General features: G+C 42.3%; 2 protein-coding genes across 2 annotated transcripts in view; one reads left to right on the plus strand and one right to left on the minus strand.

Moving 5' to 3' along the window:
- The first annotated feature begins 671 nt into the window (after positions 1–671).
- RAVER2 (ribonucleoprotein, PTB binding 2) lies at positions 672–40,808 on the plus strand. Its single transcript, XM_059822225.1, has 14 exons — positions 672–845; positions 11,893–11,959; positions 18,716–19,185; positions 23,765–23,956; positions 24,848–24,974; positions 25,956–26,041; positions 29,469–29,573; positions 29,759–29,870; positions 30,940–31,196; positions 33,214–33,325; positions 33,703–33,848; positions 35,679–35,768; positions 36,399–36,527; positions 39,853–40,808. The coding sequence occupies exons 1-14, from the start codon at positions 672–674 to the stop codon at positions 39,997–39,999; spliced, it is 2,214 nt and encodes a 737-aa protein (XP_059678208.1). The 3' UTR covers positions 40,000–40,808.
- A 1,874-nt stretch (positions 40,809–42,682) lies between these two features.
- The window catches only part of JAK1 (Janus kinase 1), a 29,115-nt gene continuing 748 nt past the window's right edge, over positions 42,683–71,049 (minus strand). The window contains exons 2-23 of the mRNA XM_009814040.2: positions 69,206–69,329; positions 63,352–63,505; positions 61,236–61,399; positions 60,312–60,654; positions 58,623–58,796; positions 57,689–57,846; positions 56,848–56,971; positions 55,105–55,291; positions 53,028–53,134; positions 51,620–51,766; positions 50,752–50,839; positions 50,074–50,201; positions 49,547–49,682; positions 48,962–49,113; positions 48,186–48,336; positions 47,344–47,438; positions 46,963–47,155; positions 46,215–46,339; positions 45,276–45,448; positions 44,701–44,818; positions 44,223–44,333; positions 42,683–43,823 (exon numbers count right to left, since the gene is read on the minus strand). Coding sequence (XP_009812342.2) covers positions 43,722–43,823; positions 44,223–44,333; positions 44,701–44,818; positions 45,276–45,448; positions 46,215–46,339; positions 46,963–47,155; positions 47,344–47,438; positions 48,186–48,336; positions 48,962–49,113; positions 49,547–49,682; positions 50,074–50,201; positions 50,752–50,839; positions 51,620–51,766; positions 53,028–53,134; positions 55,105–55,291; positions 56,848–56,971; positions 57,689–57,846; positions 58,623–58,796; positions 60,312–60,654; positions 61,236–61,399; positions 63,352–63,505; positions 69,206–69,329 — 3,254 coding nt within the window. The 3' untranslated portion in view covers positions 42,683–43,721. The remainder of the gene's footprint in view (positions 43,824–44,222; positions 44,334–44,700; positions 44,819–45,275; positions 45,449–46,214; positions 46,340–46,962; positions 47,156–47,343; positions 47,439–48,185; positions 48,337–48,961; positions 49,114–49,546; positions 49,683–50,073; positions 50,202–50,751; positions 50,840–51,619; positions 51,767–53,027; positions 53,135–55,104; positions 55,292–56,847; positions 56,972–57,688; positions 57,847–58,622; positions 58,797–60,311; positions 60,655–61,235; positions 61,400–63,351; positions 63,506–69,205; positions 69,330–71,049) is intronic.

Raw genomic sequence — 71,049 nt, forward strand, 5'->3', positions numbered from 1 at the left:
GACAGTGGGACTTTGGGGAAACGATACCTGCTGGGAGCGATGAGCCACATCGTGCCTCACTGAGGGAGAGGGCCGGTGTCCAGGCCTTGGCCTCCTTGAGGCACCTCTGTCACGATGGTTCTTGGTGTCATTTCCCTCGTAAACCAGCCCCAAACTTTCCTTGTGAGTGCTCAAGTCCCTCCCTAAAACCTGACTCGAGATGTGTTACTGTGGGGATGAAAATTCACCCTCTGATCCCCGTTTACCCCCACACAGCCCGAAGAGGTTCGCAGCCTGAGGCCGCTCCGTGCACTACCGAGCTCCGCTCCAGTGTGCTCCGCTCCCCCTCGTTCTCCTTCTCCCCTCACAGGGGATGTGTGCCCCTTTCACCGCCTTTGTGCGGCACCGGGGCGTCCCTCCGGGGCTGGCGGGGAGGCCGAGCCCGCCGCCCCCTCATGGGGCTCCCCGGCAGGGGCTCCGCGGGCCTCCGCCGACTTCAGCCTCCCCGGGGTAGGAGGGGGCGGCGGGCGCGGCCAGTTAGCGGGGCGGGCCGGGGGCGGGGAGCGCGGCGGGGCCTGGCGTGGTTCCCCGCGCCCCGCCGGCGGGCCGTGCCGTGCCGTGCCCCGCGGCTCCCCCGCCGCCGCCGCCGCCCGCCCGCCCACCGCCGCGGCTCCCCCGGCTCGCTCTGCAAGATGGCGGCAGCGGCCGAGCGCGGCGCGGAGCTGCCCGCGGAGCCGCCGCGCGGGGCTCGGCCGCCGCCGCTGGGCCCCGAGGAGGTGGCGAGGCGCCTGGCGAGCACCCGCCGGGAGCTGAGCAACAGGCGCAAGATCCTGCTGAGGAACCTGCCGGCCGAGAGCAGCAGCCAGGTACGGCCGCCGCCTCCCCTCAGCCGGCCGGCGGCGTGGCGCGCTCCCGCCGGCGCCTCAGGCGGGCCGTGCCTGGGGGCGGGGGGCCCGTCCCGGGCCGGGGGAGCGCCTGGAGTGCCGCGGGGGGAGCCGCTCCCCAGCGCCGGCGTGAGGGGGGCGCGGGGCTGCCCGGCGGCCCGCGTTTGCTCTCGTCGCCGGCGTGGGGGCGGATTCGGGGGCTGCAGCTTCCCTTCGTCCCCCCGCGGGTCCGCTCGGGCTTCTCCTCCCGACGCCTTCTTTGGCAGACGGCTTTGTTACCGCCGGTAGCCGCGGTGCCGGCGGAGCGCGGCTCCAGCTCGTCCTCCCCCCGGCGGGAACTGTCGCCCTCATCCGCGGGGGGCGACGGCGGGCGGGCGGGCGGGCAGGGCAGGGCACGGCTCCGCCGCGCGGGGGGCGGGTGCCCGCCGTTACCTGCCCGCCTGTGGGAGCCGCGGGGCCGGGCCTCAGGGCGTGAGGGAGCAGCCTCCGTCCCGGGGCAGAGCCGGGGGGTCTGTGAGGGGCAGGGCGGTTTTTCTGCACGCCGGCAGCGAGCTGTGCGAATCAGCAAGGCTAATGAGTGCGCTGATAGCCCTGCGTGACCGCCGGCCGGTGCGCGGCCCCTTAGCGGTACTCGAGAGGTGGCACCTGTGCACTTGCCGTGTCCAGACAGGTAGGGCGATTTTACGGTCCTGTAACGCATCCAATTTCCGTGTAAAAGCAAAGTTAAAAAGCTTCAAGCCTGTGTTTTTGGTGTTTGTTTTTTTTTTTTTTCCTGAGGTGAGCAGAGCGTAGTCAGTGAAAGTGGTTTTCCGCAATCTGTTGGTGGTTTAGGAAAATTCCGCTCACATTACTCCAGTTCAGAGGAGAAGATCGGTGAACTCTTAAACCTAATGCTTGTGAGTCAGATTTTGAGGTGATTTAGTTGCACAGTCACCGGATCTTTACCAGCTCCAAATATTCAACTTGATGCGCAAGTATAAAAAAAAATGTAATTACAGCTTTTGTTCTAAACCACTCCTTGTGTCTCATCCCCTCTCTTTCTAAAGCACAGGCAATTCTGCTACCTGCGGGTAAGTGCATCACGTGAAGATTGTTATTTTCTCCATACCTCCGGTAGAAAGGGACTATTCATTTTAGAGAGAATCTTTCAGCGATCGGTGTAATTTGATCCAGAGTACAGAGCTTGCTTGCCACTGCACTTCTTGATGTTTTGTTCTCACGTATATGGCGCCTTTCGGTCTGTTTGGCCGCGCTGTAGTGCGATTGGAGGTAGTTAAGAGTTTTAGAAACGGCAGTTTTGCTGTGATCCTGCACGATGATTTACACACTGAGCCTCACCACCTAACGACCTAATCAATAGCAAACTCACAACTTGGAAAATGCTGCTAATCTTCATCGTCTCTTCAAGAAGCCATCACGCGTGACTGTGTTGACAGAGAGGGCTTACTGGCGTATCACAAGATGCTTGCTGCGGATAGCTGGAACAGGATTGCTTTGTCCGACACTCGAACAGTTGTGTTACTTGCTCCTGTTGCACGCAGCCAGGTACTTCATGAACTCGCATGTGGACTGGTTAAAAGCACACCTCGCCTATATGGAAGCCATCAAGTTTGGCATTGCTCGGTCAGACAAAGAATGCTATAGGGAAATATTAGTGTGAAGGTCCAGTTTGGCAGCCACACAGTATTTTGGAAGTTTGCCATTTTGTTTTGATGACTTAAAAGTAGCACTTAGATGCTTTTTTCTCCGTATATAAGGTTCTGATGTTCACCTGTTGCTAGCCTAGAACTACCACCATGTACAGATCCTGAAATACAGTTTCAAAAGATGTCATTTTAGTTTTTAACATCGTTGAGCTATTGGTGTTGGCATGTAAAGGCAGAATAGTCGTGCAATAGAGAGGAAGTTTCTGTCCTGGAGCAGTTTTGGAAAGGAGAAGTATGTTTGTGGTCAGGCATGTTAAGCATACCTGTGTATTTGGCTGTCATGCATTTCCAAAAATTACCATGAAATGTAACATTTCTTATTTCAAATTAACACCCTTGGTAAACGGTGTGCAGAGGTGTTTTGTCTGCCCTTTTCTTCTTGAAATGATTGGTTAGCCAAGTAAAATCAGATAAACTGTTGCTAACCTGGCCAATTTATTCGCCATCAAGAAAGAGATGAACATCGTTAAAATGCAGCAAAGTCTTCCAGAATAGGTTTTAATAAATGTAATTATTTGTCTCTAATCATTGGGATGTTGGGTTTGGCTATCATTCATTGTTACTATGTTGAAGAGTGAGGCTAAGATTTACTGAAATGGTTTTCAAATGAGAAATGGTTCTTCTGCTGATATAGATTGTTGGAGATGCTCAGTTTTGTCAGAAGGTTCATAATTTTCAGAATGAGAACAAAACTCCTTTTTTTTTTTTTCAGGTGAAATTAGGTAACGAACATTTTCCTCTGCCAGTTGTAGCTACATATTAACTTTTTAAATTATTGTACTTGTAATCTTCTGTTGCCTTTGGAGTTCCACCTGTGTTAAGCTGAATTTTAAAAAAATATTACTCTTAAGGCCCCAGAAGAAATGTACCTTAGCCATGAAGTTTCTGAACCAGAAACAGGGTACCGCAGGTTTGTAGTCTTAGAAACCAAACAAACAGATCTGTAAGTGTCAGAAGCGTTCAGAACTTTAGGTGCTGCGTGACTGTTGTTAAGGGGCAAAGGTTGCCCATGTTTGAATCTTGGCAAGTGGGATTTCCCTCTAAATGCGTTTGGCAAGATCTGTGTTCCTAAGGAAATCCCGAGCCTGTTTTCAGGAAGAAGGACAGCCTGAAGAAAGCACTTTGCAGTCTGTCACACCAAGTAAGTCAGCATTCCCTCACGAGCCTTTTTCGTTGAGTGTCAGTATGAAACAAATCCAAAGGGGGGAAGAAATTAAGTCAAAATTAAGTCAAAAAGATCCTTTCTGCATTGGGCTTTATAGCTCAGTCTGCAAATATGTACGTGCAGGATTAGTAGTTCTTAAAGCAATTCTCTCACTACAGCTATGGAGAAAGGTATTTTTGTGACACATCTGTGGTAAACGTTTTTATTAGCACCTTCACTGTTCTTGAAGGCCAAGTCTCCATTTACTGTTTAGTTGTCGATTTTGTACTGACCTGTCACAGTGGAGTCTTCCAGACTTGCCAGGTAGTTCTACATACTCGTCCTCGTCTGATTCGTCCAGCACAGTACCTGGACTGTGCATATTATCAAACATGTGGTGTGATAATGACCTAAAAATGGACATACGCTGTTGCTATGACTCTCTAAATCTAGAGATGAAGCACCATTGATATCTGTACAGCAGTACTGTTGTTACTTTTTAGATTGCTGAACCTATAAAATTACATAGAAATGCACTTGTTACTGCTCTGACTGATTCCTCTTAGTTGGGTCAGTGTTGTGAGTAAAACAGCTTACCAGATCAACTCCTGTCTTAACTAATGTCGTGTTTTCCCTCCCTCAATCCGATGTTTTTCTATCATTACAGCTATATGCAAACTGTATGAAAAATAGGCTCAGTATTTGGTTCTACTTAGGGGGCAAGATTGCCCCATTGGTCTCGGTGGTCTTTTTGAAAAATGTCAGAGAGTGGGTCTGTTCTTGTTAGCATTAATATCCTCTGATGCAATGTTGTGATAAGACTGATGCTTATATCAGGAATCTTTGCAAAGAGACTTAAAGGTAAGCTTGGTTGTAGTCGTTCGTTTCATTCTGGTCAGCGCTTGGCAATGGATTAGCAATCTCTAGGTGGGATGTCTCTTGCGATTGCCTTGTTGTGCGTGCATCTCCCTCAACCGTCATCTCTGATGAACCAACTAATCCATTTCAATAGCAAGGAACACAATCGAGTACGATGTTGAAAGTGCAGTGTTCAAAGGCATGCATCGCAAATTGAAGGTCCTTGGAACGATCGTAAAACTGCTCTGAGTGCTCAGGGAGGCAGGAGGACTGCTCTGGGCAGAGGGAGGGAAGGAAACGGTAACTACTTCTCTCCTTTGCTGATAAAGAGATGCCAAGAACTTCATGATGACCAGAGCGTAAGTGAAGTTGTACCTTACCAAATGGGAAGTTTTATTTTGCTGGAGTATTGTATGGCAAGTCAGCTTATGTTTGTTTTGGTTTTTGTAATTACCCCAACAGATTAGAAGAATTGTTTTTGATTTCCCCCAAGTCATTTTTTTTTCACTGTTAGTGGTTCCTTATTTATGTCTGATTAACTTCCATGGGAGCAGTAGCTCGTAACTGTGACGTAATCAGCAGTCGGGTGCCCTGGCATACCAGTTCGGATCCCATGGAATTGCTGTTGGAAAGAATAGACCTTGGGCTATCTGTCTTGCTAATCATTACTGAGATTTGTAGCAACATCTCCAGTCTTCACTGCTAAGATTAGCTGACCAATGAGGGCTGTCCACTTTTTGATTCCCCTCTTGGCAGCTAAGGAGCCAGTGCTGTGGAAGATGCGCTTGCTTTCAACCATTTTCTTTCTGTGCTTGATTATCTTTAAATGCCACCATATTACATTCACATTTCTGCTTTTCTCCTTCAACATCTGAGGCTAGAAAATAAATCTTATAGAGGGGATGTTCTACTTCAATGTAGGACATGAAGTAAAGTAGGGCTGATTAATTATTTTAATACCCTGTAGTTCTTTTTTGGCATGACAGAATCTAAAGAAAGATGAAACATTTAGGTGTTGATAAGAAACTGGTGCAGTCCACCTGGGATGGGGATTTATTTTGTGTTTTGGGACCTGATGTACCCATCCAGTTTTTTTTTACCGGTGTCTGTTCCTGATCAAAAGACAAATCACTACTTAGGATGATGCTATTTCTGGTAGGGTTGTGGGGTTTTTCTTTTTTTCCTTCTTTCTCCCTGGATTAGCCACAATTTTTCCTTGTTCCTTTTTGATCGAAAGCCTTTAATGAACTGTGATGATTTGAGGAAGTACTCTCTCCCAATCTGTTGTATGCCAGACGTTTAAGTAGAAGGGGCCTTTGTGTTTTAGTTAGTCCTCTGTCACACTGACTGAACATGAAAGGCATACTTGCTGGATACTGAGTAGCTCTCATGCCTTAGGATGTATATGCTTTTTGATTGTTTTTATTGCTTTTCTTTTGCTTTGTGCTCTTGCTCTCTCATGTTACGTCTTCTGTTTTTTTTTTATCTTTCATTTAGCTTGCATAGCACCCAGTATACCCAGGATGATGAAATTAATTTCCAGTCCCATAGTGTTCCTCTTACTAACACACTAATATGTCTCTGGAAGAATGGAGAAATACGTTTTTCAATCCCTGTCCATCATAAGTCTATTGAGAAACTGTTGTTCTTTTAATGACAACATTTACTTATATTACTTTACTGAAGATCTTTGGACGGTATGGTCTTACAAAAGTGAGAGTCAATTCTCAGTTAAAAGGTTCACCCCAAAGGCAGTTTATGGCCTAGAATTACAGGCTTGATTTTATTTCAAGTTTCATAGTTTGTGACTGTTTGTGGAAGTGAAGAGGGAATGTGCTGAGCAAAAGCCTTAGGGTCCACATCAGTCCTCACTGTTCCAGGATGCCTGGGCAGGTGGACAGCTGCTATACATCTTAGACTTGATCCCACAGCCATTGCTCATCTAAGAACTTTCTTTAAGGCAACATTGAAAAAAACCTTGAAAATTTGTCAAGGAAGAGAACTTAACTATATGGTATGGTGAGCCCAATCTCTGTCTGAAATTTTGCTTGGTAGGAGCAAGGGAGGATTTATCTGGCACTTGATGCCCAGTTGGTGAAAATTTGAGGACCCCCTACCTCTGTGGTCATTAGTAGACAGGAGGTGTTTAAAATTGCACTTTGCACCAGTCCTTGTGCTTTGTTATCTAACCCTCTTGTTGGTGCTGTGGACTCCACTTCTTACTCTCCAACAGAGGCCCTGGGATTTTCCCTCAGTAACAGATTATTATTTTAAACTGTGTTGATGGTCTCTTGCTTACTACCTTTTTTTTTTTTTTCCACAGCAGACTTTTTTTTTATATATATTTGCAGTGAAATCCCTGTGTCATGTCATGGACTCAAAGATTTAGTGGTCTAAAATTTGAATTAAATGAACACCCCATTATATCATTTGTAAATGTAAAGCTTTTTCCTGAGAAGTCCTCCTCTTTCCTGCTCTGCCTGCACAAATGAAAACAAACTATTTTTTAGTTATGAGATGAGTTAAAACTTCTTGGTTAGCCAAACATGTTATTTAGTTCAACTACTTAAAACATAATTGATTCCCATTTCAAGAATATGCATGTGGAGTTTAGGCCTCCAGCTACTACTGCGAGCCAAGTTACAGACCAGGCTTGTACAGTGTTTATATTGGAAACGCCACTAAAGCTTACTGTAGAAATCTGGCCAGGCACCATTACAATTGTTAAACATTTTTGTTGTCAGAATAACATAATTCAGTATTACATCTAGAGAGAGAAAAATACTTGGCTTTAGGGTGCTGTAGACTTTATATACCTGGTGTATTGTTCCAGGTGATAACTGAATATTTCTTGCATATTTCTTTTCTTGTACTATGAGATCCTGGGTGTGAAAAGCTGATTTTATTAGAAATAATACGTTGACCTTTACTAATTTGATAAATAGGGCAAATGTGCCTGTTAATGACTCCCTTTCTTGTTTGCTTTTAAAAAAAATGCAGGTAATAAAGCATAAAGACAGATCCTCTCTAAGGAAGGCATTCTTTCCCTTTGAGAGATGCAAATTTGAAATCGATGGTATGTGGTAAAAACTCCTGTTGACAGTTTTTTCTACCCGAGACAAGACAGGACAGGCCAAGAACTGAAGTATTTCAAGACCACATTTCTTACAGTAGTAAATAATAAATTTTTAAAGTACATTCAGCCTGTGTTTACTAGTGGTTTCTCCTAAACTCCCTTTAATATATTTGGGGTTGCTTTTTCTGCTAATTTTAAAGTATGAACTGATTATTTTCTAGTTCGGATTTTAATTTTTACTGATGATAAGGTTAACTAGCTTTCAAAGTCTGTTTTTAAGAACTCTGAAGGTTTAAGGGGCTGTATTAAGCTAAGCATTATTGGTTACATTTCTGTTCCAAGATGTTTGGTTAGAGCTGCTGGCATGGCCCGTGTGTTTATGCAAGTGCTGTTACTGTGAGCAAGCTCGCTCTGTTTTCTCTCCTCCTCTCTGTTTCTGCGGTACGTACCATCCTTGCTTTGACCAGGGACGCAGCCCCCGGGAGCTGCCTGGCGGGGACTTTGCTCACATACAAACACACCTCGGTGCCCAAGAGTTGCTGCTGAGTTTTACATCTGGTTCAGGAGCCAACTACAAGTCAACCCTAGGAGTGCAGTAATTAAGGGCCAAGATAGGCACCGGTATAAACGGTGTTTGTGTTGGAAACTTCATGGGATCCATGACTGTTGTATGTCTGCCAGATAGCTTTATAACTGCTTACAATTTTTGTTGTCAAAATATTATAGTCTAGCCTGACCTTCAGTGCGTGACACTCACGGCAGCTAGACCTTCTCCATGTTAGTGGATGTTGCTATTTTGTTTAGACTTAATACGATGCAGTTAAATGATGATTGTGGTAATTGTCAGTCACCTTTTTTTTTTAGACTAGTAGATTAATTCATTTATAAAAGAGGAAAAAATACTTTAGGAGAAGCAATTTTGTAAATGTTATGTGGAAAAAATACTAATAGTGGCCAGGCTTGGTCAACAAGCCTGAGCGGCTGAGGGAGCTGGGGTTGTTCAGTCTGGAGAAGAGGAGGCTGAGGGGAGACCTCATCGTTCTCTACAACTCCCTGAAAGGGGGTTACAGAGAGCTGGGTGTTGGTCTCTTCTCCAAGAGAAGAGTGACAGGACAAGAGGAGATGGCCTCAAGTTGTGCCAGGGGAGGTTCAGGCTGGATATTAGGAGAAATTTCTTTCCCGAGAGAGTGGTGAAGCATTGGAAGAGGCTGCCCAGGGAGGTGGTGGAGTCCCCATCGCTGGAGGTGTTCAAGGAAGGTGTGGACGTGGCACTGCGGGACATGGTTTAGTGGGCATGGTGGGGTTGGGGTGGTGGTTGGACTTGGTGATCTGACAGGTCTTTTCCAACCTTAATGATTCTGTAACAGATGGTTTGTATGTGGCTATTGTGAGTGTGGGCAAAGTGGTGGCAGCTGGGCATGGAAGCTGCTGCTCACGTGTGGTACCACCACTGGGTTTATTACTACTGCTTTGCTAAACCTCGCGTGATAAATGGTGAGCGCTTGCATTGCCTTTCTAGTGTGGCTGCCCAGCAGAAGTCAATGACTCAGGGAGGGCGAAAGGTTTTCTTGCCACAGAGTGTGTGTAGGGGCTGACGGCTTCTCCATGGGTGTGTGTAGTGATGGTGGTAGATCCTGACATGGGGAGAAGGCTGATGTAGCTGGGCTGGGGGTGCGGAGGCCGGGCTCCCCGAGTGCATCAGCCAGCAGGCTGCCGGGAGGTTGGGAACGGGGAGCGAACTGTGGCTGTTTGTTTCTGCTGTGCTCAGGGAAACAGCCCTCTGCTTACATTCCTTGCAAGTTAATAGGGTCGCACCAGAGAATATACCTGACTTGGATGACCCCTTTCTCCTCTCAGAGTAAACATTCCTTCCTAGCCCAAATACCGGGTAACTGCTTACACCAAAGGGGCCAGCTATGTTCAGTGCTGTTGGTGCATGATGTTTGGTGGTGCACAGCTGAACCTGGTTAGGAACAGCGGGTAAAGTGGTGGTGTTGCTTTCCCTGACAGTTCTGCTCTGAGCTGTCGGGAATAGAAACTGTTAACAACATTAAAACGGTAGTAGTGTTTGTTCTTTCCTAACAGACTTAAGTGTTGAAAGATATCACAGATCACTAAGGTTGGAAAAGACCTGTAAGATCATCAAGTCCAACCAGCAGCTAATATCACCATGCCCACTAAACCATGTCCCACAATGCCTCGTCCACACATTACCTCGAAGGTAAAGTTTAGAGAAGTGCCGAGTTCAAAAGCCAGCTAAGTAATTCTGAAAATATTATGAAGAATCTTAGTCTAGTGTACACAGATATTTACAGATATAAACAGATACCTGTTTAATTTGAAGGAGTATACATTTGCTTAAGAGTTGGCTTGATGTGTTTTATTTTTGTAAATTGTCACAGTCTTTATGTGAATAGTGCTTTCACTGAAATACTACACAAACCCAGTTGCACAGGTAAAGGTCTCAGCCCTGCCATGGGGGCCGTGAGAGCACAAGAACAAGCACCTTCCTGCAAGAGCCCGTTGCACAAATGTGGCAGTGTTTGCAACAACCTGTGGAAATTGGTGTTAAAATCTTTACTAAAATTACTTTGCTTAAATTAGGTTTTCATTTAAAATCTTCCTTATGTTCTCATCATTTTTTACATGAGACCTCGTGATTATCCCACCAATATATGTTCACTACAGGCTATTTTCCCTCCCAATTAAAGTTTCAGTTACTGCGAAATCATGTGGAATCATCTGATTCACAGACGACTTTCAAAAGAGTGTTCAGAGCTGTTTGAAATAATATTTCCTGCTACTTAATCATCATATAAAACTTTAAGTGTTACTCTTGTAAAATAATACAGGAAATAAAAAAGCTAAGTATGTCCCCCTTTTTCTAAGTGGGATAGGAATAACTTCTTTAGAGTCTTCAGTGCCGCAGTACAGCTGAGCTGTACAAAACTGTGCAGAAAGTGTCTTCTCAGTCTCTCATGACTGAGAATGAACTACCGTCTAATTCTCATTAGAGAGATGTCCACAGTCAAATCGCCTACCTGACTTGAATCTTTGAATTGTGCCTGGCGTATTTTGCTTTTCAGAAACCACATCCTTATCACATCTGATTCGAAGATGGCTGGTAGCTTGAGAAACGCTGCCATATTTTATTAATGTAGTATTTGACAGCTGTTAACTAGTGAAACTAGAGATTGGTGCTCGCTTGACTAACAGATATACACCTGATACCAGTCATGGAGAACCTAATTAACCTCTAGGCTATATATATTCAATTAGAAAACTGGCCAGTAGAGTGGGCTACTGGAAATTGTCTGCAATTAAACTTTCAGTCAGAGTTGGTTGATCTTTTTGCTTACTCAGGTGGTCTTTCGCTATCATGTATGGGACTTATCCAAGTAAAAAAATACATATATCCAGGTTACTACTCATAGTTTCTTCTTGGGGATGATTAATGTTCATTTCTGCATTCTCACCACTGAACTGATAATTCTTCGTGGTTTTCATGGGGCACGTGCATACACCTTGCTCTTGTTGGGGAGTAGCTGTAGCAAACTGGTACACACCACTTAACACTTGCTTCTACCCTACCCCTCCCACACCCCTGTTCTCTCCCCATTAATTAGTGGGAGCAAATAATGCTCTTCAGATTGATTCTTCGTCGAGCATCTGTGCAGTAATTGATAGAGGATACTTTCCAGGGGGTATTCTGGGCACAATTATCTGCTGGTTGAAAGAATGTTCATTATTAAAAGAGTGAAAATCTGTTAAAGTGAACTTGAGCAGTTATAGGAAACTAAAGCAACTGTTACATTTTATGACAGCATTGCCTGCCCTCAGTAAACTGCATGATGTGGTGTTGCCAGTATTTCTTGTCTGTGTGGTATTTTAACTATGCTAGCTGTACTTCGGAGAAATTGTGGGGGTTTTGTTACTTAATTAACTGTGGCGTTATTCATCTTTATGAAAAGACAGTCAACAGGACACCCCGTTGTGCTTATGTGACTTTATATAATGAAAAATAAATTAATCAAATTCAGTAAGCCAGTTTTTTATATGAGATAAAAACATTGCTGCAGTAGTATAACCAGCTCTTTTAAAAACAAATATTTGATAGTGTTTCTATGGTGAGATTTTCTGTTTATTGGGAAGTTTAGTTTGGTATTTTTTAATGAAGATGAATTTATGCACTTATTTGGTCTGGTGAATTATTTATCTGATGTTACTTGTACTTCTCTCTTTCAGGAAATCCATGACTTATTTAAAGATTATGAAATCAAGTATTGTTATGTGGACAGAAATAAAAGAACAGGTAAGAACTTAAAATCTTCCAGTGTCATACGTTTCAATTCTGTGATGAAACTAGTGAGGAACATCTGCCATGTATGAAGTCATCAAGTTCTGTGTCGTCACATAGCTTGATTGTCCCTCAGTGCCTTTTTTGGCTGCATAGTTTGTCACCTTCTACTGAAGCCAATGGAGAGCTGGAAACTTCACTGATGTTGGCCAGAAGTAGGTTGGTCCCCTGTGGTACCTCTCAGGCCTATTCCCTTAGTGAGTGTCTCATTCGGACAAAGCTAATCTCAACTGTCTGATTTCCTTTGAAAAACTAGGCCTGAGGCCTCTCTTAGGGTAAACCACATGTGCTATGACATGATCAGAGGAAAATGTACCTAGCTCCAGATGCATTTGTGTCAGGTAATATAAGCCAGAAGCAATTTATTAAAGGAATACTTAAGTCTTTGAAGGAAATGTTGTCCTGAATTAAATCCTGAATTCTTTAAGCCTGATCCTCCATTTACAAATTAATTCTCTAAATAGGGGATTCACAGATTTTTAGCACTTGTGAGGTACAGAAATGGACAAATATTTCTCTGCACATTCCTGTCCTTCCAAATCACCATAGGTCCCACAGCCTGAGCTCTCTCCTGAGGCAGCCTTGGTTTCCAGGACAAAATCTTAGTGTGGTAGCTGTGATAGATTTCTGTCAGGATTTTGTGAGGATAATGGTGTTTCTTGACACCTGCCTCTAAGGAGCAAAAATTTGTGTTTTTGTGTCCCATTATCTTGCAAATTTGATTTCTGAATGTGAAATAAGGCCACTACGTTTGTGAGATGCTATAGTCTGCTATCTAACAACGGACTGAACGTCTCTGTTCAGTGTGATGAGAAATATTTGAAAACACTTGGAAAGAGTAAGAGAAGGATGAATTTTTTCATTTAATCTAGATGCTCTCATATATAACTATTTTTTTACTGTGTATGTATTTGTGTTGTTTTTAGAGCGTATACATGTGTGTCTGTGTATACGTAGATATACATAGTACTTTGCCTGTTCATGTGAATTTTTGTATGTTTTACTGCATGCCTCTGCAAATTTTCGTGACTGGAATACACTGTAGGTGGTTTATTTTTTCTTGGCTTCTCATTTGGATAGATTAAATTACCTCTGTGTTCATGAAGGCTTTAAAACTGTGTTTGGAGGCCCTAATGTCACAGAATCTTAACATGTTGCTATACAATCCACAAAGTTCTCGAGCCTCTCAGCTCTTCCTACTCATGTTCTTCATATTGCAGATTATTTTTGGTTTTAAAAGTTTTGCTGTGCAAAAAGCAAAAGTTCTGCTGGTGATTTTGACTGTGTCTGTGGGTGTTTACATGTATTTATTCTGTCTTGGCCAAGTAAGTACTGACACAACAGAACAGTCATCCACCCGAAAGATGGACGTGCGTATTGTAGTGCGAACTATTTGTGTAAGGAACTCCATTTGTATTGATTTTATTTTTGTGGGGTTTTTTTTATTAGATAGAGTTAATGACTTTTTATTTTTAATGGACATAATCGGAACTTTGTAGAGCTCTGTAGGTGTTTCCAATCAGATCTTCTTAAATTCTACTGAGTAAAAACAATGTTTTCACTTGATTACACAAAGTAATTCAAGATTAATGATAAACTCAGGGAAGTAGCCCTAAACAACCTCAAAACATTGGGGAAAAAAGTTTTTATCATAAAAAAAAAATAACAGTATTTTTAAACAGCATTGTCTTCTATCCATATCTTCTATGTAACTATTCTTAGAATACCAAATAGTATCCTGTTAGCAAAATATGTGATGCTGTGTCAGAATACTGGAGAGCAAAATAATGTAGATTACCCAGGCAAATTTTAATCAGTTTGAGAACGAGGTTGCTGATTTCCACGCCGTCTCATCTTTGTCTGATCACCGATACATCTCTTCGGTTACGACGGATTGTAAAACCCGCTGCAAAGGCATTGTTTGTATGTTAGTACAAACTAATTGCTTGCAGGATTCATAACAACAGTAATTTGACTAGAACAGCAAAACTGAGATCTCAAATATTATGTGCATGACACCAAGATTATACTTGCTTCGTTTGCTTTATAAACTGCTACAGACAATAACTTGCTTTAAAACATTCTGTAGATGTTTGTGTTTTCATTAAAAATCCTTGTTTAGACCATTGTAACTAATGATTATTAACTCACGTAAGAACGTGTTAGCACTTTCTGGTTGGCTCTAAGACCATGAGGTGGTAATGATACAGTGGGTGGTACAGCGCTCCATTTGTGCACGGGTGCATGAACCGTCAGTTACCTGTGGGATGATGATGCGATACAAATACGACGGGTGTTGCAGCGCTCCCTTTGTCCATAGCTGCGTGTTCCTTCCAGCTGCTTGTGGGGCCATGACATGGTACGGAGGTGGTGGGTGTTGCGGCGCTCCCTTCGTCCAAGGCTGTGGGCACCTTTGAGGTGGCTGTGGGACCTGGATGGGGTACAGATACGGTGGGTGGTGCGTCTGCCTTTTTACCACGTTTGGGTGTCTTCTGGCTGTCAGTAGGATGATGTCAGTGTACAGATACAGTGGATGTTGCAGAGGTCACTTTGTCCATGGCTGCGTGATCCTTCCACCCACTTGAGGGACTATGACATGGCCCAGAGGTGGCGGGTGTTGTGGCTCTCCCTTTGCCTGTGGCTGTGGGCACCTTTGAGCTGCCTGTGGGACCTGTATGGGGTGCAGGTACAGTGGGTGGCCTGGCTATCCCTTTGCCCACGGCTATGGGCAACTTCTGGCTATCTCTCGAATCATGAGGTGGTATAGATAGGGTGGATGGTACAGGGCTCCCCTTGTCTGTGGTTGCACGTACCTTCCAGTTACGTGTGGGATGATGACAGGGTACAGGTGCAGCGGGTGTTCTGGCAGTCCCGTTGTCCACGGCTCTGGGAACCATTGAGCTGCCTGTGGAACCTGGATGGGGTACAGATAAAGTGGATGATGTGGTTGCCTTATGTCCTCGAGTGTGGGTACCATCTGGCTGTCTGTAGCTTGAGGACAGGGTACAGATACAGTGGGTGTTGTGGAGGTTCCTTTGTCCACAGCTGCATGCTTCTTCCAGCTGCTTGTAGAACCATGACATGGTACAGTGGGATGGGTGTTCCGTTTGTTTACGGCTCTGGGCTCCTTTGAGCTGCCTGTGGGACCTGGGTGGGGTTACAGATATGGTGGGTGGTGCGGTTCTGCCCTTACTCACGAGTGTGGGCACATTCTGGGTCACTGTATGACACTGTACAGATACAGTGGGTGTAGCGGTGCTCCTGTTTGACTGTAGGGACAGGGTACAGATGTGATGGGTGTTGAAGACATCCCCTTGTCCATGGCTGACTGTTCATTCCAGCTGCTTGTGGGACCATGACATTTTACAGAGGTGATGGGTGTTGCCGCACTCCTGTTGTCGATGGCTTCAGGCACCGTCGAGCTGCCTGTGGGACCTGCATGGGGTACAGATAAAATCCGTGGTACAGCTCTCCCTCTACCCGTGGCTGTGAGCACCTTCTGGCTGGCTTTATGATCATGACAGGGTACAAATACGGTGGGTTTTACGGAGCTCCCTTTGTCCATGGCTGCGGGCATCTTCGACCTGCCTGTTGGACACGGATGGGGTTCAGATAAATTGGGTGGTGTGGCTGCCTTTTGACCACAGCTATGGGCACCTTCTGGCTGTCTGTAGGATGCTGACAGTGTACAGGTATGGTAGGTGTTGTGGAGGTCCCCTTGGCCACGGCTACATGTTCCTTCCAGCTTCTTGTGAGACCATGACATGGTAGAGATATGGTGGGTCTTGTGGTGCTCTTGTTGCTCAAGATTGTGGGCACCTTGGAGCTGCCTGTGTGACCAGGATGTGGTACAGATACATTGGGTGGTGCAGCTAGCTTTTGACCACGACTGTGGGCACCTTCTGTCTGTCTGTAGGGTGATATTGGGGTACAGATATTGTCGGTGTTACAGAGCTCCCTTTGTTCATGGCTACGTGTTTCTTCCAGCTGCTTGGGGGACCATGAGATGGTACAGAGGTGGTGGGTGTTGCAGCACTTCCCATGGATGTGGACACCTTTGAGCTGCCTCTGGGACCTGGAAAAGGTACAGATACGGTGGGTAGTGTGGCTGCCTTTTGCCCATGGCTTTAGCCACCTTTGGGCTTCTGTGGGATGAGGACAGGGTAGAGATATGGTCGGTGTTGCAGAGGTCTCCTTGTCCACGGCTGTGTGTACATTCCAGCTGGTTGTGGGACCATGACATGGTAGAGAGGTAGTGGTTGTTGTGGCGCTTGGCTTGTCCACGTCTGTGATCAGCTTCTGGCAGTCTGTAGGTTGACGATGGTATACAAGAAATGAGGGTGCTGTGGAGTTACCACTGTGCATGGCTGCGTGTACCTTCCAGCTGCTTATGGACTATGAAATGGTACGGAGGTGGCTGGTTTTGTGTGTCTCGTTGTCAATGTCTGCGGGCACCTCTGAGCTCCCTGTGGGACCTAGGTGGGGTACAGATACATTGGGTGGTGCAGATGCCTTTTGTCGATGAGTGTGGGCACCTTCTGTCTAGCTCTGGGGTCATAACAGGGTACGGATACAGAGTTAGTTGCAGAGGTTCCTTTGTGCACAGCTGCATGTTCCTTCCAGCTGGTTGTGGGACAGTGACATGTTACAGAGGTGGTGGGTGTTGCGGCGCTCCCTTTGTCCACAGCTGTGGGCACCTTCTGGCTGTCTGTAGGATGATGACTGGGTACAGGTAAGGTGGGTGTGTCGGTGCTCCCGTTGTCCATGGCTGCAGGCACCTTTGAGCTGCCTATGGGACCTGAGTGGGGTAAGGATACATTGGGTGGTGTGGCTCTTCCTTTGCCCTGTGCTGTGGGCACCTTCTGGTAGGCTGTAGGATGATGTCAGGGTACAGTTACAGTGGGTGTTGTGGAGGTCACCTTGTCCATGGCTGTGTGTTCCTTGCAGCTGCTTGTGGGACCATGATGTGGTAGAGAGGCAGTTGGTGTGTCGGTGCTCCCGTTGTCCATGGCTGCGGGCACATTTGAGCTCCCTGTGGGACCTGGGTGGGGTACAGATACAGTGCACCTGGATGGGGTGCAGGTGCATTTGGTTGTACAACTCCACCTTTCTCCACGGCTATGGGCACTGTCTCACTATTTCTCAAATCGTGAGGTGGTATAGATAGGGTGGATGGTGCAGCGCTCCCTTTGTCCGTGGTTGCACGTACCTTCCAGTTGCCTGTGGAATGCTGATAGGGTACAGGTACAGTGGGTGGTCCAGCGCTCCCGTTGTCCGTGGCTGTGGGCCCTGGATGGGGTACAGATACATTGAGTGGTCCAGCTGCCTTTTGTTGACAGGTGTGGGCACTTCTTGGGTAGCTGTGGGATCATAACAGGTTACGGATACAGAGTTTGTCGCAGAGGTTCCTTTGTCCACGCTGGCTGTGGGACCATGGCATGGTAGAGAGGTGGTGAGTGTTGCAGTGCTCCCGTTGTCCATGGCTGTGGGCACCTTTGAGCTCCCTGTGGGACCTGGATGGGGTACACATGTGTTGGGTGGTGTAGCTCTTCCTTTGCCCTGGGCTGTGGGCACCTTCTAGCTGTCTGTAGCATGATGTCGGGGTACAGATACGGTGGATGTTGCGAAGGTGCCTTTGTCCGTGGCTGTGTGTTCCTTCCAGCAGGTTATGGGGCTATGACATGGTCCAGAGGTGGCGGGTGTTGTGGCTCTCCCTTTGTCTGTGGCTGTGGGCACCTTTGAGGTGGCTGTGGGATCTGGATGGGGCACAGATACAGTGGGTGTTGTAGAGGTCCCTTTGTGCACAGCTGTGTTCCTCTCCCCAACCCTGCATGTCATGTGTGGCTTGTCATGCTGTGGGTATCTCTGCATGAAGTACAAGACTTGTGGCTGTCTTTCCCTGAAATGAACTGATGTTTTTGCCCGCAAGTGCCGTGTGTTGTTCACTTCAGTTGGTTGCTCAAAGAAAACACATTAATTAGCTTCCCTCAGCTTGGTTCACTGTAGACTATTACACCCTCTTTAATTCTCAGGTTAGGAGGCTACAGGTGCCAACTGAACCACAGGAGTTTCCCTCTGACCATCAGGAAACACTTTTTCACTGTGATGGTCACCAAGTGCTGCACATGTTACCCAGTTGTGGAGTCTCTATCCTTGGAGATATTAAGAACCCATCTGGACACAGTCCTGCGCAACCAGCTCTAGGTGATCCTGCTTGAGCCAGGGACTGGACAAGATGACCTCCAGAGGTCCCTGCCAACCTCAACAAGGCTGAGATTCTGTGATTGTGTGAAATACTTTATGCACTGAAAACCCCCCCAAAAAATCGATTAACCCCAAAGCGAGAATTTATGGATGAATGAAATTCAGTAGAATCAGTAATGTGTTGGCTTCAGTAGAAAATTTTTATTGCTTTTTGTTTCCCAAACGTAAAATTTTGTTGTGTTACAAGTAGTGAGGTTGTGTGTATCTGTGTTTCTGTAGTCACTCTTTGAGTTAATTACTGACGATGTCCAGTTGATAATGCCAGATTTTAAAATATATATTACAGCATATTTCTCTATCTGTTGCATCTTCAGGGTAAATCCCAAACTCCTGTTTTTCCTGAGACTAGTACTGGTGGGTTTTGTGGGGAGGGAAAGCTATGGTAATTACCTCTGTAGCTGAAGAGGAGCTGTGGTAGGTGATGTAACTTCTTTTGGTCTCTTACAGCGTTCGTTACTCTGTTAAATGGAGAGCAGGCTCAAAACGCGATTCGGAAATTTCACCAGTATTCTCTTCGGGGAAAAGAAATATCCGTGCAACTCCAACCAACAGATGCTTTGCTGTGCGTTACCAATTTGCCCATTTCTTTTACGTTAGAAGAGTTTGAAGAACTTGTGCGTGCATACGGCAATGTCGAGAGGTGTTTTTTGGTCTATAACGAAGTTACTGGCCATTCAAAGGGCTATGGCTTTGTGGAATATATGAAGAAGGACTCTGCTGCAAAGGCGAGACTGGAACTTCTGGGGAAACAGTTAGACGAGAGCACACTCTTTGCACAGTGGATGGATGTGAACCAGCTGACCACAAATCTTATTCACTCCAAGTGCCTTTGTGTAGATAAATTTCAGAGAGACTACGCTGATTCAAAAGAACTGATCCAAGCTTTCTCGCTAAAGTATAAACCTGTTTTCTGCCAGGTATGTTGAATTTGTGTCTTTTGGAAGATCAAGGTCATGATTTAAGTAGCTCTGTATTTGCATCTTCACTGTGTGCTGTCTTATCCTTTTATTTTTCATTTAAGTAGTGAATGGTTATGCATCTGCATTGCAATATATGATGTGGTACAGATGCTTCATTGGTATGGGTTTGCAGTGATTGGTCTGTGTCATCTGAGAATTCTGCAGGAGATCACTCCCGTGAAGCGCCAATAAAATGTTTATAAGACATCCCCTCCTCATGTATTTTATTGAAAATAATTTTAGAAGTATTTTAGAGAGCTTTTAAAGTAAACGTTGCTGATGGGTTTATTGCTCAGTAAAGAAAACCAGAGTGTATGAATACCACAAGCGCAACAGTTTAGATGGTGGACAATATATCTATGTATGTATATAATTCATATATTTAAGAAACCTCTGCAAGTATCTAATGTGTTTTTTCCCTAACTGGGGAAGAGATGGGCTTGGGATCTCATAGTTGCTGGGCTTGCCAGTGATAGAAGTGGTACATCTTTAAGAAAGCTTGCAGGTACAGAAGAGGCAGATCCTTACTAGCTTTTGCAAGTGTAAAGGTTTCTTTCTCATCTTCATGGCTTGTGAGACAGTAGACCACAAAGAAAATGTTGCTCGTAGAAGTGGTGCAGACCAGTGGTACCATAAACAGGCAGTCAAAAGAAGCTTGCTTTATAGTCGCGCAGTTGGGTATGATTTCAGTTGTTTGGGGTTTTTTCTGAAGTATCTTGGAAGACTGCTCAGGGATTAGCTTCAGGGATAAGTAACAGAGAATTTCTGCATCTAAGACTGGAAGGTCCATCAGGCTGTCTAGTCTGACCACCTGCAGGCCATCACATTTTCCTTAGTGCTCTTTTTGAGCCCCAGGAATTTGTAGTTGGCTAAAGCACATCTTTAACACTTGCTTGATCCAAATACACCAGGAGATGCCTAAATTGGAAGTAACTCTTTCCAGAAACTGCCCATCCCTTGTTATTTTGCACTTGTGTCTGTTTTCTTAGTTGAATGTATCTGGCTTCAGCGTCGCCTCACTGATGAGTAGATTGAGGAGCCTTTGCTCCCCACTATTTTCTTCTGTAAGAAGGTATTAAATGCTGTAATCAAGTCACTTGCTAATCTTTGTTTAATTAGCTAAGCAGATTGATCTTTTAAAGTCTTTTACTTCAGGGCTTTTGTTGCAGCTGTCAGATAATCTGGAGGCTGTTATCAGCTCCCCCAACCATTTCTCAACATTCTTTTAAAATTCTGAAGTTCAAAGAATAACAGCCTTCTTCAGATAAAGATGGTTTTCACTAGCAGTATTCTACTGTGCACTTAAAAATTGACTTTTCCCTTTATCATAATGATACACGGGTCATACCTGGTGTAGGTGAGGAGGGTCTGTTTGTGCATGCATTCTGTCAGTAAATGGCACTAAATACACGTCTCTATAAAATACAGGAATTAAGCAGTAAGCAGTATGCTTTTGAATTAGGAAAAAGGCATGCAGTCAAAAATATATCCAAGAAAACATTCTTGGCACGTTCTCATATTACCTATTACTTGTATAAACACACTGTGTAATAGACTAATAGGTAGATCATGGAAGTATGATAGTACAAGAAAAACAGGTTTACTTTTCACACACAGAATCACAGAATCATTAAGGTTGGCGAAGACCTGTCAGATCATCAATTCCAACCACCACCCCAACCCCACCATGCCCACTAAACCATGTCCCGCAGTGCCACGTCCACACCTTCCTTGAACACCTCCAGGGATGGGGACTCCACCACCTCCCTGGGCAGCCTCTTCCAATGCTTCACCGCTCCCTCAGGAAAGAAATTTCTCCTAATATCCAGCCTGAACCTCCCCTGGCGCAACTTGAGGCCATCTCTTCCTGTCCTATCACTTGTCACTTGGGAGAAGAGACCAAGACCCACCTCCCCACAACCCCCTTTCAGGGAGTTGCAGAGAGTGATGAGGTCTCCCCTCAGCCTCCTCTTCTCCAGATTGAACAACCCCAGCTCCCTCAGCCGCTCCTCATCAGACTTGTGCTCCAGACCCCTCACCAGCTCCGTTGCCCTTCTCTGGACACGCTCCAGCACCTCAATGTCCTTCTTGGAGTGAGGGGCCCAAAACCTAACACAGGATTTGAGGTGCAGCCTCACCAGCGCCGAGTACAGGGGCACGATCAATTCCCTACTCCTGCTGGCCACACTGTTTCTGGTCCACTATTTTTGATCACTTAAGATTTATTCTCAGTGATTCTCAGAGAATAAACATGTGATTTATTCTCAGTCATGCCTCACGTTTCCACGGGGCATCCAACAGGTCCTGGCTGGTAAGGGGGGGGCTCTGCCTTGAGGTGTGGTGGGGAGAGGCAGCAGAGGGGCTGGTTTGCAGGCATCATGGGTGAGTGAGGGAGGCGAACCCCATGGGCTAACGGGGGAAGCAGCCCTCTGGAGAGGGAAAATAGGAGGGTGGAGGTAGGTAAACAAGTAGTTCAAATTTGATAGATGAAAAAGGGAAAGCAGTGGATGAATTCTCATCACAATAGTGCTAATTAGTTACGGGTTTATGAGTAAGATGACGTAAAAATTAAGTACAAAGAAAGGAGAAGGAGGAAGGCCCAAGAAAGTGTGGAAAAAGCAAGGAGGGGTTGTGACATGATGGGTAGAGGCAGAAGATGAAAACTAGGAGAGGACAGGGGAGCAGAAACCTGGGTGGGGAGGAAATTTCAGTAGAGAACAACTAGGAGTAGTGCCTTTGTCTGGAAAGCTTCTCCTGGAAGAATAAATAAGTTTTAGAAAAACAATTTAAATGTTCATTCACACTCTTGTTATTTTATGTCTTCATGACTACGGTCTCTCTCTTCCCTCCGTTTCCTAGTCTTGGCCAATCCAGCCTTCACACCATGCCGGCAGTCAGATTGTCCCACCAGTAGGGTCACTTTGACCATTTTGCCCATCTCCTGGTATGACTTCTTTAACGTACCTGTCTTGTGCTGCTTTCATGGCTTAGTTCTGCTGGTAACTCTGATGCAGTATTTCATCATGTAAATATGATCTTTTACGTAAAATTCTTAGCTGAACTCATGAAATAAACTCTGGTTTATTTCATTTTATTCCAAAGTTACCATTTTTTGAAATCAATTTTATTTCCCCTCTATTAACAATAGACATGTTCTTTCAGGAAGAGCTGACCCCTACATGGGTCTTAGAAAAATGGCATTTCCTAGGACTTACAGGAACATGTTTTGTCCTTTACTTCAATAAAATGGACCAGAAAACCTCCTTCCTTTCCTAATGTCAACTTTAAATTGTCACTAGGAAGTTTCCACTGTTATCTAGATAGGGACAGGGGACTTTTCTTCAGTTTACTTAGGAAGTTTAAAAATTCCTGATCTGTTTGCAAGAATACTGATGGCTGCACTTTCACGTATTAAGGGAGTTTTTAACTCTGCATGAAACTACAGTAGGTTCCATAGCTGCAAACCGTTCTTCTCACAAGTACTTCAGGTCTTTACCAGTGCAGCTAAACTGATGTCAAACCAAAATATAATGCGTCTCCACATAGACACATACACACACGTATATATACACACGTATATATACATAGCATATACGTATCTATGTGTGTATTTATATATCAAAATATGTGTGCGCTCCAGAGCTCTTCCCAGAGGCCAGTCTTTAACAGTGGCTTTAAAGATCTGACCACCCTCTTTTTCTTCAAAATCTTTGAGATTTATATTTCAATTGTTAGTGTAAGTTTATGGGATCTGATAGTTGGGAATAGGTTGTTTTTATCCAGTGAAAACTAGAGGAGATTTCCTCTCTACCACATCAGAGCCAGTATCATTCATTTCGGGACTGGAGATTTTTGCCTAAGCTTTATTCCCTCCCTTCTCATCCCCTTTTTTTGTTTGATTTAAATGTGCTCATTCTGCTATAAAACTCTGCAAACAAAGGACAGAGCATTGTTTGACATGTAAGCCTCTTTCCAGTCTGCTTGATTGATCAGTTTGGCATCTTCTCTTGGCATTAAATACAACCACAGACTTCATATTCTCCTAAAAGGCAGTATATATCAGTGGAATTTGCATTGTTACATTTTTCAACAACTATCATGTAGGCTGATGAATGACATTTTTATTAACGTAGGCTTAAAAACCAAACAATAATGAATTTATAATTCTTATCCTGCAAACTAAAAATAAAAATTATTGTAGCATACAGCTGTATTTACAATTTCCTTCTCATTCCTTCTTTATTCTGAAAATAAGTGTTAAATACATTTCATAGCTCAGGTTCTCCATGAGATTGGATTGAAGTGAAGGTGGTGATTCAAATAGAAGTAGATAGAGCATGCATGCCAAATATCATATGAAGATACGATATTCAACTTATATCTAGCACGTTTGAGAAAGAAACATACTGATTTGGGTAGGCATTAACATAGGGTGTCAACTGTTTGCGAAGTATTTTGTGAGGGAGAGGTGAAACTATTGCAAGGCAGTTCCTGAAATTCTCCATTTTGTTCAGTGTATTGTGAAATGTTGCTTCAGTTTGCTCAGGATGAAGACAGTTATATTGGTGACTTTGCGGTGATTGAGTATGAAACTGCAGAGCAGGCTGAGAAAGTACAAGAAGTCACCGATGGCATGACTATCAAAGGAAAGAGAGTCCAGGTGTCATACTGTGCTCCGGGAGCGCCGGGCAGAAGCACATTAGCAGCACTTATAGCGGCACAAAGGATGGTAAGATATTGGCAAATCTGTTTTTGGAATGAGTTTGAAACACTTTGGGTTGGGTCAGAGGGATTCAGCTGCTTTGCATTAGGAAAACGAGCCAACCTCTTGGAAGCGTTAGCCTCTTTTTTTATCTAGTCAGCCCAATTCAGTCTCCTTCCTAGGAAAAGCATGGCCATGTTCTGCAAGGAGGAAGGTTAAAATACGGCCAGAAGGTATCACGAAGTTATACTTGCATAGCTCTGGGATTTTAGTAAATTTAATCTTCTGTATGAGAAATTGTTCCAGTTCAAAACAAAAGTAACTGTAAGTGGAGTCATTTGACAAGCTAAAACTTGGTTTAAAACAGAGAGGCAAGAATCTGTCAATTTTAAGATAAATTTCAAGGTAGGAGAAATAGTTTAATTTCATGCTTGATATAGAAGAAAGCTTTTTACACCCACATGTCTTATCAAATTATTTCCTAGAAAATTGGATGTGAAAAGTGTTACATGAAGCTGTCCTAAGAGTAGAAGCAGAACAGTCTCATTACTTCGGCTAGCTTTAGCCCACATCTTTATAGAAGAGATGAGTGGTGCTATTATAAGATAGTATGTGGTGTTCACGTTAACAGTGCCTTTCTTATTCTCCTTTGTTGATAACACTGTCTTGGTGCAAGGGGAAAAAAGAAATGTGTCTCGTGAAGAATAATACGCTTGAAGTTTTGCGGGAATAGTTTGTTGGGCATTTCATTTGAGGGCGAAGGAGCATGGAAAGGAGTGGGAAACAGGGAAGGACATGTTGGGATTATTTTTGGTGTAAAATGAAGTATGTACCTTGTCATCACACAAGTTTGAGGGATTTAAATGTATTCTTTGTTTTCTCCTGATTATAACATTTTTGTATCTCTCTTAATTGGAGATGAGGAACAATAGGAAAGGCTTGCTTCCAGAGCCAAACCCAGTGCAGATTATGAAAAGTTTTAACAATCCAGCAATGTTGCAAATGCTACTGCAGCCCCAGTTGCGTGGACACGCTGTTAAACCTGGTAAGTTGTTTTAAAACCGAGTTAAAAAAAAGAAACCCAGTTCTCCGTGATATAAGGCTTTCAGCAAAGGAGAGAAGCAGGAATACTCTTTTTAAAATCTGTGGAGACACTGTTTCAGTGTATCTGTGTAGACACTTTCACATTTTATGAAAGCGAAAGCAAGAGGTGGATTGCTACACTATTGTGGGTAAAATTTAGTGTTACCTAAAAAAATTTACTGGGTAAAATTTAGTGTTACCTAAAAATGTCCTCACATTAACTCTGTGGTCTCTGAACGTTTATATTAGAAATGGGTTTAAAATGAAAAGTCTTTTGCAGACAACATTAAAATGGCAAGTTTAAGTTTGATTCTAGATCTGAATTTTGCAGCCTGAGTCTTTCCCCTATTGATTCCAATGTAAATTGTTATTCATTTGGATGGTACCATAGTTGTACACAGCATTTCATAACGGCATTAGCCAAAAACATTTCTCTGTCTTCTCATTAGGATGGATGTGAATAAACATATAAAAACCAATCTTACCACATTTCACATGGTGAAAGTATTAGGAACAGGAATGAGAATAGCTAATTTGAAGAGTCAAGTGGGGGACAGCTAAGAGCTTGTGACATAAACTCCTGACAGAAGATACACAGAAATTGTATGTGAAGTGAACACTTTAGTGGAGAAACACTTCAGCTAATGCTGACGTTTCAAAGCACTTCAGATAACGCTGGTGGTCTTGCAATCAACTGCAGGCATTTCTGCATCTTTGAGTGCAACTCTCAGCTTTAGAGGAGCGCCTTGAGAGTACATTTGATCTCTCATATGCTGTTAATTGCAGATCAAAGCTGGGTGTATTGAAAGGTTTCATTGTCGTCACCTTTAGTACACTGGAAAGTTTCATGGAAACCAAATCTAAAAAATACAGAATAACTCTTATAAAGATTTTTACTTGCCTAACTTATAAAACAGTGCAACTTTTTCTTGTGTTTCTAAAGCAGTTCTTGGAGCATCTGCAGGTTTACCTCACCTTATAAATTCAGCAGTTGGCCCACCTTTTTTGCAGTTGAATAAAGTTCATCAGGTATGTGACAAAATAACTTCTGTCAAAATAGATATTTGTGGAGATGTTAGCATGAAAAATATTCTCAAAGTTTTCAGAAATTGCAACTAAAGTGTTCTCGTTAAAGCAATCTTTAAGAAAAGCAGTCTATTATGAGATGCCTGTGGGGATGTAAGAGCAGACTGTGCTTACTATCCACAAGCGAGTTACTTTATCTTAACTGAGCATTTGATTTGCTAACACCTGCTGATGTAGAGGCAATTTGCCATTACTGGCAAAAAAATCCTCTTTAAATTAGAGCTCGAGGAGCATGGCACATCCATTTCTCTTGGAGCTGCTCATACTAACTTCCTGTAGAGACTTGATTGTTTTATCTTATTCAAGCCAACAAGCTTAGCATCGTTATCTTCATTTTAAAGCTTGCAGGGACCAAAATGTGCTATATATGCCATAAAAAAAAATAGTGATTTGCAGATGTTACTTCTTAGTCAAAAAACCACCAAGGTTATAAGCTGTTTAAAGTGTTCTCAGAGTACCTGTAATTCCAGATGGACACCAGAATTTCTGAAAGATAATATAAAGGATATTTGGGATGAGTTTGCTGTAGAAATTGGAGATGAAACTATGCTAGAGTAGCACCCACAGCTAGAACTCCTTCCTGCAGCAGTGCACTTGGCCAACAGCCTGCCTGGCCTCCACCTTGTATTGAGGTTCTGTCAGAGATTTCTCCAGCTCTGCCAGGAGCCAAAATTTGCCTTTAATATTCATGGGGGGGATTTTCGTAAGTACCTATGAGGGACTGCAGTCAATTGCTTTGACTTACTCTTTCTGATGTTTCAGAAATTTCCATTTAAAAAATAAAATCCCCTTAAGTACTGGTTGTTATTGCTGCTGTTCTTTTGGCAAACACAGACTTATAGACCTTAAAAAAGACCAAATTAAAATGCAGAGATACTCCTTATGTTAAGTATATTTAGCTTTTCTTTTTTTTTCTGCTAAAAACTGGTAGGTGAATATATTCATTTTGAATAAATACTACTTAATTTTGTCCCATCAAATGAGTTGCTTTTGTCCTGTACAATGAAAAAATACATCATTCTTTGCTTGTACTTCTTTTATTTAAATGACATTTTCAATTGGTATATTTAGATACTGCTGCTCTTTCTTCAGTCTTGGAGAGTCTATGCTTCCTTGGAAGGCAATGTGAATGTTTTCTAATCACAGCTGGAGACAGGCATGTTTTACACAGTTTACAGTGTGATTGATGATGACCAAATGTTTTTTGGCTTAAGAGTGCTACAGTCAAACAACTTAGTGTTTTCTCTTTAGAGAGACTTACAAGTCTGATTCTCTTCCAGGGAGCTTCCTGTCATTTAATTAGCTCCAAACCTGGTCTAATAGCCTGAATTTTGCTGACAGTGATTTGATTATCCCAATTCCTTCTATTAGGCATATTTTTCTATTATTCAATGACTTATTTCAGAGTATTCTCTAAAGCCAGAGAACCAGGTCACTATTTTTATTGTCTTGAAATTGTCACAAGATAGAGGAACAGACAGCTTGACTCTCTCCCCACCTCCCCAGTCATACATGGATTCAGCTTCCTGTGTATCTTGGTTTTGCTATTTTGTATTCAAGGTTTTTGTGAAGTAAAATGATGAGAAGAAACAGTATTTTTAGGATGATCATGCCGCAACATTATAAAATAATTGATAATAAAAGATTCAACAGAGGGGAATTTGAACAAATGGGTTATTCATCCAGTGATCTTTCAACTCTGGAGATAGCATGACTTTCAGCTTCTTTCTTTTAATTTCTCTTAGTTATAGTTATCATGTGCGAAAATAATGCATTTTAAACTTTCTCAGTGATGTGTTTTCCTGAGTCATCCAGCAGTTTATTAAATCTTTATTAACCCAGAGACTTTCTTTTGAGGATTCTAACCAACCTGATTTTCCACCTTTGTATTTCTGAAAGTTTTGCAATTGAACTAACACATTTTCTTTGTTGACTTAACCAAGTTTAGAAGGAACAACCGCTGGTATTGGTGACAATAAACAGCCTGGATAATTTCTACTGGAAATCACTGAGACAATTAAATTAGCAGATGCATAACTAATCTAGATATGGCTCTTTTTTGTTTTATATTGCACATTTCTGAGTCCAGAAGACCATATTATAGACATAGAGGGTTTTCCCTAGGGAATTTGACCCTACCGCACGCAGATACAACCTAGGCTTGAAGATATTTGTGAGGTGTTTTGCAGGAGGCTGTGAAATCTGCCAAGCCGTGCATCGGGAGAGCTGCCTTCTTTTTGGGTTCCATCTTCATTACCTGGTTTTGGTGATCTTTCCTATGTAGGAGATTCCAGAAAAATGAGGAAGGCTATACTTACCGTGATTTGACACAGTCAGTGTCCCATATATCTATTCTTGCACCGCTGTACGAAAAGATTTGTAGGGCAACCTGTATTTTGCCTGGCAAATCATGCTTAGGAGCTGCTACCAGAAAGACAGTTTCAAGCCTGCGTTCAGCTAGCATGAATCATAACGTGGTTTTGTGATCCAGAGGGGACGTAAGGTTTCTTTGAAACCACTGTGCTGTGCTAGCCAGAGCACATACTGCTGAATATACCAGTAGCAGAGCCTGAATGTGGTGCCCCAAAGTTGTTAAGTGGCTCAATTCTGGTGGCAAACTGATCCAGAGCTTTCAAATGAAAAATATTAATATTTTATAGGCTTTGCAAATCACAGTCCCTACAGATTGTCAGCTTTTTAATGGTTCTAGAAGAGAATTTCATGTAGATAGTTGCTGCTAAAAAGGGGGGAAAAACATATCCAGATATTCCTCTTTGAAAATAAAGATACTGTTTGGCAACTGTAAAGCAAGGGATGAGAGTCCCTGCCAGTTACAACCCAGTCCTGTAAAGTGTATAGATCTTTGGCAGAGATTAGGTATTAGAATTGCAATGCAAGGCACAATGCAAATGTTAACAAACAATGAAGTCCTTATTCATACAGCTCATAATCCGCTGAAATCCTTGTGTCTCATCTTTCTTATTGGCACTGTAGGTAACTCCCCTATCTAGTCTGGCTGCAGAGACTTCAAACACATTTAGCTTTCCCTGTTGGCTTCGACACAGGGGCTGCAATGGAGTCTGGACTGGATTTGGAGTGTGCTCTTGATCCTTTAAAAGCCATCAGAAAGCATGCTTGTGGCTTTGTGAGGTGAAAAAAAGGGCTAGGAGGAAGACAAGTTAAAAGAACTTGAAATAACTTTCTATGAATGAAGCAAAACTTTAGTTCTGTGGAGGAAATAGTTGCTTTCCTTTGCTGTATTAACTCAGAAACTAATCTTCATTTCTTTAAGTAATATCATCTGAAAACGTTTCACGAATGTACTGTGTTCCACGACTGTCAACTAACACTTCTATTATTAATTTCACAGAGTTCAATTCTGGGGAGTACATCTAACTTACTGCTGCAGAGCCCTGCTCACCTACCATTGCCGCAGCAGCAGCTGATGAAGATTGAGAATATTCAGGCTAATAGTGTAAGGTCATCACTTTAACTTTGACTGGTTTTGGACATTCTTATAACTGATAAATAATTTTCTTCATCTAGTATAATTTAACAGTTTAGTGTATCTAAAAAGATGAACTGAATGTGAAAGTTACAAGAAATACCTACAGACAGATTATTTTAATCATTTACGGAGTTTTCTATTCTTTCTTATAGAAACCGGGTTTGCTGGGAGAACCTCCAACAATGCTGCTTCAGACAGTACTGGGAATAGGGGTAATGCCATCAGTGAGTTCGGGCATGGGAACCCGTGGAGAAGCTCTTAAGTGTAAATGACATTTTATTTTATACCAAATCAGTAGAAATGCTCAGCTTGAAATCATGCACCTTACTTTCTCCCACTTTAGCAAAAGCAGTAATATGTTTGAACCTTATCACTGCACAGTAAGGTAGGCAGAGAGCTGGACAGTAATGCACGTTATACAGCTATATAGTTAAGCAAGGTAACAAGTTATATATCTATACGCCCAACTGTAACCTGCTGGTTTAAGCAGGAAACAAACTTCAAGTATCTTGCCTTGTTGCCTGGCTTCTCTCATCTGTTTGTCAGGGAAGAAACAGTACACTGTGGCATTGGTTGAATATTTGCTGGTTGTTAAATATTCTGCTTGTTCAGTTACTGCCATTTTTAGTACACTTGTAATACGTTTTTATTACCAAAGTTTTGGGGTTTGTGGTTTCAAAGCAGATAAACCTGAGTAGCTGAAGAGGGACTGCAAACAGGTTTTTTGCAATTTTGAATGCAAATTTCTGCGCCAGTGATGCCCTCAATTTTTATGAGGAAAGATCAGTTGTGATACCGCTTAGTGCATCTTTTTTGTTTCCTCCACCGAGAGCCACGTATTCTGCAGTTCTAGACGTGGTCTGAGTAATGGTAGTAACCAGGAGCAAGGAAAAGCTCACGGTGGGGTGGTGGGGAAGAAACCTATTCTGAATGTCTAGGTTTTCATTTTGGAGCGTACTTTCTACCTCTTTTGTTTGTAGAAAGAATTTTACTAATGCCAGTTGAGGTGCGGTTTTTCCCCTCTGTTCGAATACAGGATCCTCTAGGATGTTGTTCACAGTTTTCTTGAAAGAGACAGGAAACACTAAGTAACTTACTATCATAGTGAATGTTTAGAAAAGTCAGAGTTTTCTTCTATTGTATTAGCTTTAAATAGAATTGTTTGCTCCTGGGATGGTAAAAGAATAAAAACTATCATCAGAATCCAGTGTTCTGGGACAGCCGTAAAATAGATCTCTAAATGTTTTTCTCATCACTTAGTAAAAACCACAAACAAAATGTACTGATAAATCTTGTCTAACAGAAAAGTTTCTCCATTTATGGTTGACTGCAGCATCTAATCTGACTCCAATTCAAACAGCAACAGCAGCAGCAGGGATGGGCATGCTGCCATTCTTTCCGAATCAGCACATTGTTGGACAAGCTATACCAGGGCAAAATAACGCTCCAGATAAACAATCGACTACCGAAGCGGTTGTCTCGGGATCACAGCCTTATCATCAGACCTTAACAAATCTTTCTGCGGGAGCTTTGCGGGCTGGACATGCCAAACAACAAAATCAGCTAAAAAGTACTGATACAAGTTTGGGGGTAAGGAACATTGAATACAAATATTTTCTTTTTTCTTGTGTGTGGATTTTCTTTTTTATTTTAACATACTTAAGAGTTAACTGCAACTGCTTATTGTAGTTCTTCTCTATAAAGTTTGCTAGATCACAGGATCATTCATGAGACATTTTAAGGTCATTTCAGTTATGAATAATAGGGAGAGAACAATAATGCTCTTTGGTGGTCCAAATGAATTAACAAAGGAATCTTTTTACAATGCTGGAGGGGTTTTTTTCCATGTGTATGCCTCATAGTATTTGATGATGAAATTATCTCAAGGGCAGTGTCCCTTTTAAAGACTGAAAATTGAACTTGTGGTTGAATTTCATGTTTAATCAGGAGCAATTCTGGTGGTATGTAGGGCCTTTGGGTTTCCAGGTGGTGTGTGTGTATATATGTGCATGTAAATTTTCCACTTTTAATCCATACCCTCTTAGCCATAGCTGGCATATTCGTAGTCTGTATCGGTTTTAATATTTATTCCCTTGAAGGCGGGGGGTGGGAGGATGATGGGATGGGATTTGACTTGAACAGAATGGTCTAGTTTTTTCAGAAGATTTTTCCTGTCATTAACAGAATTTACTTTTTTATAATATACATAAATACTTTGACATTTATGGGGAAACATGTTCTTAATTCAGATCAGATCTGTGTTCTCCTTACATATTTTCTGAAGCATGTGAAGTGATTAGATTATATACAGTATTGGTGTCTGCTTTTGTTAGACAGCTTTGACAGATCTGGTCCTGCTTCAGGAAGTACACTTTTCATTTTTTAAATCATTTTTTACTGTAATGAAGTGGAATTTTACCTACGTAGAGATACACATGGGTAAAATACATAGGATGTATGTGTATACATACATAAAATCAGTGTTTTATTTCAGCATTTCATTTCTTTAAAAGCAAATGTGATTAAACCATTAGAAGTCTAGATAATTAATTTATTTCTATGAATATTGTTTATCAGGAAAAGTTCGTTTTTGAAATCCTGGTAGATGTTTTAATTGTTTCCTTTTTGGCATCAGTAGACAGAAGGCCCAGTTTGCAAAAATCACTTCCTTGACAAGACAGCCACAGACTGTGTGCTGATACTGAACAGTCATACTGTCTTAAATGCCTGCTTTTGCATCCAGATGAAGAATTTCAGCACTCTGTTGAAGCTTTTTGTGTTTAAAAACTGGTATCACTGTTTTTGAAAAGTTGTTGGTTAATACTATTTTCCTGAAAATAGTATTAATCCGTTAAAATAACAGATTTTTTTTCCTTAATGGGCTTTGAGAAAATGAACGGAATAGATGTAGAGTGGAATACTGTATAAATGCCTTTGAGCTGTGTATTTCAGACAAGTTATGTAACTTGCTATAGCTACTTCATCTTTATTTCTGGCATTTGTTCTAACATAAGCTAAAGGGAAATAAAGCTGGTAGCGTACCCTTCCTAGTCCCTCATGGGAAACACTTCTGGTGGTTTGGAGGAGTGAGTCAGTCCTGACGCTTCATTTCCATTCATAAACATTTTCCCCTTTTTAAGTACAGACTTATAAATAGAGTGATCAGTAAGATGTGTTTTAACGGCAGATTGCGGACAGTGTCATCTCTCCAGTCCAGGGTTCATTTGTCCTTTATTTGCTTGTGACTCTGGGTGAAAAGACTTGATTTTGTCTTGGCTGTTTACTTAATGCTAACTCCCTGCATCTGGAGTTGTTATGGTGATTATTATTCCTTTTCTTGAATGTAAAAGGTTTTCTTTTGTTTGGTTGGTTTTTAATATCCTTTAGTAACTTACAGTCTAAAGAGAAACATTCCTACAAAATTGTTTGGCAAGAAAAAAGTACAGGCAATGTGTCCAGATAGTTGTCCCCCGTATTTATTTTAGAAGTTTTCCTGTTACATTTCACAGGGCTAAGCTTTTTTCAAAATCCTGCTGGGATACCTACCTTATTTCTGACAAATATTGTATGAATATAACGCAGACTGACCTGTCCAATTGTTTTGCAGACTCCCTTGAAAAAACAGACTTCACTGCTAGGAGAACCACCAAAAGAAATACGTCTTAGTACCAACCCCTACTTGAATTTGGCAAGTGTGTTGCCTGGTATATGTCTTCCAGGTAAGCAAACGTTTAGTGGTTTTAGTTGCAAGTTTCCTTGACCAGAGTGTGGCAAATCATTATTCTGTTTGGCAGGTAATTCCAGTGAGCACAACATTTATCTTTAAGGAAATCTTGTAGTCTGTCTTAAAATTGCAATGTAATGTTTCCTCATAGTTAATATTTTATTTGGGAAGGGTAAATTTTCAGAGTTAATGGGCTTACTGATGCAGACAAACTTCTAGAAAGCCTTTCAATTATTAGTAGCACTGGTTAATTTTGAGCACAACCTAATCTGAAGTAGCAATTTCTGTTTTAATCCCAGAATATTGCTAAACAAGAGTGCAACCTGATTTGTGCGGTTTATGCAAACAGTGTATTCTTTGTGTTACGAACAGCAATTGCCAGCAAAGCCTCTAGTACACCGCAGCAGACTGGACTTTCGAACAACATCGTGGATGCTGCTGTGTCTCAGGGAACTACATCACAACACGCAATGGAAAATTATTTTAATTACTCTCAACAGCATGGGGAATACACACAGGTATGTTGCTTTGCAGCGCTTTCTTCTGAAGCCTGATTTGTCACTCAGAGCTCTGGTAGCAGGATTTTTGGCAGAGATCTGCTCAGAGATCCCTACCTGAGTTGCTCGTTGTTTTTCTCTGGGTAGTCTAAATGGACTTCTCGGTACACGTGTGGTCTGATAGCCCTGCATGCAGTTGAACAGCATTGCCCAACATGATGTACCACTCTTCAGCGGTTCTTAGGCTTTCCTGCAACCAAAGCACCCACCTGTTTTCTTCAGGTTGATTCTTGTAGGTCCTCTTCACTGACAGTTTAGTTTATCTCTTTCAGTGGTACAGAATAGATTTAGCACAAAGTACACCTAATGGCAGTCAGAAACAGCCTCAATACATTCCCTGCTGCAGTATTGTAACCGTTGAAAGATTGCTTCTTGAGAACCTGAATTCAGTGCAGTCACCTAAAAAATTACTTCTTACAACTTCTGGTATGGCTTTTGTCTGTCTTCAAAACCATGAAGTTTTTCTCTTTCCCTTCCCGAGAAGTTTTAAAGTTTTCTTGAACATTGGCTAGATCCCAGAGAAGAGTGTGTTCTGTCTACCAGAAGTTTCCATACAGCTTGGGGAATTTTTGCAGTCTCTGCCAGCTGGCTTGACTGCACGGGATTTCTTCACCATTTGCCCCATTTGGTGATCAGAGCATGGCCATTAAGGTGGAGGGCTGCCCTTCGTCTGGAGAGTGTTTTGTTGTAGCACTGAGAGCAAGTACTGCGTTTCACAGACATTGGGACATGCTGTTAAATAATATTTCCATATTTTCATTAGCCATCACTAGTCTGTGTAGAAATACAATTGTGTACAAATCAAATACAAGAACTGGATCGTAGTGCTGTCAGGTAATCTGTATAAAAATCTTGGGTCTGCGCTGAGACACCTACCCTGGCTCTGCCATAGGACTCTCTCTCTCCTGCCCTGTCCCCATCACCTCCTCCTCCCCAGAATCGCCTGATCTCTCATCCTGCAGCAGGGAGACAGGAATAAGCTGTCTCCTCTTCTCCTAGGCTGCTGGCAAGGAAATCTGTGTGGCTCCAAAACTCCTGGAGTAGGTCAGGACTGCTGTGGGAGTCGGTTGGGTCTGGAGGACAGAGAGCAGGCGCATGGGTGGGCACAGGGGTTCTTTTGTATTAGGAGGGTCTCAGCCTGGCCAGGAAAGCTGGAAGGGATGGGGTTGCTGCATGGTGTTTGCTGCAGCAGGGAGCTTTGCCAGCGGCCAGACCCATCTCCTAGTCAGATCAGCTCTGGTGGCAGTGCTGGGTTAGAGATGAGGGAGAGATGTCCTGTGGGCCATTGTGCTGTGTGTTTCATGTAAGCACTAACGTAGTCTTGAATATTTTGTTTGAACCTGATTATTGGCTTTAAATTCATTTTGATGTCTCCTGGAGGTAGTTCCTAACCCCAAATCCTTAAAATACTGTCCAAAAAAATCAGTAGTATTGGTGTTATTAGTATTATCTTCAGTAACATGAAGGACTCAAATGATGTCACTTAGATGCAGAGATGCCACATGTCATCATTCAGCTATTTTTGTACTGCCTGTTCCTTTCATGTAACAGAAATTACATTGTACTTGCGTCTGCTGCCAAGGCAGTGGTGCCTTGTGTATCTTTTAAGCAACTAACATAGTTTTAAATGTTTGGTTTGAGCTTTATCAGTGGTGTTAAACATGTTTTGATGCTTCTTGGAGACCTTTGCCTTTTATTCATTCTCATGTCCTACGAGGCTGTAAGAATTGTTTTCATTTAAAGTGATCTTAGTAGACAGCTAATGGGAAGAGGTTTTTTCCTCCTTTATAGGAGGCTGTTCAGCAGTGGTATCAGCATTATGCTCAGGCATATAACTCTACCCAGGCAAGAGTCGATGAATTTGAAAATGAAGCCTCTGAGGTGAGAAACAATTTTATTTTCTTCCTGTCTCCATTGGCTGTTTCTCCCATCAGCTGTAAGGGTGCTTTTGGACTCTGGACACCTGCTTTGATAGTGGCTGCTGCCGTCGGTACCGCAGAAATAAGGGGCTGGAGAGCGTGGGACGAATGGCACTGCATGGTCACCTTCTGCAGGGCATCCCTGCACGGTTACTCTCCAGGATTCATACTCACGCTTTTGATTGTATCTGGCATCTCTCTCTAAAATTCCACAGTCTGAAGTTACCTGTAAAGTTCAGGAGTGTATTAAAATACTCCTACCAAGAAACAGCACACCATAACATTATGTGAGTCTGCTGAAGGATTGTTTCTTGCCCAGGCTGTTACGTAGACTGAGGTTTCTGTGACCAGAGAAGCACGCTTTTTTTTTAAGGAACTGTGCAAAGTAAACTGTCCCCCAAATCCTACATTTTGCTCAAGAAATTGCTGCATGCCTGAGCTGCTGTGAATTATACACTCCTTTTAGCAATTGAGTGTGACTCAGATATTTTTCATATCTGCTGAGTGCTCATTACTATATGAAGTAAAAATGAATTATTAAACCTATTTTCTTTCAAATTCTGGTTGATCATGGATCCCCTTCTGCATTTAGGAATCTACAGGTGGATCTTACCCAGACTACAGTACCTGCTTGCAGGTCATGCCTACACTTTACAGTGGAGCCCAGGGATCATACCAGCCAGGCAGCTTGCAGCTTCCTCCACAAACCCCATTAAATAAGGTGAGAGGAGAGACGGAGCAGAGTGGTTGCAGATGCAGCCCCAGCTTCTATTTGTCTTATGCTGCCACCGAGTGGACTTTGGACCCACAGCAAGCCAAGGCAGAGCTTTACCACTGCATCCGGGCTCCTCCGGATCCTGAGTCGCTCAGGATGACATGCAGTTCCTGGTGGATGTGATAAATAAAAGCAGTGGTTGGGCAGGGCATGCCAGTGCCAGACCCCCTCAGAGCCCTCCAGCACCCTGGAGATCAGTGCTCTTCACTGCCCACAAACCACCAAATCCCACAGGCAAAGAAAGGCTGGATGATTGTGAACAAACTTGTTGGAAAGATGGTATCTGCGAGGGTGAATGTGCAAAATTTATTTGCCTTGAAGTAGGCAAGTAAGTAGGAAGTGAACAAAGGAGGAGGAGGAAGTTCACACTAGTTTTAGGTGGGGTTTTTTGCCTCACTTGCACATGTTTTGCAGTGAGTGCCACTGGGATAAAAACTCTGAAGTGGAGTTAGCAAGTCACGGCAGCGTCCAGGTTACCTACAGCCTCCACTTTGTAATACTGTTAACTGTCTCCTGGGAGGAGAACCCAGTTTAAAATGGCTTTCATTTGAAATACATAACAGATGTCAGATGCAGCCTAGATCAGCCAGACTCATTAAGCAAAGCTTCCTTTGTCTGTTGCACCCACCCAGTAGATAGTTTTCATCAATGAAAGATGCGGGAGGGATGGGGAAATGCTGTGGAAGCAGTGAGGACCAGCTTAAAGGAGGCTGGAGTCTGGACTAACAGGAGGCCGGTTTAACACAGGCTGAGACAGTGGAGATAAAAGCTTTGCTCAGGCTGAGCATAGGTCTTCTCATTTCCCAAGTGCCTTAGAAGTCCTGAGGAATTCATACTCTCATGCCGTAGGTAAATCCCATTTCTCCTGTTTTTACTGATGGGAGAGACCTTAAAAGCCAGATTGTCATCTCTTTCAGAGCAGCTGCAGGGAAGTATGCCCATCAGCGTAAAGAGCTGCTGCCTTTGTGAGTCCAGCCCCAGCCATGCAGCCATGAGAGCGATGATAATCTCTCTGAGCGCTGCTGGAGGGACGCCGAGCTGGCTCTCCAGCCTCCAGCACAGCTCGTGGCCCTTTGCACGGTGCCCAGGCCTGCTGAGAGGAGCCACAGCTGAAGTCAGCAGGCACATCTGGGAGAGCTTAGGGGCCCAGCCTTCTGCACGGCTCTCCTCCATCATGGCATTAAATCCCTTCGCTGCACAGAGTTTAGCAGTAGCATTCAGCACATGACGTTCTGGCATTCAGGAACTCGCATCTCAGACTTGGCATGAGATTCCTGTTTTTTGGAGGAGATACAGAAGGAACACACAACTGTAGCAATTCATGACTCCTGGATAGGAGACAGGGCCTGGCTGGAGCTGGCTTTGACATGTCTTGGGATAAAGATGGCCAAGGCCTGAACACGTTGCCGTGGGCTGTGAAACTTCTAGCTCAATCAGCAAAAGATAGCACTTTGAGGTTCCCAACAGCTCTGATATGACTGGAAATGAGTGAAATTGCAGCAGGAGAAGAAGATAGTCTGGGGTTTGAGCTAACTCATACCTTTCAGTTTGTCTCCAGTCTAAAGAGGAAAGCTTGTAAGTGGAGGTGATGTTGAACAGCTTGCTCGAAAGTTTGTCTTAATGCCAGATAGATACCATAAAAGGCAGGAAGAGAGCCGTTGGTCCCTTGGCATAGACTAAGCAGAAGTATGGTTTGCCTCTGCAGCGAGGTACTTTTCTCATTCCTGCAATCGAAAGATAAATCTCAGTGAAGAGGGCACACAGACTGGTGCCCAAGAGGTTCTGTATCGGTTAAGAGCTTGTGTGCTTACGTGTGTTTGCTCGCTTTAACCCTGTAACCTGTTTTTCTCCTGCTTCTGTGGGCTGCATATCAGGGGTTCAGAAGGAGCACGGTTGAAGGTTTGTATGAAGCACGCAGTGGTGCTGCTGCACTCTGCCACGCAAGCCAGGACGCAGTGGAGGCTTACCGTACGCGTGTGACATCCCCACAGCTGTTAGAAGTGCAGGAGAGAGGACAGGGGGAAAACCAGAAGTCTTTCCTCAAGCAAGTTCCTCTTTATGATAATGACAAGTGCACGCTAAAGTGAAATTGGACTTAGCAGAGGGTAATTTGAGTTGCGAATTAGCAAGGGGTGCTTCTGAGAACTGCTAGGAAGTGTTCGGCTCAGGGACGCGTGGCCAGAACAGCTGTTCTTTTGAGTTAAGGAATTAGTGTTCCGGTTTATGAAACGTGTTAAGGTTTCTAAAATACTCACTCCAACATGAACCAAACCCCCAAATCTTCTGATCTAGGAGCTGGACTTAACCCAGGACACGCAGTGTGGTTGAGCAGGATGTGGTGAGATCAGGTTCTGGTGGTTATTACAGGGCAGATGCTTCAGTCTTTCAGAACAAGGCGTCTGTTTACACCGTTTGGTAATGAAATTAATGACACAGTGGGGGAAGAACAGAAGTGATCAAGACTCATTGATTAGGGCGGTGGGCTCTGATGTGTACGGACAGCTTCTAGTGCTGTAGAGCCATGGATATTGCAATGACCTGCTGTGATGGATCCCAAAGAAGAATTGAACCTGTGCCTCATGTACCCCACAGAGCCCTTGGCGCTGGAGCAGGCTTAGGTCACCTGTGCCCTCACCAGAAACCCTACTCTGGGACCCTCAGGCCTTTCTGTGTATCAGTGTGAGGCACGTTAGTTAAATTGAAGTTTTGATGAAAAGAATGGTTACTGCTGTGTCCTTTGCTTCAGTACCACATGTAAACTCATGCCTGCAAGTGGCAGATGGTTACCTGTAATCCGCAACAGAAACCCGCTTTGGCATGGCTGGAAACCAAGTCCTTCAACATCTGACTCGCACCGATAGCTGTGCCAGGACAGTTTAACCCATTCAGTTCTCCAAGGGAAAAGAAAGTGGCACAAAAGGTGGCCCACTGGTGCCTTACTTTGAAGGATGAAGATGTCTGGAGCTGCTATGACACTGCACAGCCATTACGCCACTGCCATTTAAATGGGCACTGTGGAGTGGGGCCCCTGGCCCAGCCAGCCCTTTGCCTGCACAAAAAACGCATGTACGGTGGGGCACCAGTGCATTTATGATCAGGTTTTTTTTAGGGAAAGGGCACAAACACTGACTCATGAGCTGTGTATAACTGGACCTTAGAGCTGAAGGAGTTGGGCCTTTGGAGTCGGTTACTGGCTTGGTAATTCCCAAGCTTTATTTATTGACACTGTTTGCACTGGATCATGTGTCACTTGTTTTCTTCTTGTCCTTAGGTGGCTCCAACGAGAAGTGAGAAGCGAGGCTCTTCGTACCTCATTTCCTCCCCAGAACCTGGCCCAATGGAGTACCTTGGCCAGCAGACTCAGGGCTCCGCAGTACGTTACGCAGAATCCTCTCTAAAAAAAAAGCGTGTTTATTGAGACCTAAATAATCACTCCTGCCTTAGGGTGTAAAGGCAGGCTTTTCGTACCTCTGCTATTTATTGCTGCCTTAACTTCAGACAAATAATTCTTTCTGTGGGGGTTTTGAGTATCCCAAGAGGAACAACCCTCTGTAACGGGCAAATCTGCCAAGGAAACGGTACGTATTGCTGTGAGGTTAGCCATTTCTCAGTAGTCTGACTTGCCTTCTGAAAGGGTGGCATCATGTTTCCTTTGTCGTCTGCCACTGAAACTAACAGTGGGCTGAAGCTGACAAAGCAAAAAGTAACTCGGTGAGTTTTGGTAATTTGCCAGCCGAAAGCAATAAAAATACTGAGGAGGGAACGCTGAGCCTTTCTCTAGTCCTCAGACTGAGGAAGCTAAAAGATGAAGTCTTGATAGTGATTTTTTTTCTTATTTTTTTAACTCAGAATGTGGGGTTTTTTCCATCTTACTTTTTCCAGGATTAAGAGTTCTGCATTTACAGCCTTTATATTTTTAATATTTCTCTTAATCCTGGAATGGAGATATACCAAATGTATTACCAGAGCCTCTGTGATGTTTTCAATAAATATTTGTTAAAAGTGAGATGCTATACTGTGTGCTGCCTTGCAATATTAAATTCGATTGGGCTAGGTGATGCTTGGACAATGAAGTAACCTCTGTCTGCTTTTAGGCCAAGAATCCACAGCTTTTCCTTGGAATAAGTAATTTATGGTTTGTGAATGCAGCTGTGTAAAACGGTGTTTGTGGCAAAGCACTGTCCTCCTTCCGACAGGCACGCGTGTCAGGAAGGTAGGGCTGCCAGCAACACTTTCAGGTGGTGGGCCGTTGTTAAAGATAACTGAAGGTGGAAGAAATCAACTGCCCATTGTACTTTTTCTGACTTCTTCTGAATCTGGGTGATTCAGAGCTAGAGCAGAAGCAATACCAACATGCTCCTCAGATGACATCTTTAATCCTGCCTTCCTGCTCTTCGCTGTGTTCTTTTTTCCAAGCATCTTAACGTTTGAAATGTGCTGCACTCCGAAGCCTGCTAGAGCAGAGCATCCTGGCTCCCGTTTTCACTCTTTCTTACATATTACCTTTTGCATGAAGTAGTTCTCGCTAGGAGGAACAGGTATTTACTCACTTGCTGTCATAGGTGTATGGTACGGGCTCACACCTGCATGCTGTCAGCTGCGACAGCCTGCATGCGTGATGGCACAGACCCCTCTGCCTCTGCCCATCGCCCAGCCCGGCTCCTCGGGGGCTTGGGGCCAAGCCCACAGCACCACACAGATGCTGTTCCCTGGCTCGATTTTAAAAACAAAAGAAAACAGAAATACAAAGACTTTGTATTTTTAGCTTATTAAGCAACTCTGGCTAGAGTCTTTCTTTTCTGCTGCTAGTCCTTGTAGCTGAAGACATTGAAATTGTTACCGTTGAAATCAGTGTTTGTGAGAGCTAAATGATGAGCCAGCCCTCTGTGCCGGACAGGGTGGGTTTGCTGCCTTGAATCCTGTTGTAAATTTGTTTGGACTGAATTCACTGAGCACTGAGGCCAGATCCCAGGTCCTTCTTCCTTAATCTTGCTAGATATACTGAAGCCATTTTTCAATACTGATTTTAAAAAGAAAAAAAAAAAGTCTTAAACTGCCTTTCAAGCTTTGTGGTGTGACCAGAATACATATATCCAAAGCTTAAAAAGAGAAGCCCCACAATCGCAATCCCTCCTCCTCTGCAGCTGGGTTGTATAGCAGGTATGTGCTGCCCTTACAGGCAGAAACTACTTCAGACAGCCACATAGCAACACAGGTTATAGAAGCTCTTCCGGGATTCTACATGTATGTATGATAAATTCACTTGTAATATTTTGTTCCCACTGTTTGTATATGCAACTTTCTCAACTTGTTACGCTTTTCAATGAAAATAAATTGTTGGTTCACATTTAAAGTGGATTTCTGTGGGAGGAAAACATCTCTGGACTACCTTTAAAGTAATCATTTAACGTAGGGAAAAGAGGTTTTGAAGATGACATATTTTCATCACCATTCCTATGGAAGTTAGACTTTAAAATCTTTCTCTGTTTAATTTATGATTAAAAAGGATATGCCCATGGAGAAAAAAAAAAATCTTTATTGGATTCATTTGTATAAAGAGTAACAAAGTGCTTACGGATTTAAATCAAGTTCATAAGTGACATACAGAAAAACAGGTAATACTGTAAAAATAAATCTGACCTCCTTGCAGCTCATAATTACAATTTTATATATATATGAGATACATAGGTATTTAGTGACATCTTTCTGTTATTGCCAGAACTGAGTATCTCCTCAGAGCATTTTCAAAAATCCAGGTGTGGTGGGAAAACATTATCGCCCATGTCCTAGGACTTGGTTTCCAGTTAAACCACCATTTATCGAAGCCTGACAGGTTTACAGAACAAGAGTACACTGCCCTCGCTTGCCGTTCTTACCGTTCAAATGCTAAAGCTGGTCCTGACAATAAAGTGTACGTGGTCCCAGTCTGGCCCCACTGGCTTTCCCTTTGGTTAACTGAATTCTGCACAAGTGCATGGTCTGAGTCTGTGAGTCAAATTAAATAAAGGCCAATTTAAAGAGTCATCATCCTAGGCCAAAGGAACAGCCTTACAGAACTGCTAAAATGAACTAAGCTGGCCAAAGACATCATTGCCCCCCCCCCAAAAAAAAAAGTGAGCAGGACATGTGCCCTTGGGCTGGCACCACTGGTAGCAAAAAGACTGTTTTGTGTGCTAGAGGTGTTCTCTCCTGGGGACACAGCCCCAGGTGCTCATCCTCGCCTTTAGACAATTACTCTTTGTTAGGGGAGCGCTCCCCCAGATTCCATCCATGGATTCATTTTCTTTTCTATCCCCAAAGCGTGTAATTAATTTCCAGTGCACATTTCACCACTCTGTAGTTCACTTGTGGCATGAGCTGAAAAGCTTTGCCTGTGCATGTCGCACAGCTACAGCAATGGTGGAAGCTTCAGCGGGTGGAAACATGTAATGTGGGAGGGGAGGGCTGAGTTCGGAAAAGGAAAACTATTAATCCAGAAACTGGGCTTCTCAATACATGCTAATCCATGCTTTTTGTTTGGTTTTTTTTTTTTAACACAAGAGTCAAGCAATTCTTTTTAAACGTATGTAAGAGCTCAGAACTGTAGATTGGTTAGGACGAGCTGATTATTTTGCCTTCTCTGGATTTTTATGCCAGAGTTGTTTATTTGCTACTACAATTTAAGTGCACATGAAGGAGAGCTTTTCTTCAAACCTCCTCAAAACCCCATAAAGCTTATTAAATTATTGTAACAAGTCCCTGTCAGTCTGCTGGTTCAGTTACTCAAGGAATAAGCGTGCACAGCAGATTTATTTTAGATGCCACAGACCACACCGAGAACTGCAGCATTTTTCGACTCCACTCTTTCCGTTCGCATTCAGCAGGGTAGTTCAAATTGTGGCGAGACCATAATCAGATCAAGATAAAACTGCCTTGCAATAACAGCGGCAAAAGGAGCTGAAGCTATTGTTTCTGCCATACCTTTTAATTCATTTGATCCAACTGTTGACTAAATTAAAAAGGAAAACTGTTGGAAAAAGAATCCTTTAAACACATTAGCACAGTCAGAGTACAAATTACAGTAGTTAAAAAAAAAACAAAAGGTCTTGGGCATTTATATTTTGACACACATTTAAAGTACTGACAATATAAAAAAATGAATTACATTTTACTCATAATTGTTTCAAATCCTTGAATCAGACTGTGAAAGGTTGTCCGTTCATCGTGCTTGAATATCCAGCACTTCCTCATCAGCTGGTCCACCTAACAGCAAAAAAAAGAGAGAATTTTAAAGGATGCGTGAAACATTTCATTTGTTTTGCCAGTAAATGTAACGGAGCAGGTTCTCGCTACTATGAAATGAAGAACACTGCCTTCTCCGGGCTCGCGGCTCTAGCAGAGGCTGTGGGTCTACAGCCCATCCCCAGGGCAGGGTTTGGCCATCTCCCGGCTCCTCCAAGGGAGGAATGGCAGGAACAGCGATGTCAAAAACCGTTTTAAAATAACGCTTAAAAAACTTGGAAATGCCTTTCTAATAGCAAACCTGAAGGCTCTCCTACCGAGAGTAGCCAGGCCTGTTCAACCATGAACAGGTGGCGCTTGTGCTGCTAATTTAGCGTCAAAGGAAGGGCACCGTTATCAAAGCGCAGGGGCATCCGTTACCTCCTCTGGGCAGCTGGGTGGACGTGGCAAACGCTTTTCTTCTTGCAAGACACGCACCAGCCGTGCTACCGTCATCTGTCCCTGCGTGGGGCCGATCATTTTCAAGAACTCCTGTGGAAAGAGCAGGAGTCAGCTGCGCGTCCTCTTACTCTGCGCAAACCCAGGCCGTTTCAGTTTGACTTGAAGATGACATTTGAATCTCAAAATGAAAATGAACAGTAGATGCTTATCGTACAGATATGATGTACCATATGCTCACAGTAGAAAACAGATAGAAACATTTATAAATACAGTTTCTTCACCAGGACACACAGTCACCACAGCTGTACAGGGTCTTTAGTGAAACACAACCACGAGGGTTGTTTTCCTAAGATAAAAAGAGATTTCATTCCACTTCTTGTTGCCAAAAATAATAATAATTTTTTTTTAAATCTGATTTAAGCAGCTTAGGCAGCAAATTTCTTTCACAGCCACTTACTGCCATGGGACTGGACTCCGAATCACAGTAGGTAAGCAGTTCATACAGCGTCACCCCAAACGACCAGACATCCGAGGCGATATAAAACTTACACTGAAGCAAGCATTCGGGAGCATACCTGTGGACACAACACAATGGCGTTAAACTTTATTCAGAGCTGCCCAGATCTACTCGTACATGCACAACCCATATGCATTTAAAGTAAGTGAACTAAAGAGGCACGTTCTGCATTTGTAGAGTCCTTGCACATAAATTCATGTGCCCACAGGGCTTGGGATGCCCCAGAAGTAGTAAGGAAGGTACAATGGTTACACAGCAAGTCGCCGTGAAACTAAAGGAGACCAAAAACATCAACTGGGAAAACGGATCATTAAGCACACGAAGAAATGAATGGCACGGGAGTAGACACATACACTCTTACTAGGTGCCTCTTCCTTGCTCTGATGTTGTACCTTTGTTTAGGCCTCTTACCAAAACAGGAAAGATCTTCAGGACACCTAAAAGCCTAAGTCTACAGGAGCAGACAAGTTATTCCGCTGCAGTCTGGTTAAAGAAAATGAGTTAGAAGTTACTACCAAAACACAGGGCTGTCGAGGTCATCTTTGACCGTGTAGTACTCCTTATCGGTCTCGATTGCTTTGGTGAGACCAAAGTCTCCGATCTTCACTCTGTTCTCGCTTTCAACAAGGACGTTTCTCGCTGCCAAGTCCCGGTGCACGTACTGACGGGAGCCCAGATAGTCCATTCCCTGAGAGAGAAGAAAGCCTTTTATGCTCGTTTCTCCAATACTTTAATCACTGTTTTTCTCCAGCTTCCCCTTCAAACACTCCCGTGCTCATGCAGTAATACTCTATCCAGGTTTCCCGTGACAGGTTCTCCATCTTTTGGCACTTTCCAGGGTTCTTTTCTGACACCCTCCCCTTAAACTCAGCCTTTGGGTTCCTCATCTGTCGAGACTGCTGTTTCTGCTTTGTGCTTTTTAATTTTCAGCTGAGCAGCCACCGTCTTCACTTCAGACCCTTCTCTCCACAGCAGCAGTTCCTTTGTGTGCCGTTAAAACTGGTAGTCTGTCTCTACGCTTCTTCTAACCGCCCAGTCCACCACAATCACAAAGCCAGAGTCTCTTGCAGAAAGCACGTTGCTTCACGTGCCCTGACTGCACTCGCATCTCTTCCTCGCTTTGGACTCGCACGTTGCTCCTTCCCTCTTGCCAACACACCCTTTCCAAACGCTCTCCTCCCTCCCAGTACTTCAAATTCTGCAGTTGGGACAACTTCCCATAGTAAACTTTTATGCAAAGGGAACCCAGTAATTATTCCCTTGCTGATCTTTGTGTCAGTAGCACCTGAAGCACGGGAGAGACTGCTTTAGGATTCCAGTCCTTGGGGACAAAGCAAGGAGAATGGGTTTGTTCATCAAGCAAGCCTCCCTTCCCCTCCCTCCTCACTCTATTAAATGAAATATTAAACTAATGAAACAGAAGAGTTGCAGGAAGGCTCTGGTGCCAGGCTCACCTTGCAGATCTGAACCGCGTATCTGAGAAGTTGCTTGAGATTGATTTTGTTCTTGTTCCGGGGGAGATACTCCTTTAGGCTCCCAGAAGGAAGAAATTCCATGATGAGCTTTATCCCACTTCCTCCTAAAAACCAAGCGTATGTTTAATTTGCAGGCGTGTGACCCTTCTTACGTCATTAACACCAACAACTTTTGTACAACCTCACAGCGCTGGTAGCGTTTGTAACGATACCGTGTGACCACGGCCAGGCCATGGGCTAACTCCCATTATCAGTCACTGAACTAATCCAGAGAGAATCTCTTCCAGACAGGACACTTACTGAACTTAAAGGTCTTAAAGTTTTTAAATACTGGCTTAGAACAATGCAAAAAGTATATGGCAGTAAAGCTTTTTTATATGAATAATAACGTATGCTTCTAATAATGACCTCTGGGTTTACAGGGTTACAACTCAGCTGCAACAGTCAGCTCGCTCCTGGGACACAGCCACCGCCAGCCTGCCCAAGTGCTCATTTTTTTAACGGACTGGGTGAGAATAGCAACCACATTGCTCACACCCAAGTTAGCTAAGCACAAAAATGGGCAGGAGGAGGACTTCAGAAATAAATTGCTGCTTCTTCCATGAAGAAAGAGATCTAAACTCGTAAGATTGAACTAAGACTGTTCTGCTTTTTAAAATGTTTCTTTTTTAAAGAAAAACCCTTATACTTTTAGTGTATACTTTTAATATTCTACATGAAGATTTACCATCTTCTGTGCAAATCCCCTTGTATTTGACAATGTTCTCATGATAAAGATTCCTCAAGATTTCTATTTCCTTCTTGAGATCAGCGATGTGATTCCCTCCACTCTCTGGCTTTAGAGATTTAACTGCCACTTGCTCCCCTGTATTGTCGCCTTCTGGGTCGTATCTGCAGAGTTCAACCTTGCCAAAGTGGCCCTAATTGTAAAAGAAAAGAAAGCAATATTTAACACAACACTCGCTAACCACAGTGTCACTGATGCATTATTTTAGGCATTTAGGATACACACCTTCCTGTTGTGACACAGAAAGCACACGCAGACAGCTGTATACACACACGCACACACACACGCTTATCCGTGTTCTGTATCTGACATTCTTCTTACCTCTCCCAAATCACGGATTCTTTTCAAGAATCGTTTCTCAAAGAGTGTGGGATCGACCTCTGTAAAGGGCTTCTTCTCCGAGACGATATCGGGATCTGGGAGTGGGAAAAAAAGTCCCAGATCAGACAGATTCCTGCAAGGACATCTTGGTCTAAACTCCTTGCTCACGTCCAGTCTGCCGCTGTTAGAGCGTGTCTTTCCCTGCTGTCACTTTTCTTATTTAAACCCTGCCTACTTCTTGACAGGGAATTCCTTCCATTTGTGTGTGCCAGCCTATCACTTGCTGATCTTCCTCCCACACTTTGTGGGTTGCCCACTGGGTCTCCCCCTCCAGCTTCTGATTCAGTTTTCTCTCGACATACTTCCCACCCTGCAGTCGTTATTCAGCTTCCATGATTATTTATTACTAGGTATGGGTAGTCAAGCTTTGCCCTTCATTGATCATCTGCTAGTTGTTCTGTAGTAACTTCAACATAAGAGGAAGGAGGAACCAGAGCTATCTGTGTTAATGCTCTGCTTTGGTCAAGAGTCCTACGGAAATCTCATGGAGCTCAAAGATTGTCTTGAAACTAACTTAAGCTGTTGTATAAAGTATGGACCATTGAATGAAACAGCAGCAACACCAACACAACTTAAGCCCCACGTTCAGTATGAATTAAACACTCGCATCCCATTTGCGCTCAGCTGGGGAAAGGGTTAGTTTCATTGTTGGAGGGAGACAACGCGCTCCTGCCAATACAACCGTACGCAGGGAAGAACGCTGCTGTAAGGTGCCCAACTCAGCCAAATAAAGTAGCCTTCCTCCCCCCTCCCTCCAGCTGATGAGCAACACCAGGCCTTACTTTGTTCCTCCAGTTTGTTGATGTCCCTCATGATTGCTCTGAAGAAGGGTCTCTGATGGGGGTCGTAGTTCATGCACTGTTTCATCAGGTCAGCTAGCTCCTTGCACGATGGCGTTGCCAACACAAAATGCCCCTCGTAGAACCTCTCCTTCTGTAAGGCGCAAATGGAAATTCCTGCATGAATTCTAGCTTTTAATTTAATAAACCCATGTTCTACCCCAGCAGATGTGACTGTTAGATCCTTAACGACTTCACTTTGCCAAGGAAATCCTCCTTTTCAGCAGTAATTCTAAACCATCTCCTACCAGTAGAGAATTATTATTGTGCTGAATCTGTTGTAGTTTGGAGCAACCACTTCTAACACATGAATTTTCTAAAACGTGCTGGAGATTACACCTTTCATAAGTTATTTTTCTGCCAGGTTTACTTATGCACCGGGACAAACAGCCGAGTGGAAATGCTTGCTGAGGAAACAACACAATCCTGGCCACTCTTCACAACCCCCGAGATCATACCGGCTTTGGGGCAGATGGGATGAGGGTGAGCTTACGCTCTTTCTAAGCTCTGCAGAACTACCCCAGCCGTCTGCCACATGCAGGAAGCAGACTGCAGCCAGGGCAGCGAGTTCCTTTCAGCTACCTGCTGTTAAAACAACTCGGGCAGTGACTCCAGTACTCAGTCATTTCCTTCAGACGAGCAGCAACTCAACGGAAACTGAAGTGCCAAAGAGGATGTATCTGAGAAGTCAAGGTAAAGTTTACGCAACATAGTTTTACCTCTGCTAACGTCTTGTCTTTCAGTGGTATTTCTCCATTATAGCAGATTTCCCACAGCGTTGTACCAAAACTCCACTTATCTGCTGCAACGCTTAAATTTTTGGAGTCTTCAACACATTCAGGTGCAATCCAGGGGATTCGCTCAACACATTCTTAGATAAAACACAGAATCAAAGTATTCTGGAGTTAATCTCAAAGGACTAAAAAACCAGCCTTCTAACTTAATTATTCTTGTCTAACAGCTGCTTAACTAAAATAAACTAAAGCTGCAGTGTTTGTCCAGTTTCAGGGAAATCTTGATTCTCAAATCCCTGTTCTCAGAAGGATGTTTCTGTGGCTTTTACAAGCTCGTGCCTTGAGCCGTCCAGAAACTAGGATTCCTTCTATACTATCTCACTAGACTTAACATGACTTTTTAAGAGAAATTAATACAACAAGCAGCCACCGTCAGCAGCACTCCTTCACTTCCATGTAGTTTTTAGGTTCATGGAAGCTGATTACTTCTATTCTAGAGCCAGTTCTAGGTGGTATTAATTTCCTTTCCCCTTCCACACTGAAGAGAGGAATCTGATTCCTGTACCATACCTTGTCTGGACAGCACAGTTATTGGTATTCCTGGGTCGCTCAGCTTTATGAAAGGACCATATTCAGTGTCAATTCCCTCTCTTGCCAGTAGGATGTTTTTAGTACACACATTTCCATGCACCAAATCCTTATCCTCCTACAGTAAGGGAGGAAAAGAATATAGTGAGTCCAGTGAGCTAGCAGCGCTCTGCAAGTGCTCTAACATACCTATAGCATAGGGGATCACTGTAAAATACTCCAAGCTGAAATCCAAAAATACAGTTTGGAAGAAATTATCCTAGAGAAAAACAGGGAAAAGCAGGAGCAGGGAAACATACTGTTCACACTTAAGCATTTGTATTTGTAGAGCTGATGCATTTTGGAAAAAAGACCAACATTAGATTCCTTTTTCACAAAAAGCATAATTGCTCATTGCACAGTCCCACTGCCTGAGAAAGGAAATTCATTCATTACTAATGCACGTGAAACCTCTGCAGCGTTAGATTGCAGCAGCTATAGACAACGCTTTCATCAAGATGCCTTCTTACCAAGTAGCTTAGCGCACTTGCAAGTTGCTTGGCAACTTTGAATTTCCAAGGAGTTGTCAGAACTTCACTCTTCCGATGCATGAACAGATCCAGAGGCCCAAATTCAACAAACTCTTCAACCATGATATCTACAAAGTCAGGTGCATAAAGTCAGTATTGCAATAACCAGTGTCTGGAGTAATCTAATAAGCCTGTTACCATCTTCCCCCCGCCCCGAGCAAGCTGGTTATAATACGTCTTTACATCACCTTCCTCAAAATTTACTTCAGTGCTGAGAGTCCAAACGAAAAGGCTGAGAAGAATGGCTTTATGGAGTAAATGAACAGTAAACCTGGACCAAAGGATTTCAAAAGACAGGGCAGAGCCTTCCCAGGGAAATAACTTCTGCCAGAAGGCTGGTTTGAATTGACACTGCCCCTGTCACTCTGGCATTCCGACCTCACGGAATCATCCTGTTAGGCACTCAAGGGCAGCACTGGAAGAGGAAACTTATTAACAGAAAGGACTTTGCAGCTGCCTTGCTGTTCCAATTCCACTTCTGTCTGCATTGAAAAATGAAGAGGCAGCAGCTGCTAACCCCATCTCCCCCCCGTGCCAGCACTGAACTGAATGGCTGCCCTGTCCCTACCAAGACCGCTGCTTAAGCGTGCTGCCTAGAGAGATGTTCAGTGAACTCACTTTCTAGATCACGGACGCAGACTCCATGGAGGAGGACAATATGCTTGTGAGACACCTGCCTCATCATGCTTGCCGTTTCAAAGAACGCCTGTTAGAAAGAGGTTAGCCGTTAAACTGCTGGTCATTGTGGCAGTCCTCCAAGGGTTTAACAAATACAGAGCAATAACAAAAACATTTGCAAAAGATAACTGTGTTTTCCAGTAACATAAAGGGTCAACAATGGCAGGGATGTGCCATCCCACTGTAGGAACAGGGCAATGGAAGGCTGTCAGAGACAGGTTGTTGTTCACTAGGTCATGTAAGCAACCAACGCTCTCTCCCCTGCACTCTTGCATCCCCTGTGTGACACATTAGCCTCTCTTCCTAGATGATTAAGCAAAACGCAGATCAGGCAAGTTGCCTGTGGCCACGTCGATGGCAACCGGTGACAGACTCACAGCCCAGCGCACAAGGCAGAGGTAGTTTCTGGTAGGCAGCAGTACCCTCACTGAACTCCACGGCTTTCAACTGACACAGCTGCAAGACCGTGGGTATGGGTATAATGGTGCATTTCATACCACAGCAAGGTCTGGCTCTGTTTTCCTTGCACTTACGGTCTGTGTGTGTGCATGCTGGAAGCGAGCACTCGCGTGCTCCAGCCAGACCTGATGCTGCTACCTGTCTAATGAGATCAGCTTACTGAGCATCTCAAAAATGCTGGTCAGTGATGGATATGACTGCCTAAAACAGTGAGATATACCTTCAGCGTTTTCCCATTCCCTTACTATATAGACAACCCCTTTTTTTAAAGGCTTTTCACAGTTAACCATGTCCAATATTGTGGGACCCGGTGTTTGTTCTACAACAGACAAAAAGGAAAAAAACTTGCCAAAGAAATGTCTCTGTGGCTGGGGTCCAAGACTTTGAGGAGGACTTTAATCTCTTTTTCATTTTGATATCCTTCATTCTCGTCATCTTTGTAGTTGAGAATCCCTGAGTAAATCTGTGTTTTCGTCCCTCTTCCAAGATGTTCGCCCTAAGACATAACACACCATGTATTTTTCAAACCAGGACAAGAAGCAAACAAGTGTAGATTTACACAAATACTTGAATCTGTACTCTATTCTGCTTCTCCAAGTGGAGAGTGGACTTAGCCCTCCACTTGATCTAGCCACATAGAGACTTAAAATTATTACAGCGAGAAACCAAATGACAGCGTGTCATTCTTCACTTTAGTGGTCTCTCTGACCATGCTCACCACTGTAAACTCATTTGATATTAAAGAGCTATTAGATCTCCCTTAACATCAAACAGGTTCAGTCCGATTAATGTTATTAGACTAAACACCAAACGAATAAATAACTGGCCTCTTATTTACAATAAGCTGCTATTGAAGCAATCTTTAATGTGTTTCCAAAAGTGAGAGGAAGTAATATTTCAGTGGAACACTTTGTTTGGGAAAGCAATTTCCTCCTAAATAACAGAGGATTCCGCCTTGGGGTATTTTTGCAGGAAGCCTGCACGCTGACTGTAAATATACCTATCAAAAAACAAGTAACATAATCTGTATCTGTCCTCCCTGGTCAGTGATGCAATTTAAAAAAAAAAAAAAAAAAAAAAAAAAACCAAAACAAAACCAAACTTTTTATTTAACTGAAGAAGCTAACTGCACGATTTAAGAGCTCAGGTCTTTTAGAAACATTAAATGCGATTTGTGCAGTCAAGCCACTGTGTGGTTTTTGAAGTGTATTCTTCATCACAAATTGCAAAGAACTGTCAGAAAAATACGGGAAAATTTTGTTGCTAAGTCAGTTTGGAACACGAAATTTTCAATGGTAAGACTCTTCAGAGCTTTTGAATATTTCACCCTTTTTTAACTGTAGGATACTAACTTAAACCTCAAGCTGCCTGTTTCTCTGGTATGTCAGGCTTTAAAAGATACAGCCACATTTAGCAACAAACAGGCTAGGAAAAGCAGCTCTTAAGACATTCATGATTTTGTAAGAATGACCTTCGAAGCACCTCCTTCCACAGACACTAGAAAATATCAGTTTGATTTCTGGTGAAAGGCATTATTTCCAAGCTCCTCTTCTTTTTCCATACAAGGACATAGAAACATTTAGATTCTGCAATAAGAAGTTTTAATACAAATAAAGTTTCAAGTGGAGTTTTGATGAGGAGAAATGAGAGTGGAAGAACCAGCCAGAATGGGGTGATTTTATATTACTTGACCGGGTACAGTGGGCTGCCACACTACTTTGATTATAAGAGAGAAACACAAATCAGCAGCTACTTACCTGCATGATTTCTTCCTTGAGGATTCGATGGAAACTCAGCTGCCCTAGGTGATAAACGGGCTGCCATTCCTGCGCCTTCTTGGTTGCAACTAGCAAGTTAGAGATTTCTGGAAGGCACGGAAAGAAAATATTCTTTAAGACTTTTCCGAGATAACTGCATTCACCTTTCTCAATCAGTAACTTTATTGTATATGCTCACTGCAAGGTAAATCCCCAAATGAATGAGGAGGAGGTAGAAAAGAAGAAACTTTGACTCAGCTTCTGCTCAAGTAATTTGTGCTCTGTCATTCAACAGAGAGCTCACTAAAGAGGAGCTACATCTTTTATATTATATATACAATCTTAATATTAACCATATTGGGGCTGATATTAAGAAACTGATAGTGTTCACTGCACAGAGGAATACCCAGGACTGGAAGAGGCAACACCTCTGCTGTACGTTAAGTAAAATAACACACACTCCCTCCTGCCAACAGGTACCTCTCCTCTCCAGTGTGCGGATGGGTAAGGGGTAGCTGGAGTCTCATTTCCTCTCTTTACCTCCTTGAAAATTTATTGCGTTCTAGCACTAGAATTAAACTGGGGAATGGGAAATGAACAGAAGGAAAAGGCTCAAAAGCCCTGTGCTTCCTCCCCGCTGCTTCTGGTCAGGGAGAGGCATAGTTAGATCCAAAAGTCCTGCACGTGAATTTTGCCTTCCTGTGTTTGACAGCAGGCATTATTTATTATGATACGATGGTTTTAGATGTCTGCGTGCATGTGGCCTTCCCATTACTGGGAGCAGAACACGTGCATCAGGGCTAAACCATAATCTAGCACTCTGAAAACAATCAGTAATGAAGCACACACTGGAAAAACTGCTTTATTTCTAAACTTCTTTGTGAATAAACAATTAAATAGATTCAAAAAGAAGGGGAAAAAAAAGAAGAAAAAAACCAGGGAAGAGCACAGATAATGCACTGGATCCCACTGTAACTAAAGCCAATGAAAAGCTGAAGTGGGCAGTCAATGCCTTGACCTGTTTTATTTTATTCCAAATACAGATGTCAAAATGTAATCAAAATGTCAAAATGTTTAATCTCTCCATGCTCCAGACAATTACCAATGTTCTTCAAAGTGCTGATAAGCTCAGTGTCTATCTACAGAGTACTCTCCTCTAAAACCATCAGAACTAGCAGGTAATTAATGTAGCTCCGTTATTCCCCTTATTCTAACAGGAAACCGTTATCTGATCAACACAATCACGCCACTGTGTTTCCTCTTTCATACAAAATTCAGCTGCAAGACACTTGTAGTTTATAGCAAACGATTTTAGTAAGTGTTGGCATTAACAGTTTAACAAATGCACGATTGTCGCAGCCCTCTAAAATGTGACCTCACAGATGGCTCTACTGACTGCAAGGCTGTTCTGCTTGCTAACAGTTGTGGACCAAGCCTTCCCTGCTGCTTCGTGAAGACTAACAGAGTGAACAACAGCTCATACTGAGAGCACAACAAGCTTCAAACCAAAGGTTGCCACACAACCACTGCAGGCTGCAACCCTCCATTGCTAGAGGAACGCAACGTGATGTATGGTGGCGCTGCCTGGCATACGTGACCTGGTGGAGCAAAGGAAGAGCCTTATATGGTCCCCGCTTCGCCGCAGCATTTCAGCCCATGACTCTGAGTCAGCTGCGGCATTTTCTTTTTAAACAAATCTAGAGTTCCACCTCTGCCGTCGATACTGCAGGGCCAGCTGTTTAGGTGCAAAAAAGGGAAACCAGAACTTTTCTCGCTGTCATTTGAAAAGTTCACACAAACAAGGCTCATGAGAAGCACCAGCCCCTGCGCATCCCTTGCTGAGCTTGTAACATTGAAAGGAAACCCTTAAACCTTGTTCACAGTGCGTGCTTTTGCTTTTTGGCAAGACTCCTCCTCCACAGAGAAGGAAAAAACTTTATATATCGTTTTTTAAGTGACAAAAAGAGCTTCACACAAGAATACAGAACAAACCAAAGACACTAAGAATGCCTCCTATTTCTGGAGTTTGTTTCTCTTCAACAATAAAGTTCGTTGCTTCTCTTAAAGGACAGACTACCTCTTGGTTTTGGCTGGCAGCACCTCTTCAGTGTAAAGCTTATGTTGTCTGTCCGAAGTATTTGTCCTTTCAGGTGGTCCATCAGCTCTTTTAAGGATGAGAAAGACTTGTTCGAACCATGTAGGAAGTACCCGCCTTTTTTCACTTCAATCTGGAAGTTCTTGTACTGGATTGAATTATTTATCATCTGGTATTAGGGGGGAGAGGGGAAAAAAGGAAAGCAAAATACCAATCATCAAAGCAAAAGAATGTAAAGCCATAAAAGCTCCCCAAAAACCTGTGAAATTACATGTAGGACCAGTTAATCACTTGCTCCTAAGCTAGGGTCCTCTAATCTAACTCCAACAAAGTAGAAAAAGGCCCTAAAATTCCTATAACCTTCAGTCCCGGGAAGGCTCGTAATAACAGGGTGGAAGAAGAACACCATAAAGATGCAATCATCTAACGAGTCCAATTACAGCTTCTGTGTTCTGCAAAGCCTGAGAATATGCAGAAGCCCCAACTCTTCAGAAGGAATTTTCTCTTCACTTGGTCAAGAATTGCAGAATCTGGACCATGGTTTCAAAATCTCAAGTTAAAAATAGCAAAACTCCCTTTCACAATCCAGATTGTTCAACAAGTGAAACAAGATTTCAGGTTGTTGGTTCAAACCTTCCAGTTTCCTTCAGAGGAATAGGGGAAGAATGACTGAACTTTTTAACTTATCTGTCTCAAGCCCATGCCCTTTCAAGGTCTACCCTCTACTCCTGCTTCCTCATCTCTACAGCTTTGCGTCACCTCTCTCTTTCCTCTCTAAGCCTCCCAATGAGGTTGAATGATTTCCAAGACCAAATTCATTTCTTGTTTCAATGCCTCAGTTGCCCAGTCTACTAGAAGACAGTGTTGATCATAGAGTTTTTTTGCAAATGTCTATGGAAGATGAACCAAATATCAATGCTAAGAGATTAGTATTATTTTCAAGAGGGTTTTTTTCCACCATTTTGTTGTTTCTTGTTTCCAATGTCCCTTTTGACCTCATCATTGATTCTATTAATTTTTTTTTCCAAGAGAAGGAAAACAGTTTATATGCTTTTATGCTACTACTGTTCTTGTGTGAACACTTTAAGTATCTTCCCAAAACCAGCAATTCAGCTGCAGACTTCCAACGAGGTCGGTAAAATTCAAACTTCTGTGCAGTTGCTGCACTCTTCTTTTCTACTTCTAACTGGTTCTCTCACTTACCCCACCTCATGAGCTTTTACTTATCACTTGTCATTCACAAAATACACACAGTTAGCTGGTGGAACATATGTCCCCTTCTGTGGTGCTCTACACATAAAGGCAACTGTCCTCATGCACTATTCTTTTACAGTGTGTCAGTAGAAATACGTTCATATAATTAAATCCATGCTCAAGAAACATTAGGTAAGTTGCAGTGACAAGTTCTGTATGTCACTCTCACTCCATAGGAGTTTAAAAAGCTTAATTTCAATCATGTTCATGCACAGTTTTATTGCTATGAACAGAAATGTTCTGGATATAATGAATCATATTTGTAAATAGAGCATATTTGTAGAGGTAGCACAGGAGTCCAGGGAAAAATGAAGCTACGAGTACAAGTATCTACCCTGTGCTGCATCAGCTATCGAACAAAGATAAGAGTGTCTGCCTTAAAGAACACAAATATATCAACATGGACTACAGGGAGCTGCTAGTCTTTAGCTCATTATCAGATTTCTGCTGGGAATGCCACACCTGACATACCTCTGAGCCTTCAAAACAAGTCACTGTCATGAGAATGTGGTTAAAGTTCGTGCAGCTCCATCTCAACACATACATTCCCGCTTCGTTCCCTTCCTGTCGCAGTTTGTTGATGGCGTACTCCGTGCTGAAAGAGTCAATGTACAAATGAGGAAAACCAACAAATGAGCAGTGGGCATCCAAAATCTATTATTAGTAAATACACAGGAGAGTAATCCTATATTTGCAACAAAAATATGTAACAGCAACTTAGAAATATTTATATTATTATTAAAACATTATTTAACTGTGTGTATTACACACGCTCACATTTAGCTGCAAAAGAGCAAGGGAATTTTTATTAAACTCTTAGCGTGCTTAATAGGGAAATTCCACATCCAACACAGTGCACACGTAAGCTCTCAGTTTTCTACATATTGCATCTTCAATCACAAAAGGAAAAGCCAAAAAAGTGGGCAGAAGGGAAAATAATTGCTTTAGCTATTTAATAAAAACAAAGGCTTTGTGCCTCCATCCAAGGACTCCCAGGATCAGCGTAGACACAGTTCAACTTTGTCTACCTAAAATATTCCCATCTGTTCAGCTGACAATGATCTTTATTAGCTGTTAATGAAGCAGGCCTCAAAATACTCCTATAGTGAGGAAACACTGGTTTTATAAATAAGTTGATGTGGAGAGACACAGTGATATTTTTTCCATATAATCATTAGAAAAAAATAAGTCGTTCTACATCCTTTTGTTAACAACCTTCTAAATATCAGATTTCCTCAATGGATTCAATACGCAGCAGTACTACAGGACTAATTATTCAAGTGGGAAAATGGAAATCAAACGTTTTACTCACCAAATGGGTCCATGGCATCCATTTTTTATGTTGTGCTCAATCAGTGGAGGAGCCACATCTGTGCAGAGGTAATGGTGGGCATCTGCTGTAAGTCTGAAGTACCCGTCTATCAACGACGCAAACGACAGGGCCTCATCATGTGAGGACAGTTTTAATTCCTACAACAAAAAGATATTTTAGTCAAGAATTCTTAGAGTTCTGTTAAAACATTTCAGGAGTGTTTTAATATCCAGCAATTTTTGCACGGAGTGGCTAAAAAATTGTGCAGAAACCTAGGGCAGAAAACCATATACATTTAGGGAGCCAACACTGATTATTCTCTATCCTCCCCATTCACTACTGGCTAGAAACTTCCTTTCTCCAGCGTGGCTTATGTTCTGCTGTAATGGTACATGAGATCTGTAAGGCAAACTCTTGTGCCAGCCTTGGTGAAACGCCAGAAATTCAGGACTGGGGCAGTCGTGTTGGATTTGAAGCCAAGGGCACTCTGGCAGCCCCTTTCCAAATCCTAACAGCTGGCAGCCCACAGCAAGAACTGGGTATCTATACACCGACCCTCCTCTCCCTCCCTCCCAGGTCCTCTCTGCATTCATCTTCTCTCCCTCTGCCATCCTTGCTGAGCTCCTCTTTCTTGACACTGCTTTTGGCTATCCAACCTGTACAGAGGAAGGCCATGGGCTAATAAGCATATCAAGGAGGCCACCAGGCACTGCTGGTATGCAGTAACAAGCGTAGAGAAATAACTGTGCTCACCAACTTGCTGCTCTTCTAACTAGCACTTCTGCATTTGTACAGTGTTGAGGACAGCATATTTAACTGTTATTTAAGACTCCCATTAGACAATGTTCCTCAAGCAGGTTGTCACCTATTGCCCAACAACACTGTCACTATAGCTTCCCACAGGAGGGAAACCTATCCAAGGTTTGGGTCTTACCATTCTTTTGTTATCCTGCTTGTTAATGCTAACTGTAGACTCCTTGATGACTATGTGGGTGATTTCAGGAAAATAGGAAAAATTGTTCCATAAGTCTCGAATTTTGTGTTTTTCTTCATCCTTTTTGGTTTTGCCATCAGATTTTTTCTTCTTCTCTTTCTCCGTCTGTGCAGACTGCAAATGTATTTTGGATAAAAGTACACTAATAAAAACATACTTTTTTTTTAGCACAGTGTTTTTACTCTAAAACAAAAATTCATGGAAAATTAATCTTCCACAGCTATTTAATTCTTGAATGCTTTTTGCACCAAATTATCAATTCATTTACACGTTTAGTTTATCTGTATTGCAAGGATATACTTCTATCAAGAATTGTCCATGAGACAGTCTTCACGAGGGTGAAAGCAAGCAGTCTTCAGCTAGGCAACTCACCTCTCTCTTGGTATGCTAGGAATAATTTTAGTAGCAGTACAGGCTGAAAGGGTTCTACTGAAATTTCTAAATTATGTACTTGAAATACTCTCTCAGAGCTCAGCCCAAAAGCAAGAGCCAAATTCTTCTCACATGGCATGCCTGAACTGCCGACAGCAGATGACATTCTGCACGCAGACCACAATGAAGCTGAACATCAAATCAAAGTTATTGAAAATTACAAGTAACTACTTATTTAAAAAAGATAAATGTTCAGGCTGAGCAAAGCTTCCTGCTAGTCACAGAAAGGTTCTCACTGAGACGAAAGTCTTTGGTTTAGGCATTTAAATAAATATAATCTATAAATCAGCAGAAACAGGATCCTTACAAGAAACAGGCTGCACGTCTTGCAAGAGTTTCTGCTCAAGTATCAGTTCTTCCTTCCCTCCCCCCCATTAATATTATCATTTAAAACAAAAATTCTCCATCAGAGATAGAGATAGTTAGGTTACATCTAAATGGAGTGAATCACAATTACTTTCTATGCTACAGAAGATAGCTATCAGCAGGGTTCTCATCACTGTGAGGAACTGAGGCAAGCAAAAAGAGGCCTATTTGTTCAAGTATTATACGTGGAGAAAAACTGTAGAATATGCCATAACCCCTTCAAACCTAGAGCATGTTTATTTGCACAAAGTACAGAAGAGGTTAAGCAAAGTGACCTCAATTAGCAGCACGGAAACAAGTAACAACATATAAAATACCACTGACGTAAGAAAGCTTAGCTTTATTGTCACTATAGTTTAATTTATTCATGAAAAGTCTATGAGTATGAGCAAACACGGCACCTGGGGTGCCATGTACAGAAAAAGCATTAACAGACTTTGATATCAAGTCAGAGCACCAAACCATAAGGGCCTCCACAGACATTAATCTTTCAAGACTTGTGTCTGGTTTGGCAGATATAGTACAGTCTTTAATTTTCCCAGTGAATTTTCCTGGTGAACAGGTTGCCTACACAGGTTGGGCGGTTTTCAAGACCAGAATGGATAAAGCCCTGAGCAACTTGGTCTGATCTCAAAGCTAAGCCTGAACAGGGCGGGGTTGGACTACAGACCTCCTGAGGTCCGTTCCAACCTGCATAATCCTGTCATCCCATAAAAGAAGTCCTTTCAATAAAAAGCTGATCTGCCAAGTCTGAAGATCATGACCATTTTTTAACGGTTGTTATGCCCCCAAAAGCAATCCTCTAATTCCCATTTATCAAGGGATACTTACATTTGGCTTGAGCCTCCACTGAATTCCATTGTTTCCTGTTACGATGACTTCATATAGTGGGAGGATCTCATTGTCTCCACAGTTAAATCTATTTATTTCATTCTCAGATGATATCAGCAAAAACGAAGTCTCAAAAATTTCTGCTCCATAATGTTTAGTCAAGGTCTCCATTGTTGATAAGTATTTAACTTTCAGATCACGTGGAGACACGCTACCGTCACAAATGGTTTTGTTGTTAAACTCTTTAAGGAAATGCTTGAAAACATTATTTATCCGAATCCTGGTTAAGAAATTCCTCTGTCTGATAGTCTTGTTCAAAGTTTCGGGAATATAATGCTTATAACTAGAAAGAAAAACAATGGTATGAGTTAATACTGTTGTCTCCTAAACGTTTAGCTCTCTAAAATGTGCAACTGCCTTACTTTCAAAATTACAGAGAACAAGATGCAGTAAACCACTGGGCAGCTGGTACTGTAGCAGTGGTTTACAGCATTGATAGCCTAAGGAATTCAAATAATAACCTTATCTGAAAGTTTTTTTAGTCAGATGGATACAGCCCATTCAGATCAGTAACATCATTTATTCTAACAGTTTTCTCATTAGGTTGCCACTTAACAACAATGCCCTTTCTGAACCTACTAACCCAGAACCCTGAATTTACAGCAACAACACATCACTACACCCAACACATCACTACGCTGGGTGCACTGGCTGCATAGATTTCAAATACTCTCCATTTGAGAAAAAAATCAGGTTTTCTAATACATACCCCTATTGACAAGATTACAAAGAGCCACTTAGCAATAGTAGTGTTGGAGCTTGTTACTCCTGTTCAGTCAGACCCTGGAAGGTAAAATGCTTAAAATCCCTTCTGGAAGAGAAGCGCAGCAGACCCAACAGTACAAAGAAGTTATCCCAACTTACCTGATATCTTTAGGAAGCTCCGGAAGCTTCACCATTTTCTTGATGGCATAGTGAGAGATTGCAAGGACAGCCATCCCCAGACATTCATTTTCAATTTCGTGAACCTCTTGATCATTTTTAGGATCCCGGATTGGTGCCAGGCCTTTCACTAAGTCATACTGACCCTTAGTAGGAAGCAAAAAAAGCAAGCTACCAGATTTGGTATTTGTCATAGTTTATCTATGAGCAACCAATACGTCACGAGATCACAGGCTCTCCTCAAGCAAGAAGAGTCACCCAAAACTGAAAGCCAAGACAGGAAAGGGTGGGAGAAGAAGGGAAGGAAGAGCTGTGCCATAGATGCAGTCTTCTCTTAGACCAGTGAAACAGAAATACAGGCAAGCACTAGACACCCCACAAAACCTGCCTGTTTGAGAAGAAACACAAACCTGAGAGAAGTCTTTCAAAATGACTGTTTGTGGAACAGGTGGAATCACCCCGTAAATCGTCACAGCACATCCATCCCACATACAGTCAACAGCGCTGTGGCTTTCACCAAGAACATGTGTACACAACCAGGCAGAACACCTGCACTGCTCAGACACTTCCAAAACCCCTGTCCCCTTCTGTTAGACATTAGCCCACCAAAAATTTGCTTTCTTTGTAATTAACTAAAGAAAGCACCACCCCTGTCCCCTTCTAGCACCATCAAGATTTTTTTTTCTGGTACACAATAAATACTTTTTGTCTCTGCTTTATCTCTGCCCTGCATCACCTGGCTTCTCTACAAACTCCATGAACTCAGTCTCTAAGCCACATCTCAGAGCCAAGATTGCAAACTCTGTGGCAGCTGCCTTGCTCTGGGACAGTCTCAAAAATATTTGCTTACCAAAGAACACAGATATTTCTGTTGCTTTATACTAGCATTAGGGTTTTTCTGTTTGGCTTTTTTTTTTAATGTTATTACCTAAAAGTAAAATTCTGCTTAATGCAATATTGTCTTACTATACTCACTAGGGCCCCTACTCATTCCGCAGCTTAAAAGGTCTTTTCATTCTTTTTGCTGGCACTCAAAAAAGGAACAAAAAAAAAAAAAGACAAAAAACAGTTTTGCATCATGTTTTCAAACAGTGATTTTGCAAAGTTGCATACAGGTACGCAGGAATCTTCATACAAAACAAGGTGTAAGTTAGTTTGATTACACAGAAAAAAGTATTTGCTTCTTTTATTACTTTAGAATGGAAGTGGTACCATTAAAATGCACACATAGCTGTGGCTAACTTGGTATTTTCTTTTATTGTGGTTTCACAACAAAACAACAAGTATTCACTGAGGCAGCTTTATGCTATCTCTTTTTCTGAAGGACACAACCATATTTCAAAATCTGAAAATTCTGCAGTAATTATACTCAGAATTAACAGTAAACATGTTTTCCTCCAGTGCATTTAATTTGCTCATTTCACCAGCCTTCATCAACTTCAATCTTCCCATTTCTTTGGCGAAACCAGACAGTTTCTCATTTGCAAAATCATTTGTGTGTATATAAAACTTTTTTGTACAAGAGCACAAGCTTTCTCACATAGGGACCCTGCCTACTTGCCACATCCAGCATGCTGCATGTACCATCAACAACTGGGGAGGCACGACAGAAGGAAAGAAAAACTGCATGTAAGCAGGCTGTGTGACGGTGGTGTTATCAGTCAATGTTTTAACACCACACAGTAAAAAAGGCTCATTAAAAGGACACCATGTTGTCAATTTTAATACTGCTACTGTTCATCTATAGGAATATAGGTGTCAAAGTCATTATGTGCAAATGTTTCGCAGAAGAAAAGGTGACAGCATTTATATCCAAAAATATTTAATATTAAAAGAAAGTACGCTATAAAAATATAGCCCTTTTTGGACTGTGAGATAGGCAGTTTCTTTACATGTTCTGCATACAGGTAGATTGTTCTTCGTGTAGCAAATTCTTTCCACCACGCAGAAGTGTGAAGAAAACACTTCAGGTGTTTTCTAACGGGTAAGGTTACATGTACTTTAAAAGTTCGAAAATAGGTTTTTAAAGCAGCTTCTACTGGATCAAATAGTTTTTGTGTGACTACAATGGCAGAGAGACTTGCGAGCAACCTCTTACCTGTGCAAAGATGTATTCTAATGAGTTTGCATCAAGTATCGGGGTTCCTTCCGGCGCCAGCTTCTTCTCATAAGAGTTCTTTGCCTTCCTTGGCGAATGCCTCCACACTGAGGGTTCGTTTTCACTAGTCCCGTGCCAGTTTGTAAAGTAGTACCTTGCAAGAAAAGAGGAATAAACTTTGAATACTCTTGGGGAAATCCTCCAGTTACATTAGAGACATAATTTAAACTTTTAAAAGAAAACCAGTTACAAGTCAAAATGCATCTCTCTTCTGCCCTGAGGTTGCAACAGTGGTCCACTGCTGAAGCCACATGCCTGGCCTGAGGAACTGGGGGAAAATGGTGTATTAGTCAAAGGTCTTCAGCGTTTCCACTCAACAGTATCTCACCCTTAACTCACAGTACCATGCCTGACGGCCTGTCACATCCCTCCCTGCACAGTCCACCAAACAAGAAGCCGCCATTCAGGTGACAATTACTTTTCCCATCACCTCTGATGTTGCCTGAGCAGCGTAAGAGAGTGTGATGCTTCTACCGTGCAATGGTTGGCATTTGGATTTCAAGATAAAATGGCTCATCTAAAGAGCTAACAAGACTTCAGTCCTCCTCCTCTCTAGGCACCAAAGCAATGCACAGGGCAGAACTGCCCTGAGTACCTTCCCCACGGTCGGAGCGGGAAGCAGTGCTATGCCTCACTCCCTGGAATTTCTGCTTCCCTTTGGTTTTGGATGGAGATGGTGAAAAAGACACTAATTCAAATCATCTGGTTTTAAAGGGACACAGCCAATATCCTCTGTATACTGCAAACAAGCTTTTTACTTGTGTCTGTACCCAAGGTTATTTAATTGAAAACCTGCTAAAAGATTTGGCATCTGCTGAAAGTAAATGGAATTTTGGAGTTCAAGCCTGTTAGCACCTTCTGAGAAATATTTGCCTAAATTATCCCAGAAATTTGTGTCTATCTGGGTTCTAGTAACATTTTAAATCAAGTAAAGTTCAGTTAAATCTGGTTTGAATCAATGTACCTTTTGCAAAGGTTCACGCCTTGCACATGATCATGAACTACCTACAATTAAAAGGTTTCAGCAGAGCAGATTTACCCAACTGCTAAGTAGAAGGATTTCTATAAGAGTAAGTCAATCTAACTCCAGAGGAGCATTCAGCTCTAGCAAGAGCAAACAATGCAGAATTACCACATTGTGTGTGTATATATGTATTACTGCATTAATACTAAGGGAGGTGTGAAATCGGACATTTCTGATGGACAGCGAGCACCATGTCACATAATTTGTTTTATGTTACCATGACATCTCGACAGCTAAGCTTCTAATGTCTACCTAGATATCTGATCAACAAAATCATAACACTTTTTGTGATCAAAATGACATCAAACAGCTTTACACAAGAAAGAGACAAATGAATGTGAGTGGGAATAGACACTGCATGTAAAAGAAGTAGTAAAGAAAAAGTGAGTGGAAAAAACCTAAGGTTGTAGGTAGAAAATGCTGAGGCATGTGATGGGTATATCCAACTCCTGAATTGGAAATACACATTTTCTGTACTGAAAGAAAAAGCTGAATAGATAAACTACCTTATAATCTACAAACACATTTTGAGATTACATATAACAAAAGTGTTTAAATAACAAATCACTGTGTTGCCCAAGCAGTTTCATTTCAAATATAACGCAATAAAAATTGCAAGAGACATGTCCTGGAAGACAGGAAGACAGCAAGCAGGCAGTAAGTCAGCTGGCAAATGCTTACGAACATTATGGTGCAGGACAACCTGCATGCAAACGTGTGTGTTTTAAAATATGTGACTATATCTTTGCGATTTGTCTCCGACCAGAATGGGAGTTCATGGATTAAGCCCCAGTTCTGCAGTGGTTGAGGTTGGTGTGTAGCAGCCTCAGTGCAGAGTCAGGATCTTGAAGAACAAAACAAAATTAGTACTTCTAGTTCAGCACCTGTGTTTTAATCACACGTGTTATCTGCGCAGTAAGTTGACAATTCAAGTGATGAATTATGTATCAAATTACTCTTTAAGAGGTGAGACTTTCTGTACTGTGTTTCTGACCATCTATTCTTTTTGGTAAGTCTTTTTAAGTCCCCCAAAAGCATGTATCTACAGCATGAGTAGGAACACCAACACACAACTATGCCAAAAACTCCTGACAAGTAATGTAAGATACTGCAGAACTCCTTTGGTTGAAGCATAAAAAGCAAAGGAAAGCAAATCCTTCTGCCTCCAGGAAATTACTTTGTTTCCGTATGCTCCTTTATAAGATAAGTGATAATTAATAACTCCAATTCTTTTGGTACTTCCTGAAAATAATTATGGGGAAACTATTGTGTATTGTTTGTAACTGAGATGAGAATTTGCTCCTGTCCCCAATTAAACTGCACTGATTAAGACACTACTTATTAGTTACAATAAAAATTAGAGCCCCATTGTTTGAGGAATCATAAATAAAGAAGGAAAGTCCATGCCCTGAAGAGACCGATGGACTTGTGGTAAGGGGGAGACATTATTACTATCCCACTTTCACAAACAGGAATGGGAGCACAAGCTTTCCAATTCAGAAGTCCTGCAAATGAGCTGGAAAGGAGACTGCACGCTCTTGAGTTTCAGGAGCATGACCTACCCCTCCTTTAGAGGGCAGGCACTTACGGCATGGGTGAGAGCCCACGGGGGTGGATTCTGGGAGTCAGCCTGAGCAGGTCACCCCCGGGAAGGAGCAGTTTTGCACTTCACCTGTTCCATCTGGCCAAGGAGTGGTGGAAATGCTGTTCTCTTTCACCTACAGCGGCTCTGATAGTCCTTCTTCCCAGAGTTTCCAGAATTATGTGTATTGGGTCCCTTCTCCACACCAACAAACACTGCTACCTCTGGCTTAAACACAGTCCAGCTATGGAACAGTTAAACTCCTCCTGCATCAGCTGGTGTGCTAATTAGCCCAGGATATTACAAAATTTTGTGGTTTCTTATGTTCTAGACTGTTGTTTCTTTTAAAACTTGAGGCAAGTGAAAGAAATATAGGGCTAGTTACAAAGTTTCTAGCAAAGAGCAAGTCCTTTAAAAATATTACCAAAAGTATCCTAGCTAGCACAGGTTTGATGGGGAGGAGGAGGAGGACAGGAAGTCCACATGATCAGAAACCAAACCTAAAGCTTTCAGCAGTGGAAGAAAAATCAAACATCTAAAAGTGTTTGAAACTACTCAGTCACATACCTTTGTTCTATATATATAATTTTAATAGGACATGACTAAATCAAACCTATCAATGTAATGAAATTTCATAAATAAGGTTGTCCACATAAAAATAATTTAGTCTCTGAATGATTATCTACAGTCTAATACACTGCACTATTAAATAAGCCCAGACCATTTTCCTTTTTCAAGAAGAATTCTGCCTCTTGCAGAGCTCAGAATAAACAATACTCATTTAGAGAACAGTTTCACAATCCTGTATTGCTCATAGTTTTTCAGTGCTCAGCCCTGCTCTCAGTTCAGATGTCCAAGCCAAGACACACAATAGATCAGAAATGAAAGAAAGGAAACTATCACTTCACCAATACACTACAGTATTCTTAGGGAGATAGGGATCATCAGATTTTAGCATCTAAACTCATATAATCTCTTCTTAAATGAATATGAAGTTCTTTTAAATACATATTATTGGCCCAAGGTTTGCCAATTTTCATTCATGAAGTACATCTGACAAAAGAGATGTCCCTGCCAAACTTCAAATCCCAACTCCAAAGCTTAAAAAAAACCCACCAGAACTTTTAAATATAGAAAGCAGGGCATTTTCCATAGCTTCCTTCTACAAAATGGTAGAACAGAAAAATTTCCAGAAAATAAAGTTCAACATAGATTAATTTTGCCCATATACCTAAAACTGAATAGTTACGAACAGCCAAAGAAGGAGCTATTCAAGCAGTTTTGAAGAAGGTGGTGTTCCCCGCCATGCAGGTAAGATGCAGTAGGAATGAAGGAATACATGGAGAAAGCTCTTATCATTCACCCAAAGCAGAAACGTATAAACACCAAACACAGCAGAAACTATTTTTTAAGAACTGAGTTAAAAACAGCATCATACTTCTAATCAGAAGATTAAATTCCCACAACTACATTTTTTAAAATACCACCTTCTTTTACTGGGAAAAGCACACCACAAAGAATTTCAGTATCAGGGGAAAACGCCCCAGATTCACAATATACCAAGAAATTTTATTATCCAGTGTATGGTTAATCTGACTGGTCTCTTAAAGCAAGAAGGGGCACTTAATGCTCTGTAAGAGGCCATTAGAGTCCTCAGAGCTTCTTTTAGAGAGTCACTCAATTCCATTATTGTATAGTGTTTATCTGCCAAACTTAATCACAGCTTTTTAAAGCCGAGATTAGCCAAGGTTAAGTCACTAATACCACTGACAGACTGTGTTAAAGAAAAAAGAACAGACTACAACATCCTCTTCCTCTTCTAAAAATAGGTATCGGTCTTATAATTACTCGAAAAGCAAAGATGTTTTTGTTGACTGCCAGTATGGTTTTCTTTCTGGTAACAGTTCATCCAACAGCAATAACAATTCCAGTCTGGCACAAATGTAATCAGAATTGAAATGCCTGACAGTTCAAAGATCAGATTTTCAAAGCTCTCTCTTTGTATCTGCATAAGCAAAGTGGCTGTTATCCTCTAACAAGCCTAGAAAACGGTTTGGATGCACAACTTGAGATGTATACATGCCAGTTCTTCCACTAGCATGTACAAGTGATAGTCATGTTGTCTAACTACAGATTATCAGGAAAAAGATGTTAAAATGCATACAGCTGTATTACTCCATGAAGTTTTTTCTCTATAGCCCAAACTGACCACACATAAGAGCATTACATTTTAAGGAAGAGAGGGAATGTTACGTAGAAGCTTATCTTCTTACAGCTGTACCTTGAAGAATCGACAAGAACAATCCGTGGACTTGCTTTAGGAAGATGGGCAAAGTTTCTAGACTAATTATTCCTGGAAGCAAAGCTTATTCCATATATTTTTCTCCTGTATCATGCAGTTAAAGCTCATACTGATGCAAGACGAAAAGTCAGAATAAAAATCAAAAAAGAAGGCAGCATAATGTGCAGAATTAGATTTCTAAAAAGGAGGACATCCTTCCTTTAGCTAGCGTATGTGAGAGCGCTCAACAGTCGTCAGTGTTACTGCTTTCATTTTCCAGTGGTGAAGGCTGGTGCACCCATTCAGCCCCCGACATCTCAACAGGCTATGTGCTGTATTTTAAGAATGCCACCTGCAGTTCAACCCCATGGTACATGACGGATAAAGATCCTGGGAACAATGGTTTCTATTTTCTGATGCTTTCTCCAGTCTGGTGCATGCCACCCACAGCGAGGTCACACAGATTCCCCTAGAGTCCTAGAGGAGAATTTCAAAAGCAATAGCACATTGCTTTTTCCTTTCAAATTAACAGTAAAATTCCCATTAACTTCAGCAGGAGCATAATTCACTCTGAACACTTCAAAAACACGCAAAACACTGACATAATAAAACAACATTTTTGAGCCATTTTTTTCAATTTAGCTTTTCGCTAGTTCAGTCACCTACAGCTCTGTGGATACAGGTTCTTGTGGTTTTTCACCTTCCGGGGCTTTTTTCAAGGTTATATAGCAAGATGAAAAAAAATTAGGAGACATTTTAAGCTTTTCCTGTTAATCTCTTATCTATGCTGTAAAAAGCAAGCTGCTTCTTTTGGTTTTCCTTTCCGGCTTCTTCAGAGAGTTCAGTAGTAAGAGTGAGAGCATCTACATATGGCTAAGGAATCATTTTTCAGATGTTCTGCACTTACCTCATTCGATAATGGAGCCGGTGTGATGTTTTTTCGTCTATCTTAAAGACCTGGTTTGGTGCATACCAGAGTCTTTTGTTTTCATCATACAGCGCAAAGAGATTATGGCACAGAGGAGAGATAGCTGTCAGAAAAATAAAGAAATGTATGAATCACAAGGCTACGATACATATGCACACCTCGAAAAATACAAATGCATAAAGCAAATATCTGATCTTGCAAAATAGACCACAAAAAGAAACCGATACTAGGGTTAGTTTAAAACAAACATCAGAAAGTTACGGTTAAAGTGGAACTGCAAACTGTACATCGGTTCACTCCATCGGTTTTATTGTGTATTAAACACCATATCATGTCAGCTACTTCTAACGTTAAACTTATTCTGAAATACTGATTTTGCCAAAGGTCTGAACTTAAGAGGAAATGACTTAAAAATCTTAACTTTTTCCAGATCACAGAAATGGGTGTTTTAACAAAACCACTCAGCGATACCACAACCCTGTTCTCAGTTTTATTTTATTAATAGATTTTACTTCCATAGTTGAAAGAGAAGGTTTTAGTGAAATGATGAAAATCCCCTTCTCATTAGCAAACAGGCAGAAAGCATAACGTGCCATTTTTCCATTCTTTCCTAATTCAACAGAGGGTTTTCCAACAAAGAACAGACTTTGACTTGTATGTCTAGGCTGACCTGCTTTAACCTTTGCATTTACATCATCCCAGAGAAAAACAGGTTATGGTACGTTTACAGGTCGACCGTTGTTTGAATTCCTTGCTTCAGTTTCCTGCTCAGTATAAAGCAGTACCTTTTTGCAAAAGCCCTGGTCAGGCAAGCAGCTCTGTTGCAGAGAGCACTGCAACATGTGCTTGAGTGTCTTTCTGAAACTGGGCCACTGGAGAGCATTTTGTTGGGGTCCTGCAGAATTCAGTGAAACCATTTCTACAGTGAATTGGGGAGAGAGAGCCGAAGGGAAGAAGAGAAGCCAAGGAAATAAAAACTGAACAGCCTAACTGCAAAGTTCACAGAAGGTGGGGTTGGGCAGCCACTGCCTTCTGCAGGTCAACAAGCAGTACGCAGATGCCATCGATAGTTTAACTATTCAAGCTGTGATTTACAGCAGAGACCAGCATCACAGGCTTGCTGAAACAGGTAAGACTTTTGTACTTCGCTACCATGTGCTGTGGACTTAGCGAAAAGCGAGAGAAGGCAGACAGAAGTTCCCTTAAGGAAAGCACACTTTCAGTCATTTCTTCAAAGGTTTTAAACTTCCAACAGAAATTACTGGGAGCAGTTGCACAGAACGTGGGTTCACACCCACACAAACAGCAACAGTTCACAGCTCTTACATGCCAACATAGACAGGTGAGTTTCAAGTACTCCTCATTTTCATTAAAACTATTCAAAAGCAACATAAGTACTTATTTGATGAGGTTTGTCCTTCAGATTCCCATCATTCCTGCCCTTCCAATGGAAGAGAAGCAATTAGGCAAATGAACTGAGGGGTACTCAGTGTTACAAGAACCAAGATGACATGGGAGAAGAAAAAATTTCAAAGCAGCTTGAAAACTTATGCTCAGTTCGCCTGTTTATACAGCCAGATTCACCGCTCCCATATCAGCTGAATAATATTTAGTGCTCCATGAAGCTTAGGGAACACAAAATTAGGATCAGGGCAGGAAAGAACTTTAGAACTGTAAATATAGAAGTACCCTGATTCATGGGGCTCAAACATAGATTAAATCCACTAATTCCAGTAGAATTACATATAAGTTCAAATATTTGGCTGAGTCAAGGACCACAATGACAAAGCAACAAATCTTCATTACAGATTTATACACTACTG

The sequence above is a fragment of the Gavia stellata genome, chromosome 10 (assembly GCF_030936135.1).
Source record: "Gavia stellata isolate bGavSte3 chromosome 10, bGavSte3.hap2, whole genome shotgun sequence".
Taxonomy (NCBI): domain Eukaryota; kingdom Metazoa; phylum Chordata; class Aves; order Gaviiformes; family Gaviidae; genus Gavia; species Gavia stellata.

Bases quoted from the DNA above. Each gene is read 5' to 3' on its own strand.
- RAVER2 (XM_059822225.1), top strand. From the start codon at position 672: ATGGCGGCAGCGGCCGAGCGCGGCGCGGAGCTGCCCGCGGAGCCGCCG. The intron at 19,186-23,764 runs GTATGTTGAATT...ATGTTGCTTCAG, and splicing joins ATAAACCTGTTTTCTGCCAG to TTTGCTCAGGATGAAGACAG. The intron at 23,957-24,847 runs GTAAGATATTGG...TCTTAATTGGAG, and splicing joins TTATAGCGGCACAAAGGATG to ATGAGGAACAATAGGAAAGG.